General features: G+C 32.4%; 3 protein-coding genes across 6 annotated transcripts; 2 read left to right on the top strand and 1 right to left on the bottom strand.

Annotated features, from left to right (window-relative positions):
- The first annotated feature begins 12,191 nt into the window (after positions 1-12,191).
- On the top strand, positions 12,192-32,931 carry LOC123206731. 3 transcript variants are annotated; one of them, XM_044623948.1, is made up of 3 exons: positions 12,192-12,547; positions 26,709-26,780; positions 30,542-32,931. In XM_044623948.1, exons 1-3 carry the CDS (start codon positions 12,538-12,540, stop codon positions 32,656-32,658), a joined length of 2,199 nt encoding a protein of 732 aa, XP_044479883.1. In that variant the 5' UTR covers positions 12,192-12,537; the 3' UTR covers positions 32,659-32,931. The 3 variants fall into 3 exon arrangements, with proteins under 3 accessions (XP_044479883.1, XP_044479882.1, XP_044479884.1); XM_044623947.1 differs by having other exon boundaries at positions 30,509-32,931; XM_044623949.1 differs by lacking the exon at positions 26,709-26,780 and having other exon boundaries at positions 30,509-32,931.
- Positions 32,932-35,202: 2,271 nt separating this feature from the next.
- Positions 35,203-46,174, top strand: LOC123206733 (E3 ubiquitin-protein ligase CHFR-like). Of its 2 annotated transcripts, none has more exons than XM_044623955.1 (15): positions 35,203-35,363; positions 35,601-35,751; positions 36,532-36,629; positions 40,104-40,165; positions 40,261-40,352; positions 40,450-40,573; positions 41,465-41,551; positions 42,979-43,069; positions 43,388-43,495; positions 43,841-43,941; positions 44,701-44,766; positions 44,857-44,944; positions 45,231-45,291; positions 45,698-45,761; positions 45,881-46,174. In XM_044623955.1, exons 1-15 carry the CDS (start codon positions 35,303-35,305, stop codon positions 46,013-46,015), a joined length of 1,389 nt encoding a protein of 462 aa, XP_044479890.1. In that variant the 5' UTR covers positions 35,203-35,302; the 3' UTR covers positions 46,016-46,174. The 2 variants fall into 2 exon arrangements, with proteins under 2 accessions (XP_044479890.1, XP_044479889.1); XM_044623954.1 differs by having other exon boundaries at positions 42,979-43,072.
- Positions 46,175-53,734: 7,560 nt separating this feature from the next.
- On the bottom strand, positions 53,735-54,973 carry LOC123206735 (myb-related protein 308-like). Its single transcript, XM_044623957.1, has 3 exons — positions 54,714-54,973; positions 54,467-54,596; positions 53,735-54,364 (listed from the first exon to the last, which is right to left on the bottom strand). Exons 1-3 carry the CDS (start codon positions 54,844-54,846, stop codon positions 53,866-53,868), a joined length of 762 nt encoding a protein of 253 aa, XP_044479892.1. The 5' UTR covers positions 54,847-54,973; the 3' UTR covers positions 53,735-53,865.
- Positions 54,974-72,089: the final 17,116 nt, after the last annotated feature.

The following is a 72,089-nucleotide window of genomic DNA, read 5'->3' as shown; positions in this document are numbered from 1 at the left end:
GGTTTTTAGGGTGCTGGTAATCGACAACACAACGAATTAAAAATTTAAAAATCAAAGAATTCCAAAAACCCTAACTAGGTTCTCGTTTTTGAATATATATTCATGAGCATACAAAACACTCATATGGTGTTTTAGACTTATACTTATGTTGCTAGCTCCTTTAAATCTTCACGTGGCTTGAGATTGATCACTATCCAACCCTTGAGAAGCAACGTCTTGGTATCCACGTGAAACATGAACATGTAAGAGGCAATGCAGGGAGAAGGTTGTTAGAGATTCTTTTCAAGATCAATTATACTTACAGGAAGAAAGAGAGAAAACATAAACCTGCGACTATAAGGTTCTTTTTTGTATGTGTTATTTTTTAAAATTTTGATGCATGCTTTTAAATATGTGTAGGTGTTCGAGTGTAGCAATAATTTCATCCAAACCTGACACCCTCAACACACATGCACAACTGACATGTAAACATGTACAACCGACATGTTTTATAACTAGCACAACTAGACAAATTTTTGTCCAGTTGTGCCACCTTTTAAGCCTTGCATTGTTGGACAATATTGTATCCAGTCGTGTCATGCTTTAATAATTTTGCATGGTGCTTCCAAAACCATGCACACCAAGTTTAACTTGGTCAAAACATAGTCAGTCGGATTTGTTCATTCCCTAAACATTGAGATTATCACCAAATAATCTTCTCTTCTAGTTACGAATCAACTCTTATATATGTGTGACCCATAAGCTCTCTATTGAATTGATAATTTTTAAATTTGAGTTAAATTTAGACACATATCAAGATTGACCTCTAACAAAACATCAATCCTTACATGAGACAATTATTACCTTTATAGTTACCTCAATTACGGTGACATGTTGGATAGTTTCAAATCACATCGATCCTTACATGAGATGGCTTAACGACCTCAAGTCAAAGGATCACATGCACCCATGGTGTTCAAAGGATTTATTCTAAAAATATTGTAGCAACTATCTATATGAATATCCTCTAGTTAGGTTAGTCTAATAAACATGTCTACAATGTAAACATATGTGTTATATTAAATTGTCTACAACACTATGATAATCTCATCATCATTACATGTGCCATTGTTCATTGAATATCGAGATTACAGACGTTTCTAAAATGATCACTAAAAGTATCCATAGAGTTACCATGATTAGTCATCTAATCCCCTCGTCACAATTTTACCATCTAAAGGTTTGTTGTTTGCATAATCATATAAATAGACAATATATGAATTGAATAAAAATAACTCTTTTATTAATTATTAATATAAAATTAAATCTATAAATGCCAAATTCGATTAGCTTTAGGGCTTTTACCCTAACAATCTCCCACTTTTGTTATAGCCAATTGGTTGTTATCTAATATCAAGCTTTGCTATATGCCTATCATACTTCTGCTATGACAAAGGCTTTATTAGTGAGTTAGTCAAATTGTCATTTGTATCAATCCTTGTTATCTATATGTTACCTCGTTGTACAATCTCTTGGATTAGGTGATATCTTTTGAGTATGTGTTTAGACCTTTGATAAGACTGTAACTCCTTTGCCTGAACAATTGCTCCACTGTTGTCACAATGAAGCTCAATTGACTCAACTATACTCAAAACCACTCTAAGTACAGTTATGAACTTCATGATCCATATAACCTTTTTTGTCACTTTTGAAAGGACAATGTACTCAAACTCTATTGTAGAATCAACCACTATACTTTTTCAATTAAATATACCATCATTCAAATAAAACACAAACCCTGATTAAGATTTGTAATCATTTCAATCGGTTTGAAAAGTGATGTCATTGTAGCCTCTTAAATTAAGTTCAGATTCTCTTCTATAAACCAAGAATGCATCCTTAGGCTTTCTTAAGTGTTTTAAGATGTTCTTGATAGTCATCCAATGTTTTTTATTTAGATCAAATTGATATCTACTATAAAAACTCAAGGCTTATGATAACATGACATACATGATTGATCATATAATTGAAGCATATGAGATTCTACTCATCTTATCTTTCTCAAATTGTGTATATAAAAACATCTCTTTCAAAAGATATATACCATATGGCATGGGTAGAAATCCTTTCTTGCATTCTTCCATATTGAATCTAGTTAATACCTTGTTTATGTACGTGTTTTGACTTAGACCTAACAATCTACACTCTTTATCTCAGTAAATTTTAATCTCAAGAATGTAAGTTGTTCTCCTAAGTCTTTCATGAAGAAAAACTTAGATAAATAAGCTTTTACCAATTGTAAGTTTAGTATGTCATTTCCAATAATTAAGATGACATCGACATACAATACTAGAAATGTAATCATATTTTCACTAACTTTTTTGTATACACATTGTTTATCTTCATTTTTTATGAATCTGAACTCACGAACAACTTCATCAAAATGAATATTCCAACTTCTCAAGACTTCTTTAAGTTTATAAATGGCTTTTCCAACTTGCATATTTTGTCTGTCTGTCCAGCAAGAATGAAACCATCAAGTTGTGTCATATAGGCATCCTTTATAAGGTTTCCATTTAAGAAGGTAGTCTTGACATCTATTTGAAAATTTTTATAGTCATAGTATGCAGTTATACCAAGCATAATCCTAATAGACTTAAGCATAATGACTAGCAAAAAAGTTTCATCATAATCAATATTATATTTCTGAGTGAAACCTTTAGCAACTAATTATTCTTTATAAGTATACACATTACCTTTCATATCAATTTTTCTTTTGAAAACCCATTTGCACCCTACAAGTTTTATACTTTTAATTATGTCCACTAGAGTCCATTTTTTGTTCTAGTATATAGAGTCTATTTTAGATTTTATGACATCTAACTATTTATCAAAATCTAGACTTGAAACAACCTTGTCGTAGGTTTTAGGTTCATCATCATTGATGACCAATGCGTTATCATGTTGAGTCAAGAGAAAACCAAATCTCTCTGGCTCGTGACGTACTCGTGTAGACTTATGTAACTCTTTTGTGCATTGAGGTTATTCAACTTGAAGTGGAGGAACTTCCTCATCATGATTAACTATCTGTGATGGCACATCGTCTTACCTAACATCTATAGTATCTTGTGGCACAGGAACTTCATCAAGCTCTACCCTTCTCCCTTTGGTTCTTTTAAGAATAAATTCTTTCTTAAAGAACACACCATTATAAGCAACAAAGACCTTTTGCTCCTCCAGGTGGAAGAAACAGTATCCCTTAGTGACCTTTGGGTACCCCACAAAGACATACTTTTTAGACTTAATGTTTAGCTGATTTGGAGTTAATTTCTTGACATAAACTTCATAGCCCCAAATATTCAAGTAATCTAAATTGGGCTTTCACCTAATCCATAATTCATATGGTGTTTATCCCACAGATTTAGATAGGACATAATTCAGTGTAAAGATAATAGTTTTTAAGGCATGACCCTATAAAGACATAGGTAGATTGGTAAAACTCATTATGGTTCTAACTATTTCCATTAAGGTCTTATTCCTCCATTCAGATATACCATTATGTTGTGGAGTACCATAAAGAATGAGTTGAGATATTATCTTATTTTTCTTCAGGTATTGTTTAAATTTAACACTTAGGTATTCACCTCATCAATTACTTTAGAGGATTTTAATTTGTTTGCCAAGTTGCTTTTTTACTTCATTTTTAAATTCTTTGAATTTATCAAAACATTCAAACTTGTGTTTCATGAAAAACGTATAGCCATCTTTAATATAGTCATTAGTAAATATGACGAAGTAGGCTTCCTTATATCTATTATCCACTGTCATTAGCCTATACACATTGTTGTGAATGATCCTTAACAATTCAGTCACTCTTTCATTATGTCCAGTGAAGGGTGTTTTGGCCATCTTACTTAATAGGCACAATTCGCATTCATCATATGACTAGAAGTGAAATAATTACAAGACTTTTTGTTTAAGAAGTCTTGATATACGTTTTGGTCCTATGAAGCCTAGCCTATAATACCATAGATATGTGGTATTAAGATCATTTGATTTTAATTGTTTATTATTTTGCACATTGAGAATTTTATTATGTAGTTCTAGAATATATAAGCAATTATGCAATTCAGCTGTTCTATAGAGAATATTATTTAAGCTAATAGTTATAACACCATTAGCAATTAAAAATGAATATCTCTCTTTGTCCAAAACAAACATAGAAACTAATTTTCTAGAAACAAAATAGATATAATAACAATGTTTTAATTCTAAAATTAGCTCAAAGGGCAACCTAAGATATTAAACACTTACGGCTAATGTAGCAACACGTGCTTTATTTTTAACATATAAGTCAACCTCTTATTTGACGAGTAATCTACTATGTCGTAGTCCTTGCATATCAGAACAAATATAAGAACTGCATCTTGTGTCTACAACCAAAGATGAATAAGAAAAATAGTTTGTTTCAATAACAAATATACCTGAAGTAGAGACTTCAGTTGTCTTTTTCTTCTTGTTTTTTAGAAAGGTCTTGTAATGTCTTTTCAATAATCTGTCTTGTGATAATAGAAGCAGACAACCATTCCCTTCTCTACACCACCTATAGGTTGAGTAGCAGTATTAGGTTGCTTCTTAGTTTTAGGCTTGGGTTTAGCCTTAGCCTTGTCTTCGCCCTTAGCCTTGACTTTTGATACTTGGGCTTTAACTACAAGTAGATTAGTTAAAACTATCTTTTATACTTCTTGTTCAGCCTACCTGAGCATATATAATAACTTCTCAAGGGTTTTTTTTTTTTCATTTAACTTAAAATTCATCATGAAATTAACCTATGATTTAGGGAAGGATTTCAGTAATAGGTCAATGGTAAGCTTATTATTTATGATGAAGCCCAAACTTGTCAGTCACTCAATGTAGCTAATCATCTTGATCACATGAGGGTCAACTTGTCTTCCCTTATAAAGTTTGCAATCAAACAACGCACTTGACACCTCATATTATTTAGCTCTCATACGAGTACTATATAACTCTTGAAGGTGTGCAAGTATGGATTGTGCATCCATTTCTTCATGTTGCTTTTAAAGCTTAGGTGACATGGAAGTCAGCATAAGACACTAAACTTCTACAGAGTCATCAAGATATTTATTAAAAATATCCCTTTGCTTCTATGTAGCATCGGGACAAAGCTTAAGGGGCAACGACCTTGAAGGATATATAGTCTCTTCTCCTGACATAGAATAATCTGAAAATTTCTATAACAATAAGTGAAGTTGCTTCCAATGAGCCTATTTTCTTTTTCAAAAATTGATCGATATATTGGATTTGACTTGGTGATTATATGATCTACAATTTATAGATAAAATAATCAATAATTTTATTTAATTATTAATATTCATTTTAATTATAGATTTAATAATTAAAATACTTCAACTATTTTTCTCAAGTTAGTAGCCCTCACTATTGTACTCAAAAAGTTTTGATGAACATCTTAGTGAACCAAAATTTCATCATATTAATTCTCTCTTTCGCTTTGATAACCAAGTTCAAATTAATCAAATAGATAAATTTCAAATTAATCACCAAAAACCCACGATCTTAAGCTAAGTGTAACCCCAATAAATCATGTAACCTCAAATGTGACTTTCGATTTCAATAGGGTGGATATTATATATCTCCTTATATCGACAAATTCATTCCTACTCGTGCCTCTAATATATTTCACATTCACTTTGGCAAACAAGTAAAATACATTAGTTAAGTCAGACCCAACATAATCATCACCTAATTTTCCACCTGATAGAAGTGTATCATTTGCTTTGGCAAACAAGATTCCAACGAACAGGGATTTAATTAGGGTGTCATGTTGAAAGGCACTAATTAAATCATAGATTTAATAGTTAAGTTGAAGGTTTTATTATTTAGTCTCATCAGGTTTTAAACTGCATGTTAGGTGATATTCACAAAATAAAACCTACATATACATTATACAACGTAAAATAAAATTGTGCCAGCACATAACCATAACTAATGTTAAACCCTTTGAACCAAGAGAAGTTTGACTGGTCAACCTAGGTGAATCTTCATTTTCGAGTTTTTGCATTTGTCCTGTCGTCTCCAATATTCAATTATTACATGAATTTATTTCTTAATTACAAAATTCTAAGAAAATAAAAATAACATAATCTAAAAGAAGAAATGGGGTAAAGATAGGGTGCACAGACCCTATTTAGGAATTACAACCTAAAAATGAAATAGAAAATTTGAAACATTCACAAAAGTTCTTTAGTTGTGTATGAATATCATGCATACATACATCCATACATATACTTATCAATTAAAAACTAAATTTTAATTATTATTATCCCAAGTGTTAAATTTTTTTGGTCCTTAGAGTTTTACAAAATTATAATTCAACCTTCAAAGTTCAAGAAAAACTTAATTTAGTTCAAATTCAATAAAACAAGACTAAACTAAAATTTTCAACTTTACTGGATGTGTAGATGTGTAGTCCAACTATGTATATGAAATTTAACAAAATTCTAGAATACTACATGACTGAAGTCACTACTTAGGCACAATTGGAATATAACAAAGGTGAATATACACAAAGAGGCACAATTGGACAAAAATTGGTCCAACGATGCTTGCACCAAAAAGTGCATGACTGGACCATTAGTGCATAGCTTATCTACTTGGCACCTTTAGACACGGTTTGAATGAGTTGTGTAAAAGGGTTTCTAAACCCAATTTTGTAAGTTTTGCAACAATGAAAAATCTAGAAAACTCTTGTTTTCAACAAGCCCATCATCGTGTAAGGAAACACGACACGTAAATCGTACTCATATCAATGACAACCCTCGAATCATGTAGTCAGTAGGATTCGAAGATAATTTCATGCAATGACATGAAACCTACGACTTTCAGCTAATATTCAACTTGCAAATTTCAACAAAACTCAAACAAAAATTTAGATTCCATCACTCAATAAGTTAACACAATTTACATTGTATATGATACTTAACAAATTGTGCAATAACATGATTGCAAGTCATTTTTACCAATTTTAGTCTTGATTAATTCGATTACATACAATCAACATATAAAATTAATCAAAACAAACCAGCAAGTATATATTTTTATGAAAATATGTTAAACAGTAATTCTGATACCACTATAGAGTCTTCATGGCACTGGTAACTAGCAGCATGCAGAATTAAAAATTTAAAAATCAAAGAATCCCAAAAACTATAACCAGGATACCCATTTTAAAACATATATTTATGAACATATAAAATGCTCATAAAGTATTTTAGGTTTATACCTGTGTTGGTAGCTCATTCAAATCTTCATGTGACTTGAGACTGATCACTATCCAACTCTTGAGAAGTGACGCCTTGGTATCTACATAAAGCATGAACACGTAAGAGGCAATTAAGGGTGAAGGCTACTACGACTTTTTTTTCTAGATTAATTGTGTTCACAAGAAGAATAAGAGAAAATAGAAACCTATGGTTATAGTTTCTTTTTTGTATGTGTTATTATTATTATTATTTTTTAAATTCTGATGCACGTTTTTAAATTTATGTAGGTGTCTTAGTGCTCTAAGGATTTCATCTAGACCTGACACCTTTAACACACATGCATGACTAGTATGTAAATATGCACAACCGACATGTTTCATAACTTGCATAGGTGGCACATAAGTCTATCGCCTGGCAAGTTTTCAAACCTTGCATGGTTGGAAATTTGTTTAGTCATACCACCTTTTTAAGCCTTGCATGGGTGGATAATATTTTGTCTAATCGTGCCATGCTTTAATAATTTCACATGGTGTTTCCAACACCATGCACACCAAGTTTGACTTGGTCAAAGCATGGTCAATAAGATTCTTTCATTCTCTAAGCACCAAAATTATCACTAAATAATCTTTATCTCTAGGTTCGAATAAACTTTTATATGCGGGTGACTCATAAGCTTTCTATCAAATCGATAATGTCTGAATTCAGATAGATTAAGATTGGCTTCTAGCAAAGCATCATGACTACCCAAATGACAAAATGTCAGTGGACATCTCTTAAGTTTTTACAACATCACAATTACATATTATTCAATCTTTTCGTCGACCAATATCTTTCGAGACTGAAATATAGAAAAGTGTTTATCTCAATAGTTTCTCAGTATGATTGAAATGCATTAATGACTAAAATGGATTAGACAACAATCTTATCCCATTATGGCCACAGATTCAAGTAGTCATGAATGTCATTTAGTATTCTCATGTGAGATATCTACTTTTGTGATAAAGATGACAAATCCTTTATTGATCAATTATAACCTCTATGTATCTCATGATATAATTGATTGCTATATTTATAGTTACCACAATTACAATAGCATGTTAAGTAGCATCAAACCATATCGATCCTTACATAAGATGGTTTGACAACTTCAAGTCAAAAAATCACATACACTTGTGGTGTTAATATGATTTATTCTATAGATATTGAAGCTATCATCTATATGAATATCCTCTAATTGGGTAAACACGTCTACAACATGCACCCATGTGTTGTACCAAGTTATTTACAATAATTTTGACATGTGAGAACTTTCATCACTTGTGGTGTTAAGATGATTTATTCTATAGATATTGAAGCTACCATCTATATGAATATCCTTTAGTTGGGTCAGTCTGATAAATATGTCTGCAACATACACCCATATGTTGTACCAAGTTATTTACAATAACTTTGACACATGAGAACTTTCACCACTTTTGGTGGGGTTGTTGAATACTATAATAATTCTATCATCATTACACGTGCCCTTGTTTATTGTAATGTCGGGATTATAGATGTTTATAAAATATACACTTAAATGTACATAAGGTTCCTATGATCAATCATCTGATCTTTTCATCATATTTCTATTATTCTAAAGGCATGTTATTCGCACGATTATATAAATAAAAAACATATTAATTGAACAACAATAAATCTTTTATTAATTATTAATATAAAATTACATCCATAAATGTCAAATTCAATTGGCTTTATGACACCTACCATAACATCAATAGCACAATCTCAACCTAATTAGCCCTATAATTCATGCAGTAGGCTTGTAGCATATCTTTTATAATCTAATGTGTCCTCTCCATCTAACCATTTGTATATGGGTAATAAGCAGTACTAAAGGCTAAGTTCATGCCTAATGATTATTATAGCCTTCATCTCCTTTTTTAGTCAAAAAATAAAGACAAAAAATTAATCCTATCTATTTGATTCTTATTTATGGGTGCATCCTAACCATTGTGAGATGTAAATAATGCACGTCTAATTATATTTAACAAAGAAAGTAGAATGATAAGATGGATACACCGCTTGAAGTGTACAAACTTAAAATAATGTTAAGTTGCATAATCTAAAAGATATAATAGGATTTCCATATGGAATAAGATTCTTGAAGTTCTCAAAGTCCTCTTCATTCTCCAAAGTAGAGAAAAAGTGTTGTACAATAGTTTGCTAGACGTAGAGACTTTATACAAATTCTAGATATCTTGATAAGAGACTAAAGACCACACAACTCTTACTTGACACTCTGCAAAGTAAAGAAGTTCGTACAAGTTGAGGTCATAGTTTTACTCTTAACAAAAAAGGAACCCACCCATATTCTTCATCAAGTTATTCACATAACACTCATCTAGGATAAGATTAGCATCCCGCTAATTAGAATACCAATGAAAGATGCAAGATTCCCTCTTAGTTGAATTCAAAGTGTGCATACAATTTAGGTTGATCCCAATCCAATTTAATTTGAATGTATTATTTCCTCTAAGAGCTCCTATATATAAGAAAGAAAACAAAAAGAAAAAATGGGGAGAAGTAACTGCAAAAGATCATTAAACTTTCATTCTCTAGTAAATCACTCACATAGGTAACAAAACTCCGTGGATGTAAGAATTCTAATAATGAAGCTAAAACACATTAAAAATCTTGTGTCTAGTTTATTTTTTCACTTCTCTTTATTTATTCACAAACATAGATTGTAACTGAACAACCTAAGTCTTTTTATATTGTAATCGCTACTATCATAACCTATCTTAATTAAAGACTAAAAAATAAGTACGTTAGTTGGTGATGAGAAGTCGCATTTTTTATTGAACAAATACATTAATTAATATAATCTATTTTACAAAGTAAATCCCATTAATTTAGCATTTGCAAGTGTAAATCATACAAAGACTGTAATCAAGCCAAGTTGAGTATTGCTAGGCTTGAGCTCAATTCGATTGATATAATGTAAGGCTTGAGCTAAAAAGTTAGTGACTCAAGCTTGAGATTGACATAAGAGTTGATGACTAAAGTTTGGCTCTAGAAATTATAACTAAATCACGTAGTTTATATATTTATCAATTTTTTCCATATATTCAAAGTTTAGAGTTGGCAAAATTTAGAAGTTAGGGCAAATTAAAGTTTAAAGGGGTAAATTAATATTTGAGAGGGAGTAAGTGTGAGACTTTAAATTTTTAGGGGTTTATTGATATTATACTATAATTGAATCATGAGCTCAAACTTGACTCTAGTATAATATTTGAGTTGCTCGAGTTTAAACTCAATTCAATAATAATCTAATTGAGATCGACTTGACACAAACAAAGTTGCAAGTAACTAGCAAATGACTCAAATCATTTTGCAGTCTTAATGGTTTATTTATGATAACCAAATGGTTACTTGAAGAAGTGAACGTTATAATTTTGGTAAATGTATAAACAAAAATCTTATTAATTTATCTATATAAATTAACGTGATAATATATGATTAGATAATTTTTAAGTGGGTAAAAAGAAAACTATTATCACTCAATCATATATTGTCATATTATTTTGTATGAATAAGTTAGTAAAATTTTTTTATGTAGTTTTATTCTTTCGTAAATGTGGGAGAAGTATTTTAGCTTTTCAAACATATTATAATTATAACTAATAGATTTTTTTGTCATTAAATTTTAAATGTTAAAGTACATGATAAAAATATTTATGATATTTATAAATTTATTATTGTATAAAATTAAAAATTTATAAAAAATGAAAGTACTTATACTTTTTTAAAAACCTTGGGGGAATTTTTAGTATGTCAATATGTCAGGGACTTATATGGATAGTAAATGAAGAGGATGGCCAAAGGACTTATTCCTTGCCAATGTTTAGTTTATTACCAAACTTTTACCTATTATCTAACTTCTGTTAAAATTTTTTATTAGTTATAAAAGTAAAACTATCATTTTGCTGGTAATATTAAAAAATATATTTTTATCCCATTCCCCTTAGGTTTTGAAAATTGATAATTTCACCACAATCTCAACTTTTTCAGTTTTAAAAAGTAACTTATCTCCTATTTTTAAGGTTTTTTTCTTTCATTCTCCAGCAATAATCATTGTCTTCAACTAAATTCATTGACTCTCTCTCTCTTCATCAACATCAACAAAGTCATCTTCTTCATAAAAAATTGGTTGATGAAGAAGAGTCATATTTTTTGTCGGCTAATTAATCAAGGTTGAAGATGGCTCTTCAATTACAGATTGACTGACGACCAAGAAATCATCTCTTCATCATAAATTGGCCAATGATGAAGAAGGCCAAATGATTTCGTCTCTTTGTTGACCATGTCTTTTGACCTTCTTCATCTCTTCGTGTTGATTCGAAGAGAAAGCGTCATACTGCCAACTAGACAACACTGGGATAGAGAGAGAGTATAGGACCAGGCTAAAGATGACGGTCAGAGGTGGAGAAGGTTGCCGAAAAATATAAAAATGAAAAAAAATCTTGAAGGTAAAAATACAATTTTTTAAAATTTAAGGTGTACAAAAATTATTAGTTTTTAAAACTAAAATGAGAAAATAAGATAAAATTTAATTTTATTAATATTAAAGGTTAAATAATAATTATTATTTTAGAATTAATAAATTTTATTAAATTTAATAATTAATAAATAAGTATTTGAAATTTTAAAATTTGACCGGTGGAAATAAGAATCATGCTAACTTTGGTGGGATGAAGTCTTTTGGCCTATAAAGAAACAGAAAACAGCAATGTGGGTGGGACCCAACTACAAAAACATGGCCCTGTCTTGTAGCTTTGATTCAGCTTTTAACTCTCGATTTTGCTTTGTCTTTCTTTAATTTACTTGTTTCAAACTTTCTCTTCTCCTATCTTCCCTTCACTCTCACTCTTCCATTTTCATTTCCTTTTTTCTTCTTAAAAAATCCTCACAATCATTCATATTAATAATAATAGCTTGCTATTATTGTTGTTTTTTTTTCCTTTCTTCCACCATGATAATGTATCTCACTTGCCTCCCATTATCTTTCTCAGATATAATATTTCTTCAACTTCAAGATCCCTCATTCTTCTGCCGCTTTTGTAGTTTCTCTATAATGCTCAATACCACATTCCAACATCTGGGTTGAGTAATGTATATGATTTCATCCCTTCTATTCGTCGCTCCCAACTTTCCCACTTTCCGCATTCCTCAACATTAAGGTTGCTCCGTTTTCGCCATGAAATTAGGTCAGTTTTTATTTAAAGTTCTAAACTTTTTCATTTGTAAACCCCATAAATAAATAATATTTTCTCTTGTTATATTTTCCTCCTTCAATCGGTTATTATTTTTTTTTCACTTTTTAGAATTTAGAACATGTGTTCAAGTATTTTTTTTTTTTTGTTGATATATGCTAAATCTTTTATTATTAATCCCTATATTTGAAAATTTCACTTCTGTAAATGTTGCTTATTTTCAGATTATAATGTATGGATGTATGTAGCATTTATGCATCTACATGTTGCTCATTTTCAGATTATAATGTATGGATGTATATATGTATCATTTATGCATGCACTCCTTTGCTTCTTTAATTTAATGGTAGCTGGAGTTTTGGTTGTTAGTTTTAGTTTTTGTATGATAAGTGGTTGAGCTAGTTCAATGTGCATTGTCCATTATCATATCTGGCATTAACAGGACAAGCCATAGCAGTGTGATTTTCAGTTGCAAATTGTGTAGGTAGAATGTCCAGCGTCACATGTATACTTGGTATTAGGCAATGGTATAATTATCATTAATGACATTGTTTGTTTTTAATTGGTTCTGTGGTTTTAAAGAACTAAACTGGGTTGGAATCTATATTCAATCTAAGGTTCCCTGTTGTTAATTTCTCTGTTTGAACCAATGGTCTCAGTGATCCTTATTAATACTCTCAAAATACGTGGTGTGTTAAGTACCTCTTGTTCAATCCTTTTCGATGTTGGTTAAGAAAGAGGATGATCTTTTATTCCTTGATGCCGTAAAACCAACAAATAATTGTTGAATAATTCACTTAGGATCCACCTTGTAAATGCAAATTTCAATTGAATTGAAATAAATTTGAATTCTATCTTACAAACATTGATTGGACTATATTTGCTTGTAATTCTCCAATTCTCCATCGCAAAGGAATTTGGTCCTTATTCCCATTCAAAACAAGCCTCAAGCATCTCTTTGCAACAATGAAAAGTTCTTGCTCGTTAGATTACCATATCTTTATGGCCAGTACTGATCTTAATCTTTGTTTTATTGAGAATCATTGAAATAATATGTATCCTCATGCTCCTTATGACACAAAATTTGGTGTTAACTTTTTACATGGACGAAAAAATGAACTAAAATCGATTAAGGTCATGCATCTTTCTATGTTTTGGTGTATGCTCACATCAATTAGGGAGAGAATTCTATTTTGTTTCTATTTGGGTCTTGCTTTAAATATTAATTTATTTTAGTGATAGATTACTTACCTTACCTGCCTATGTTTGTTAAAACATGTAAACATTCCTTTTTTTTTTACTCGTGAATTTGACCTAGTTGCATTATTTAATTCCTGAATCATTTCTATGTCTACCCTACAGTTTGATCAATCTTGTTCTAGTGGTTTTGCACCTAGTAGGACTATAGATTGGGATATCCAATATTCCAATGATAAAAATCTTCTTAAACCTGAACATTGATAGTGTAATGTGTTGAACAAACTTTAAATTTGCCCTCTTTTGTTTAATGCTTTGTTTCCAAAGATTATAATAATTGCACTCTATTTCTTTTCTCATCTAGAAGAAGCCTTCTAGTGTAATCTGTTGGGTTTTCGAGGCATTGGTAATCGGTTGCGTAGTGGAATTTAAACTTTATAAAATCAATCAATCCTAAAAACCCTAGCCAGAATGTTGGTTTTACACATATATTTCATGAACATGCGAATACACACATAAGGTGTTTACAAAATTATACCTACATTTGACGACTTCGTCGTTTTTTTGTGGCTAGAGAATAACGTTGTCCAACTCTTGGGAGGCAGCACCTTCGTATCCAAGCAGAGTACGAACAAGGAAAGAGGCTATTTCAATCACAAGAGGCTGCTAAGACTCTGTGATTGAAGGTCTGTGGATTTAGGTTGAAAGGTGGCTAGGGTTTTTTCAAAACAAAATTGATTTTTTTTCCACGAATGCACGTATCCTTATATGGAGTTCGGACGCCTAGAACAATTGGCTCTTTAAAATGGAATGGTTGGCTCCACCTTTCACCACGACACATGGTTGGCAAAGACCATGCATGATTGTGCATGGTCAAAGAAAGGTCAAACTGGTTTTTCTTTCTTGTTGGACAAGGCTAGTTCACTTGCGGTTTGACCTTTGTCCCTAAACACCAAGATTATCTTTAAAAAATCCTTACCTCTGAATTCAAATATGCGTGTGACCTATAAGCTCTTCATATTCATGTGACCTATAAGCTCTTTATTGAGTCGGTAGTGTTCGGATTCAGATTAAATATGGACATAAAACAAGATTGGCTTCTAGTAAAGCATCATAGTCATCGGGTCAACAAAGTGTCAGTAGACATCTCTTACGCCTTTATAACATCATAGTTATGTGTAATTCAATCATTTTATCAATCAATATCTCTCGAGACTGAGACGTAGAAGTTTTTCTATCTCAATAGCTTCTTGGTATGAACTAACACACATCAATGACCAACATAGATTAAACTATGACCTAATCCCACTGTGGGCACAAATTCAAGCGGTCATAGAGGTTATTCAGTATTCTCATGTGAAATAAATTGTCTTACGTTTGAGGAATAACGAATCCTTTATTGATCAACTATAGCCTTCATATATCTCAAGATATGACCAATCACTACTTTTATGGTTACCCCAGTTACAGTGGCATATTGGATAACATCAAACCATACCAATCCTTACATGAGACGATGTGACAATCTCAAGCCAAAGGATCACATGCACTCATAGTGTTAAGAGGATTTATTCCATAGACATTGAAGTAATCATTTATATAGATATCCTCTAGTCGGGTTAGTCATGTGAACATGTCTATAATGTGCACCTATATGTTGCATTGAGCTGTCTACAAACAATTTCAACACATAAGAATTGTCACCAACTTTCGGTGAAGTCGTTCAATACTATGATAATTTCATCATCATTACAAGTGCCCTTGTTTATAGTAATGTAAGGATTATAGATGTTTCTAAAATGACTTCTTAATGTGTATATAGGGTTCCTATAATCAGTTGTCTGATCCTCTTATCACAATTCTATAATTCTAAGGACATATTATTCTTGCGGTCATATAATTAGCAGACATATGAATTGTGTAATAATAAATGTTTTATTAATAATTAATATAAAATTACAAGTACAAATGTCAAATACAATTGACTCTAGTGAACCTACCCTAACATAATCAACTAAAACAAATAATAATCTTAATGATGTATTGGAAGAAATTTCCATTCAATGAAAGGTGTGGGAAATAGAGATTAGGATTCAACTATATCCTAATTAATCAAGTGTATTGTTCCATTTTATTGTGTGTGTTTCTCTTCATAAAAGCAAAGATTAGTTTCCTTTCATTTGGATATAGCGTTGTAAATAGCTATATAACCCATGTATCTTGTACAATTTTAATCATAGTAAAAATTTTTAGAGTAATATAAAAACTTAATGGTATAAGAGTAGAATTTCTAGGAAAATTATTCCATTTCCTTGTCAAAATAGTAGTTGGAACTGAAAATAAAATAGAGTAAAGGAATTCAAATGTTGTTTTTTTGTATTGATAGAGAACAAAATATTACAATATATACAGATACGATGAAATTGTAAAAAGGAAACAAATTAAATCAAATCCCTAAAATACATATTCTATCCTAATACAGCTTGATATCCTTCCCAATATAACAAAAATATAGCTCAACACTCTCCCTCAAGCTGGAGTATATAAATCATATACACCAAGCTTGTTACAAATGGAACTAATGCGAGGACCTCGAAGAGATTTAGTAAGTATGTTAGCTAGCTGATCATTTGAACTAACATGACTTGTGGAGATACAACCTGACAGAATCTTTTCTCGAATAAAATGACAATCGATTTCTATATTTTTTGTTCTTTCATGAAACACTGGGTTCGAGAAATGTGCAGAGTAGCTTTATTATCACAAAGTAATGACATCTGTGATATTTCTGCAAACTTTAATTCTCAAATCAATTGCTTTAACCAGATAAACTCACAAGTGACTAAGGCCATAACACGATACTCTGCTTCTGCACTAGACCTAACAACATCTCACTGTTTACTTTTTCACGATACTAGATTTCCTCCAACCAATATAGAATACCTAGAAGTGGAATGTCTGTCTGATGGAGAACCTGCCTAATCAACATCTGAATATCTAACGATCTGAGTATATCCTTTATTCTCGTATAGCAACCCTTTTCCAGGTGCCTTCTTAATGTACCTTAAAATCTGAACAACTGCATCCCAATGACTGTCACATGGAGACTGAAGAAATTGACTCACAATACTAACAGAAAAAGAAATATCTGGGCGTGTGATGGTTAGATAATTGGGTTTACCAACCAGTCTTCGATATCTTCCAGGATCTACAAGTGGCTCCCCTTGTCCAAGTAAGAGCTTAGTATTATGGTCCATGGGAGAGTCTATAGGTTTACAATCTGACATTCTTGTTTCCTTTAAAATATCCAATGCATATTTCCTTTGAGAGATGACAATTCCAGATTTAGACTAAGCAACTTTTATACCAAGAAATTATCTGAGCAAACCCAAATCTTTGGTTTGAAAGTAACTAAACAGATGCTTCTTTAATTGTTCAATACTCTCCTGATCACTTCCTATAATAACAATGTCATCAATGTAGACCATTAGATAAATACATTATCTCTGTGAAGTATGTCTATAAACACTGAATGGTCAGATTCACTTCGTATCTTGTTGAATTATTGAATAACAGTACTAAAGCGACCAAACCAATCGCAACGGAATTGTTTCAGGCCATATAGAGAACGATGGAGCCAGGAGGGTGCTCCATATAAATCTCTTCTTGCAGTTCTCTATGAAGAAAGGTAGTCTTGATATCCAACTAATGCAAAGGCCATTGTCGAATGGTAGCCATAGATAAAAATAGTCGAACAGATGACATTTTGGGGATAAGAGAGAAAGTTTCATAATAATCAATGCCATATGTCTGAATGTATCCTTTAGCGACCAACCGCTCTTTCAGTCTATCAACCTGACCATTAGGACCAACTTTAATAGCATAGATCCACCTGCAACCAACCGTTGAGTGACTAGGAGGCAATGGAACTAGGTCCCAAGTATGATTAGCATGTAGAACAGTCATCTCATCCACCATTGCTTGTCGCCATTTGGGATCAGATAGTGCCTCACGAACAGTAGCAAGGATAGATACAGAGAACAAAGTGGATACAAAAACATAGTATGGTAAAGATAAACGATGATAACTAAGAAAATTATAGATGGGATGAGGATTATGAGTTAAGCGCATACCTTTGCGAATGGCAATGCGAAATTGATCATAAGGAGATAAGACCGTAGTAATAGAGGATTCTGGAGCAAAAAATGGGGACACTGGGTCCGGAGGGACTAAATCATCTGAAGGAGAAACAAGACCATCACTTGCAGAAGAACTAATTAGAGTAAGGTTTGCATTAGTAGAAAAAGGTGTCTGTTCTGAGGAGACAGGACAACGATTAGGTTCAAAGTGTGAATCTAATAAGGGAACAAGAACTTCTATGATAGGAAAGTTATCTAGTTGAGAAGAAGATGAAAAGTAAGGAGAAGACTAAAAAAACGTAACATCTGCAGAAGGGTAATAGCGACATGTGTTAGAAGAATAACACTGATAATTTTTCTAAAGACACAAGTATCCAAGGAAGACACATTTAATGGAACGAACAAACAATTTGTCTTGTCTAGGAGATAAATAATGAACAAAACACGTACAGCCAAAGACAGGAGGTTGACAAGGAAACAATGACTAACCAGGATATAAAACAAAATGAGGTACCTGATTCTGCAAAACTAAAGAAGACATTCGATTAATTAAGAAGCAAATAATAAGAACAACATCTGCCCAAAAACGGAATGACGCATGACTATGTATCAGTAGGGTATGGGTAGTTTCAATAAGATACCGATTTTTAAGTTTGACAATCTCATTTTTTTGCGGAGTATGAACATAAGAGGACTGTTGTAAAATCCCCTTGGATGCCATAAATTTAGTAAATGGAGTAGAAAAGTATTCATTTGCATTATCACTACGCAATTTACGAATAGTAGTGAAGAATTGTGTTTCAACTTTAGCACAAAAAGATTCAAAAATAGAAAATAATTTAGATATATTTTTCATTAAAAATAACCAAATACAATACGAGTAATCATCAATAAATGTAACAAAATATCGAAAACCTAAAACAGACACGACTTGACTCGGACCCCTTACATCTGAATAGGCTAACTCAAAAGGCGATGTAGCCCAGTTATTGACACACTTTGGAAATAATATACGAATATATTTTCCAAGCTGACAGGACTCACAAGTAAAAGACGATAAATGTGACAAACCAGGTACCATCTTTTGTAGTTTTGATGAACTAGGGTAGCCCAAATGATCGTGAAGAAGGGTGGGAGACTCCGTGAATGCACATGCTACAGAATCAGGTGGACTCGGTCGGTAAAGGCCTTGTGACTCATGTCCTGTGCCAATGATCTGACCTATGCTGCAGTCCTGTATGAGAACAGAGTCATTAGTAAAGGTAATTGTGCAATTTAGAGAACGAATAAGTTTGCTAACGAAAATAAGATTAAATGGACAGTTAGAGAGATAAAAAACAGACCCCAAAGGCAAGAGTGGGAGAAGCATAACCTACTGCCTTTGCATTAATGATAGATCCATTGGCTAATGTTATATAGGCATTGAAGTAGAATTAGTAAATTGAGAAAATAGACAAGGGTTATTAGAGATGTGATCAGAGGCACCGGAATTAAAGACCCATGGCTCGGAAGCGGAAGAGTGAGTAAGACACACAGTTGAATTACCCAAATGAGCAACCGAAGCAACAGAAGATGAAGACTGTTTTGCTGTTTGATACTGGAGATAGTTTTCAAGATCAGCATCTGTGAGTGTCAAAGACGGTGGAGGTTGTACTCCAGAGGTATCACTAGGAAAATCAAATGTACTAGTCTAAACAATATTGATAGTGTGAGATGGACGACTATGGAGCTTATAACATTTGTCCCTGGTGTGACCCCACCTGTTACAATAACTGCACTTTGGTTGATTTCTTCGTTTACCATGATCGCCAGACTTTGATTCTGGGAGACAAGGGTAGATAAGTCAAAATTAGAGGTACTGGAAGATCCAATCATAACACCTGGGGAAGCCACATGGAGTAAACGTGCAAAGACTTCATCAAGAGTTGGGACCACAACATTAGCAAGAATTTGATCTAGAACATAAGGTTAAGACTAATGGCAGTCAATGTGAGAATCATAAAAAATTTGTCTTGCTGGGCTAAGTCTTTTGTTGGAGTTTTACCAACAAGTAATAATAAATTAAATTCAGTCTTCAAGGATGTCATCCGACCTAGAAAGTCAGACATGCTTATGTTGTTGTTTTAAAGTAACCAAGGTTGATACAATAGAGTATAACTGTTGAATATCATTAGTGTATAAAAGTTTAGCTTGAGTCCACATGTCATTACATGTCCTATAAGCTTTAAAAATAGAATGGAGTTGAGGATCATTAGTATTCAATAACATGCTACATAACAATGCATCAGTCCTAGTCCAAGTAGTTTTATTAGATGTAATATTCTCAGCCTTCTTAGTGAGATGATCTTCAACGGATATAGCCCATGCACTATAATTCAACAGATATAGCCCATGAGGTATAATTATTGCTCCCTATTAATTTTACCATAGTAATTACTGGAAGAGAATTAAAGGGAAAGATAGAACTTGATTTGGAGCACTTAATGGACATGTCGAACCACAGATCAGAGAACGGAAGAAGTTTCTAGAGAAAAGTGACGACTCAGAGCAACTAGAAGCTAACAAAACAAGTCAGAGGTCTTCTGGACAGTGAGAAACAACTGTTGGACTTGTCTGGCAATGTGAACAGTGAAAGAGGTTTTTGGTGACGTCACCAGCGGTGCATTTAGCAACCAGTAGAGGTGAGCCTTCAACAAGAATGATCTCCGACTTCTTCTGAGTCGATTGATGATGACGGTGTAGTCCCACGTGAGCCGGAATAGTAGATCGGAGATCACGACCCAAAGAGAGAAAGGGTCGATGCGTGCAGCAGATTCCGTCGTTTGAGTCCAACGAGAGAGGCGGTGTCATCGCATAGTCATTGGAACAGGAGATCGACGACAGAAGATACTAAGAGAACGAGTGGCGTGTGGAGGCACATGGGGCCGTAAACAACGAAGCACCTTTGATGGATTTGACAGCGAGATACTCCTAGTCACACTGGTATAAGCACAATCATTGGAAAATGACAGAGGCCCATTGATTGGAGAAACAGTCGAAAAAAAGATTCGGATCCGAAGGAAAATCAGTTGAGACTGCTTAAAAAAAATTTAAATGCCTAATCTAGACTCTGATACCATGTAAATAAAACAGAGTAAAGGAATTAAAATTTTTTTTCTTGTATTGATAAAGAACAAAATATTACTATATATACAATTACGATGAAATTGTAAAAAGGAAACAAATTAAATTAAATCCCTAAAATACATATTCTATTCTAATACGATTTAATATCCTTTCTAATATAACAAAAATATAGCTCAATAAGAACAATGGCCGAAACAGTCCTAATGGTCATCAGAATCTCAAGATTATCGCTAGAAGTTGCTGATTCACTTCAGATCTACCAGATCATTATTAGAATCTCAAAAAACCTATTGAAAGTCATCAAAATTTTGTCAGGAGGTTGTCAAATCTCGTTGAAACTTTATAGGGCTCTCAAACTCTATTGATAGACTCAAAATTTGTCCTAATTCTACCAGAAAGTATAGATCTCACCTCATCGATGCCAAAAAACCTTAGATGATGTTGAAATCCACTTAGAAGATACTAAAATCCTTCAAACCCTATTGAAATCTACTTAGAATTCGTTGAAATCTACTCAGAAGTTATTGGAATTCTTTTGGAGCTATCAAAAATTGTAGATCTTCCTTCGTCATTGCCAAAATCCTTCAAAAGTTGTCAATAACTCAAGGGGTATTGGTTGAAATTATAAATTGACCTTTAAAAATCCCTTGTAGTTTGAAATCTTTAGAAGTATTCGTAGACCCCCGAAATTACAAGAAATTGTTAGGCCATTGTAGGTTTACGCAAGAAGGCAAAAGAGAGGAGCAGCCATGACAACAACAAACAAGCTAGAGAAGGACACGTCAGCCGAGTATAAGGAAAACAAATCAATAGAAGATTCAGTTGAGCAATTAGAGAGTAGTTGAGCCAACTGGAAGAGTAGTTAGTCAGTTAAATGAGTAATTTGTAATGGCAGGAAATATATTAGGAAAGGGAATAAGGAGAGGGGGGATATACTGTATTTTGTAGAGTGAAACTGAGATCATTGTATTGAGAGAACTAGTATCTTAGTTGTTGGTAATTCCTGTATTCATGGGAGCTGTAGTCATAATAGAAGTATATTCATTCATTGATTGAATTACTGTTGTTTACAATCACTTGCATTGTTTCATTACATTGAGAATGATTGTATAACTGAGTGGTTGCTTGGATCCTTTGCATCTTCTGAATTGGCTAATTAAAATTTTGTCTGGAACCTATCAAAGTGGTATCAGAGCAAGGTTATGGTTGGGACGAGAATGGATTCCACAATGGAAAAAATAGAGAAAAATATAGCCAAAGTGAAGGACACAATGGATTTGCTAAAAACGTTTATGGAGCAACTGATGAAAGATAAAATGACAGAACAAGAAGTTTCAACGACAGGGGTAAATAGGAGAGTAGCAACTCCACTAGAGGGCCAAGAGGCCGAGACCAAGAGGGATGACCCCTATTGTAATATGGGGAATTGAAACGATACTAGGAAACTGGACATGTCAATCTTATACGAAGATGATCCCGTAGGCTGGTTATATAAGGTAGAAAGGTATTTTCGAGTTAATCGTGTGTCGGAGTGGGAAAGACGCTACTTTGGGTTGGTTTTAGTGGATGGAGATGCGTGAGCCAGTCGTTGATATCAAAGAACTACAGGGATTTCTTGGTCTTACGAGTTATTATCGATGATTTGTCAAAAACTACAACAAAGTCGCTGCACCTCTCGCACAATTACTTAAAAAAGATTTATTCTTATGGAGTGATGAAACTTTTGTAGCCTTTGATAAACTCAAGCAAACAATGGTTTTAGCTCCGGTGCTAGCTCTACTTCATTTTTCCAAGACCTTCATTGTAGAGACGGATGCTTCGGGAGCTGGTCTTGGAGTTGTATTGATGCAAGGCAATAGGCCAATAGCTTATTACAGTAAGAAGTTATCGGATAAAGCCCAGTTGAAGTTGACATATAAGCATGAATTGATGGCTATTGTATTGGCTATCCAGCAGTGGTGACACTATTTAATTGGTAGGCATTTTTAGATTAGAACTGATCAGTGTAGCCTGCACTTTTTGATGGATCAACGTCTATTAACTGCGAAGCAGCAGAAATGGGTTCTAAAACTTATGGGATTTGATTTCGAGATCATCTACCGACTTGGCTATGAAAACAAAGCAACAGATGCTCTGTCTTGACAACCTTCTTCTTCTTCTACCTCAGCTCAGTTTTCTTCTATTTCAGTAGCTCACCCTTCTTACTTGGAGCAACTCCCAGAAGACTTTCACCGTGACTCCAAATTACAGTAGATTATTATTGAATTACTCCTTGACTCTCAAGCACATGATGGCTTTCAACTACGACATGAAATTTTATTGTATTAAACAACGCTCCACCCTTATTCTGCTTTTCCTATCCAAATTTCATTCTTCACCATTTGGAGGGCATTATGGGTTTTTCTGTACCTTCAAGCGAATTGAGGCTGTATTTTATTAGGAAGGTTTACAAAAATCTGTCAAAGATTATGTTGCATAGTACTTTATCTGTCAAGCTAATAAATATTAGGCTCAATCCCTCGCAGGCTTGCTTCAGCCCTTGCCGATTCCCACTCAAGTATGGTCAGATATTTCTATTGATTTTGTGGAAGGATTACCCCCATCTAATGGTTATAGTACAGTTCTGGTAGTAGTAGATAGATTTACTAAATCTGTTCACTTCTTAGCTCTGAAACATCCATATTCAGCAAGGGATGTTGCTGCTCTTTTTGCTCGCGAAGTAGTGCGGTTACATGGGTATCCATCTACAATAGTTTTTGATAGGGACAAAATTTTTATGAGTTCTTTTTGGATTGAAATGTTTAAGGTGACTGGAACGAATTTGCACTTTAGCACTGCATATCATCCACAATCGGACGGTCAAACAAAGGTCGTGAATCATTGTCTTGAAACTTACCTTTGTTGTTTTGTAGGTTCTCAACCTCGACAATGGATACGATGGCTTCCTTAGGCTGAATTTTGGCTTAATACAACTTGTCATAGTTCGGCGGGGATAACTCACTTTGAAGCCCTTTATGGACATGATCCTCCACCTCTTTTACGTTTTCTAGATGATCCAATTGTTAATGAGTCTGTGGCACAAATATTATAGCATCGCAATCAAATATTAGATGAGCTAAAGCTTAACTTGCAGTGCGCTTAACATACTATGAAAATGAGAGCAGATCTGAAGTGGAGAGACCTACATTTTCAAGTTGGGGATTTGGTTTATTTGCGTCTACAACCGTATCGATTTTGGTCTCTTGCAAAACACCCAAACGAGAAGTTGGCACCCAGGTTTTATGGACCTTACAAAGTTCTGCAGCAAATTGGTCTAATGGCATATGAATTAGAGCTTTCTCTTGGTACACAAATCCATCCTGTGTTTCATATTTCCTTGCTTAAAAAAGCCATTAGCAATTCCCATGTTGTCCAGCCTTTACCTTCTTGCCTTAATGTTGACATGGAGTTGCAATTAAAACTAGAAACAGTTCAACAGTTTCGAGAATTGGCTGATGGAAGCTGTCAGGTTCTGATCAGTTGGACAAGGCTCCTTGAATTTGAGTCCACTTGGGAAGATTATGATTTGATTGCTTCTTTGTTTTCGTCTTTCCACCTTGAGGACAAAATGCATCTTTTGGGGGGGAGAAATGTTAGACCATTGCAGGTTTACGCAAGAAGGCAGGAGAGGAACAACCACGGTAGTAGCAAACAAGCTAGAGAAGGACACATCAGCCAAGTATAAGGAAAACAAATTAGCAGAAGATTCAGTTAAGCAGTTAAACAGTAGTTGAGCCAACTGGAGGAGTAGTTAGTCAGTTAGATGAGTAATTTGTAATGGCGGGAAATATATTAGGAAGGGGAATAAGGAGAGGGGGGATATACTGTATTTTGTAAAGTGAGATTGAGATCATTGTATTGAGAGAACCAATATCTTAGTTGCTGGTAATTCCTGTATTCATGGGAGCTGTAGTCATAATAGAAGTATATTCATTCATTGATTGAATTACTCTTGTTTACAATCACTTGCATTGTTTCATTACATTGAGAATGATTATATAACTAAGTGGTTGCTTCAATCCCTTGCATCTTCTGAATTGGCTAACTAAAATTCTGTCTGGAACCTATTAGAAATAAAAAAATATCCCTATAGTTTTAAGAACTATCAAATTCATCTCAGTAATTCCAAAATAATATTAGATACACCCTTATATCTTTGAAAGTTTTCAAACATCTTAGGGAATGGCCTTTAACATAGAATCCTCAACTTCAAAAGTGACCTTTTCCCAAGGAACACCTAACTTGCGAGAAATTCATCCTTGACTCTTTTTCCTAGTGGTTCTTTAACACAAAAAGGTAATTTTCTAAGTGCCCTCAATGTGACTCAAGGAAAGAATCCTTGGATTGTGGACTCTGGTGCCTTCGATCACATGACGGGTGACTTTATTTTTTTCCATAACTAGTAGTCTCATACATATTCAATTGTTGTCAATAGCAAGTTAGGTGGCTAAAGTATTGAGTAGTGGATAAATCTACTTGGTGAAAATCATGGAAACTTCCTTCTATTTCAAATGCCTTTGTGGAGTCTTCCTTATCAAAGTAAGTTTCCCTTGTAGTCTCCTAAATCTTCTGCATTGATTTGTAGATTATGAAATCTGCTTGATTATTGTTGTTCATTGAATTGAGTAGCAAAGACATAACCATGTTATTCTCGGCCTTCTACCCTTTGAATTTTGGGTCTTCCTTTGTTGGTTGGGAAGCTGCCCCACTGAGTTAGTCATCCTTGCCTTTACCACACATGTACATGATGACTAAGTGGGACCACTGAAAGTAATTTTGACCATTCAGCTTGTGGCTGGTGATAAGAGTTGTTGAGTTCTCCAATCCTCTATTGTTGTTTGGAATCAGAGAGCTATGGGGGATGTGACATTAGATGATGATGATGATGAAGGTGCCATTCGGTTTGAGTTGGAATGGAACGATCAAAATTGTATTGATACGATCTATAAGAAAAAAGTAGGCATTCTCATTGATTTGTGAAGAAAAAATAGACTTGGTCTCATTGATTCAGAAATGTATAAGCTCCACACATATATATACAAAACATTTTGAAATCTACAAACATAAAGGAGGAGATAATTCCCAAATTTTATGAAGAGAAAATCTCCATAGAATCAGGAAACAATACTGAATTAAAACCAAATTAAGGTGATTCAATAAAACAGAACTGAATCCCTCTGACTAGAAAACTAGAAACTAATTATAGTTGACGAATGACAGCTGCAAATGATAGTAAACCAGTCTGGATATTCATCTGGATCTCCACAGTATGTATGCATGGAGCTAGACGAGTCACCTATTATGCTTTCTTCAATATGGCCTCTTTCAAAGTCACCATTTGTTTATAATTGCTTAATAACTTGTTTATCTGCCAAATTATCGCTTAGGGACCTCAGCACAACATCCTCTTCATCTTTTATTTTAGCGTACAAAAAGTTTGTACAAACCATGATAATGTTAGAATGGTGGTGCTTGTTATTAGTGTTTCCCCAGGGTTGGTAGGTCTTACGTTCAAATGTTTCATGAAAATAACACGCAATTTCTTAGTCAAAAGTAGTGTTCCAGATTAACTGTTATTTCTCAGTTCCCTTCCATCTTGTTGCATAGAAATGCATTTTTTTTTTCTGACTGAGTTTTCTCTTGGCCTGGCTCAGGTTTTCTGCAAAGTGATTTTGACTCATCAACAGGCCATAGTTTGGACGGAAGTTTCAGAAAGTCTAATTCTGGTCGGTAATGAGGCTTATCTTCTTTAATATTTTATTTTAATCCTTGTGGTGTTGGGGTTAACCGATCTCGCATTACCTCTTTTATATGTATGCTATACGTCATTTTGATCTCATGTGATTGTTCCTATGTTAATAACTCATACCTTGTTTGAAATGAAGGTCAGTAATCATGCCTTTAATTTAGGAAATATAACTTAGATTTTGATCTATGCTATACATCAGGAAAGAAATAATGAAGATCAGAAATTAAAGCTGAGAAAAAAGGGGAGAAACTAGGAGGAATGATAGATTAAACAGATTTTGGAGTAAAAGAGATAACTAAGGAGAAAAGTTCATAAATGAAATCATAGTGTACTGAAACTAATTCCTCTGAATTGAATTATTCCATTTACAATAGGTACAGTATATTGCTTGAGAATAAAATAGGAAAACAATCCCCTAAGAGCTAAACCAATAAACAAACTAACTAATTTATATCAAACTAGTAAACAACAAAATAGTGACAAAACTAAAAAGTGGAAGTTTGTTTCTCAAATACCCTAAAGAGTGGGATTTTCGTATACTTGCCAACAATAAATTTTGAGGGAGGAGGAAATAAAAAGAAAGAGATGACCGAGAATCAGTTTTATTCATTAAAAGTCACTTCCAAAATCTAAAGGACATCACAACCAATTTTTTAGTGGCTACAAATAAATTGAAGTCTTGTTGGTTTTCAATAGCTTGTAAACTGAAAAAAAATTTTGAATATCATATCAAATAAACTCTCAAATATTATTTATATTATGGTACAACTGAAATGTTTGAATTGGATTTTAGTTTTTCAGAATTGTTTTTGGATACAAATCAAGTGGGACTTCTAAAAATATTTTTTTATATATTAAAGGCTAAGCTTCTTGATTCTGCATCAGAATTGGGTGTAGAAAAATTAAGACGTAATTAGTACACATTTTCTTTGGAGTAAGATGATGCATACCTGAGCCACTGGATATAATTTTCTTTTCCCACTTGCCTTCTCTTCCCAGCTTGCTCAGCTGCCCTGCAATCAAATATTCATTTGACAATGACAGCCTGCTGGTTTATTAGCACAGAACACACACACTTACATTATGGAATGAAATGCCTTTATTGATTGGAAAGATCTTAACATAACAGTCCTAACTCACTGCCTTATTCTGGAAACTAATTACAACTTACACTTATTCTGATGAAAGTTATAGAATCCACAAGGCTGAAGTCCCCTAATTTCCCTCCCAATTCCCAGTGTCTTTCATTGCCCTAATCTCCTCTCCTACTGCCTTTTTATAGGCTGGAATTTTCATTCAAATCTTCTTTCTATTGAGTTATCTGTACTGGATTCAAATTTCAATCTAAATTGAGTTTATCTTAAGTTGTAGTGACTTCCTATCTTTTGTTATAGACTTTGGTAATAGATGGTCTAACAATACCCTCCCCCAAAAAACCCCCCAAAAAAAAAAAAAACTTCACCTTGTCCTCAAAATGAAAAGTAGGAAATTTGATAACAATAAAATCGAAATTCTCTTAGGAGCTCTTTGATAAGGGTAGACCTTCTTATTTTATTAGGGCTTCTAAAGAGTCTAAAAAGGTCCTTTGCATGTCTAAAACTTCCTTTCGCTGGACTTGCAATTTGACATCATCGGTAAGACAAGGAGAAAGAGGTTGACTATCCACACGGGGACCAATGGCCACCTTATGTAACAAAACATGAAATATAGGGTGAATGGGAGCATAGGTAGGAAGGGCTAGCTTCTAGGTGACAACTTCAATTTTTTCCATGACCGCATATGTCCCGTAATACCATGGGCTAAGTTTCTCATTAGGTCGAGTGGCCAACCTAATGAGTGAGAGAAGTTGATAGGGTTGTAATTTGAAAAAACCCCAGTTGCCTAATTGAAACTGGACTTCCCTGTGAGACATGTCAACATACTTTTTCATGCAATTTTGATCCTTTACAAAGTTTTCATTTAGCTCATCTAATACTATGTTTCGATATTGGAATTGGATATTGATGTCCCACCACCAATTCCATATCTCTTAAACACAATATGGTTGGAGGATCCTGGGCATACAAAGATTTGAAAAGTGTCATCCCTATGGCCCCATGGTAGGTGACGTTGTATCAAAATTCAACCCACGAAGCCATTTCACCCATTGTTTTGGTTTCAAGCCAGAGAAACATTGCAAATACTTCTCAAGATTCCTATTCACTATTTCAATTTGCTTGTCAGATTAAGGGTGATACGCAAAACTAAATTTAAGGGATGTACTTGCTAGGTAAAATAACTCAAACTAGAAGGTGCTCGGGAATACTCTGTCATTATCGGAAACAATGGTACGGGGGTACCCTTGTAAATGGACTATTTCTCAAACAAAACTTTAGTTACCTATTGTATTGTATACGGACTCCAAAAGGAAAGAAATGACTATATTTTGTAAATCAATCCACAACGCCCATGATGGTGTCATAACCGTTGGATTTAGGTAATCCACCAATAAAATCTATAGCAACATCCTCCCAAACTTGAGTGGGAATAGAATGGGGTTGTAATAAACCATCTGGTCGAAGCACTTACGTACTTCTCGTGTTGGAATGATCTACATTCTCTTCAAGGGAAACTGCCACTGGAAAGAGTGGTATTGAAAACCCAAACTAAGGCATTGTAACATAAAATTAAATATGCATAGTTACTTGATTTCTTTCATGCTTCCTTCAAATGTAGTGTCTGCTTTCAAACCTTAGATTTAAAAATTTAATTCCTTCATTTAATAGCCAACAGTTTGTTCAGTAACATTGGGATAACCCTTGAAAGCCCATACATAGTGAATAGCAGGGCCAAGAATGCATCCGAGGACTGAAACTCCTAAACTTTGTGCTGTCCTAAAAGTTGCTGCTTGACTACAATGCCAGCCCTGGTATATAGTTTTCACCGTCCTTTCCAGCACCCTTTCATTATTGGTTCCAAAATTATGCCTGCTGTAAAATATAGCCCATGAGGCAGTACAATTTTAGTTTTTATTTTTTCTTTTCAACTTTAGTTTCATTACTTTGAACAATATTTAGCCACTGCCCACAAACAGTTTTTAGCCTAATAATTTCCACTGCTTTAGCTCACACTGAACCTAAATCTTAGGAAGAGGATTCATCTCAAGACCTGGGTACAAAATTTTACATTCCACCTTAGAAAAGTGACTTGCTATTACAGATAAAATGTAAAGAATTACATTAATATATCTTAGCAGATTGGATTTAGCCCATATTTCTTGATTTCAGTGCTTATTTACTAATAAGTCTCATGTTGTTCAAGTTGGAAACGGCACAAAGAAATAATTAGACAATTATAGTTTGTGATTTAATGGGAAGTCGTTTAATTTGATAGAGTACAATGCTTTCTAAATAGACCTTATAAAATTCACAATGAAAATTATTTTGAGGTAAATATATCCGATCTAGTCCACACTAGTTCATGTTTTGTAAGAAGTGAGTTCCTATGTAGTTTTATCCTGTAACTTAATTTTAGCTTTCTTTACGACGTTACAATCTAACTTATAATACCTAATAAATCTTTTCTGATAATTCCTTGAACTATTTTATCATCTGAGATGTTTCTTGTCTGTAATCATCTTTTTTTCTGTATTATGCTTTTCTTTATTTTGAATAAATATGTATAATAACTGTTAGTGCTGAATGTATTGGGTGCTACTGTATGCAGTTATATCTGCTCACAGTATATCTGGTGTTTCAGCTTCAAGCAATTTCAATCCTGTTTCTAGAAGAGTGTACAAGGGATTGAAGGATTTTAGGAAGAAACTTGTTGACCGAGAACTATTCACACAAAATCTTGAAGATTGGATTATTGAAAAATCTCTTTCAGATGAAGCTACTGGGGAACAGGCTTTCCAGTCTCCATTTCTCATGGATGAATTGCGCAATCTTGATTTAGCATTAGAAGGTGTTCTATTTCAGCAGCTGTGTCGTATGCCATGCTCAGCATATGCTTCTGATTATTCGGAAGAAGATGAGTTTCTTGCACTAGAGGACTTCCTCCATGCTATTCTAAACGCCCTGTGGCGTACATTTTGGCGTAAAAGTGGCCCATTGCCATTCTTTTTATCTTGTCCCCGCCATCCTGGATCCAGGTTTTATTCTGTAGAGAAGGCAATATCTCGGGGAAAGCTTGATGAGCTTTGTGGATTAGCTTTGATAGCTAAAGCTGGGAATGATTTGAAAGTCCATTGGGATCAAGTGGTACAGTTTACCTTGTTTAGATCAGATATATTATCAGAAAATGAGTTGAAGTTGTCTCCTAGCAGCATTTGTGAAGCTCTATTTTATGGTATTCATGTACTTCTTGCTAGAAGTTTGAGCAAGCTCTGTAACATTGACAATGATTCTGTTTTTGTCTTGGTTCTTGATTCTAAATTTGGTGGAGTGATAAAACTTCGTGGCGATATTGGAAAACTTGAATTCAACTCAACTAACCCCTATCTATCTGTGGTTGAGTGGATCAAATGCAATGCTGAAATCAGTATTTCTGCAGTTGACCAGATATGGAACAAGTTGGGAAATGCAAGTTGGGGGGATCTTGGAACCCTGCAGATAATTCTGGCAATCTTCTATTCCATCGTCCAGTGGGTTGGACCACCAAGAAAGTCTATAGCCTCGTTGGCTTCAGATCATAGCCTTCGCCTTCAGAAACGTAGGCTAGAGTGCCGTCTATCGGAGAATGAAAATGCATTGGTACCTTTCCAGTATACAAGCCATCAACGAGCAGAGATTGTTGAGGTTGATCAGTGTGATACTCCAACATTCAGAAAGCAAGCATCATGCTTAAGGCTCAAGCAGGGTGAAATATTGGTACTGGAGGATCAACAACAGGGGCAAAGAGGTTTTCAAATACAGGATTCTTTGAAAAGAGGGAACCATTTCCTCTACAGTGCTGTTGCTCTAGAAAATCCCCCACAGCTGATGACCTTGTATGTGGGTGCTCATCCATCCAGGCTGGAGCCATCTTGGGAGGATATGAGTCTGTGGTACCAAGTACAGAGGCAAACCAAGGTATTAAACATCTTGAAGCAACAGGGAATCTCAAGTAAATATTTGCCGGAACTCATTTCTTCTGGTCGAATTTTGCATTCTGGTCCCTGTGAAAAACAGAACCCAGGGGGACGCTGTGATCATCCATGGTGTGGAACCCCAATACTTGTGACGTCTCCAGTTGGGGAGCCACTTTCGCTAGTTGTTGCTCATAATGGCCTATTGTCCTCAGAAGATGCAATACGCTGCTGCCGAGACTGCCTAGTTGCTCTAAGAAGTGCAGCATCAGCCAATGTTCAGCATGGTGATATTTGTCCTGAAAACATAATACGTGTTGTTGACTCACAGGGCATGAGAAACTTATTTCTATACATCCCAGTGTCATGGGGACGTGCAGTAATTGAAGACAGGGACAGCCCAGCAATAAATTTACAGTTCTCATCATCTCATGCACTTCAGCATGGGAAGCTTTGTCCATCATCCGACGCTGAGAGCCTCATTTACTTCTTATTTTTTGTTTGTGGAGGAACTATGGAGCAACAAGACTCAATTGAATCTGCATTGCAATGGAGGGAGAGAAGTTGGGCAAGCAGGTCAATTCAGCAACATCTAGGCAAGGTTTCAGCCCTCTTAAAGGCATTTGCCGATTATGTGGATAGCCTGTGTGGAACTCCATATCCAGTCGACTATGATATTTGGTTAAAAAGACTAAATAGAGCTGTGGATGGTGCAGCAGATAGAGGTAAAATGATTGAAGAAGTAGCTATAACTTTAAGACTAGAGGATGTTGCTGAGTCTTCAGGAGCCTCAGTAGGTGGTACTTAAAATTAGTTTCATGATTAAGAAGAGCTGAGTTTTGATGGGGTTTGGTTTTGTAAGAGTTTTTGAGTGAAATTGGCATGGTTTTGGTTCAATGGGCTTTGGGGACACTATGATCTTAACACAACTTATCAACCTCAACTATGTGAATCTTTTATCAAGTTGGGGCTTCATAACAAGATGAAGAAATTATGTAGGCATTTTTTGGATTGGATTTAATGTAAATGTAACTTAAGTGTAATTGTTATTCATTATTTATGATTAATTGGATTTTCGCCCTTGTTTTTCATTGTGCAAAAAAAAACATATTAGATGATTTTCTTTCAAGATAAAAAGGGAAAGTATTACTAAAGCAAATTATTTTAACAATAATGAAAAATTATTAAAGCTTTTTTAATAGGGATGGATTAGAACTGAACCAAGCCCAAACATATGGACTGGTTTGAGCTTGATTTGAATGGTTTTAGAGGTGTTTTGAGTTTATGTTGAATTAGTCAAATTAATCTGAAGAAATATTCGAGTTTAGTGTAGGAAAAACATTTGAGGTTCTTATATAAATTTATAGTTCAAGTTTATAACTCAAGTTTGTAATTGAAGTTCATAACCTCGAGTTTATAGTTTAAGTTAATGATTTAAATTTTTAGCCTAATTTTATAGTTCAAATTCATAACTTAAGTTTGTGGTTTAAATATGTAGTAATATCAATGTAATGTAAGTCAAATGTTATTTAGCAATATGTGAAAGTTCATTTGGAAATTCCCTAATGAAACTTATTTACTTCATCTTGAAGTAAGTATCTACATGCCCCCAATTCACAGTATGCTTGCTATGAATTACCGACACATTTGATTGACATATACGTAAGCAATAAGAGTTGCAAAAATATCTCAACAGAACTGCATATGATATTCCTCTTTGAGCCATTACTTTCAACATCTAAATTTTCCTCTTTCTCCTTTGTTGCGAGTGTGACAAAGACAATTTCACAACAAACTAGATAACATAATTTTGAATAATATGTTGATGTAATTTCATGGATGTAATAACTTGCACAAGACAAACGATGTTTTAAAGTTCACCATACTATTTAATGATAATAGTGCTATGCGAGATACATTTTGAATGTATGTTTGAAAGAACAAGTTCCAATATAAAATTATGAGATCAACCAAGTTTCATTAAGAGACTAAATATTTGTATAAACAATATTAATGATGGATATGAACAATAAGGATTGAAGGTCGTAATTATTTTTCATTATGACACTTAGATGATGATCACACGACTATAGGATACAATAATGTTTCATTGTAGATAAATAGATACCTATACTTTGAGACATTTTAAAGATAATATTTATCGTAATTGATTTGATTGTGTAAATAAACTAAAAGAAATTATCATGGCTACGAGATAACAAATTATAATACACACAAACATAACGTGAAAAAAATAAAGACAGGGCTTTAAACCAAGTTGCCCATGAGATTGGTAACTTAACAAAACGGTTAACTTTGGGGTTACCAGCAATTAAATTTTTCTCTCTTGGGTGTGTCAAAAATGGCAAACATATGAAGGGTTTGTGAAAATAACCCTTAGGCTCTGAATCACAATTAACTTAATGTCAATATAATATATGGCTAAGTGTATTTAAATATTGATCGAATCTATTCGATTGGTTTGGTACAATCTTGGTTTGAGAACACGGATAATAGGTAATATGCCAAATGACTTATTCCTATCCAAAGTTTGGTGAAATTTTAAATTTATATCAGTCAATTTTTTAAAATTTAAATATTCACCATTCTATTAAAATTTATTGTTATAATAAGGGTAAAAATATTATTTTGTTAAAACTATTTAAAAAACTAAAAATTTATCATATTTCTTCTCTTAGGTTTATAAATCTAACAATTTTTTTCATCCAAAGTTTGAAAAGTGATAATTTTTTTCTATGTTTTTTTCCTTCTTTTCGGTGCCCATCTTTCTCGCTGCCAAAAATTAGAAGATGATGAAACATGCCAAAAGATGATGAAGCGTCATCTTTGTCTGATCAAAGATTGACTTCAGACTTATTCTAGAGATGTCAATCTTCGATCGAACAAATTGCCTTTGTTTGACAAAAAATGAATCATCTTTATCTAGTTAAAGAGATAAAGATAACGCTTTGTCGTCTTCTAATAAAAACCTAAGGGAATAGACCGAACAGTAGTCAATTGCCCCACCTAAGGGAACACTTTGTTGTCTTTCGATTTTCGACGATAAAAATGGTGGTTATTGGAGAGAAGGATAAAAAATCCTAGGAAAAAAAGAGCACTTTTCAAACTTTTGTTAAATTTGTAAATCTAGAGTGGAAAATATGATAAATGTTAGTGTTTTTAATATCTTTAGTTTAATAACATTTTTACCCTTAATTGTAATAATAAATTTTAACATAATGGTATATATTTGAATTTTTAAAAGTTAATGGTGTGACTTTAAAATTTCACCAAACCTTGGGTGGAAATTCTTTTGTTGGCCCAATTTCTAAGAAGAGCGGTGCCAACTGCAAAACAAGAAGGGGTCTTCACTCTTCCAAAGCACGCTTTCACATTCTGTTCAGTATAAATAGACGATTCCACTCTGCCTTTAAACTAGCACAAGGGGTCTTATGGCTGAAGTTGGTGAATCTTCTTCCCCAAAACTCTCCCAAAATATATGGGCAAAGCTTGGTATTTATTTCTTTCCCTTCCATTGTTTAGTCTTTTATGTTATTCTGAAATTAAACTCAAAGAAGCAACAAAGTTTCAGACTTTTCTTCTTTTGCTTTTCTTTATCCTTTTTGGCAAATGGGTTTCATTTCTATATTGCATTTTTATGAAGTGTTTTGGACTTTTTATAAAAATAATTTTGTTCAGAAAATGTTGACAATGAATGTGATAGTTAAATTTTGTTTCTTGGGATTGCAGTACCATCTGATTCCAGATACTGTGATGTTGAAATAAGTTCAGAAGAGGCGGTCATACGCTCAGAGATTTTATCTTCTTCTCCAGACAAGCATGAATGGTGTAAAATAACAAGAAATTCTGATCACCCTTCTGCCACATTGCAAAATAAGAGGTATTTTGCATTTTTTTTTTTATTCATCTCTCTTCAGTAGTCAATTCAAAACTAAGAGGATAACTGATGAGCTGAGAATTACCCTATATATATAAATATGTTCCCTAACTAGTGTGTGTTTATATATATATATATATATATATATATATATATATATATATATATAAATTATTGAATTTAATGCTTTCTAGAGGAGTGGCGTTGCAAGAGACATATTGATGGGGGTTAGGTTTAAAGATAGGTATTCTCAACTGGTCAAATCACTTTGAATTTCGATATATTCATGGTCATGTCCCTGTGTTTTATATGTTGAATTTAGCGGTTCTATGGTTGTATTTAGGACTAAAAACGAGAAAGAAATAAGCAAATAGATTAAAGTAATGGACTTTTTTTAACATGGATGGTATGATTAGTTTCCAATTCAAATATGAAGCCTGAACCTAAACCAGTTGACTCTGTAACATGGTTATTGTCAATATAGTGTTTTTTTTTTAATTAATTTTTAAAAAATTTTATGAGGACATCTAGATTTGTATTTGTTGAGGAAGCAAGGTTTAGTAATTTAGCAAGGAAAATAAGTTGGGGGGAGGTGGAAGTCATGTTATTAGTGAAAACCAACAAGCAAAGAATGTGCAAAAAAAAATTGTTTATTAACTAATTAAAATTAAATAAATAGATGAATGATGAGAAAAGTATAGGAAAAAATATCTTATGTTTTTGTGATATATTGGCTATGCATAAGTGATAAACTTTGTATTTGGATGGGGGATTTTGATATAGTTCAAATGCAATACTTGTTGACGAGGCTGTTGTGCAAAATGGAGAGGTTGTTGACATCAGCAGTGGATCTGAAATCATTCCTGCCCCTGATAGAGTAGGTAAGTATTAATTCTCTATAATATCTTAAATTTTATTTAATACTTAAAATAAATATATATATTTTTTATATTTATATTTGCAGTCTTGTTTAAATTCTTGTGTGTTAAATCTTAGAATATTTCAAAGCTTCATTGTGTTTGTACTTTTTTCTGTTTCTCTTTGAAATATTAAAAAATTGTTTAGTACAAGCATTTACAGTATTATGAGATTGGTTGGTACAAAACATTTATTGTATGATTATTAGTCTTTTGATGAGAAAAAAATATTGCATGTTGAGGAAAAGTACAATGTAATGTAAGGAGAATTTATATAATCTTGAACTAACGAATTTAACCAAAGAGAGCATTATAGATATCAAGTAAATAAGAAAGCATGCATACATACACAGCATCCTTTTTAATCATAGAAGAAGAGGTTTGGAAATTCTTTTTAGATAATTGAAACGGAATCGTTTTCTCACTTCATAAAAAGCGGAAAGACATTTTCACTGCATATCTATGTAAAGGTTTACCTCATTTTGATTTCATAAATACTCTAAAATTAAATGCTAGGCACTTTGGAATTGTGAACAAATTGTGGGGGTGAAAGTGAATATTTCAATGGAAGCCCCAAGCTGTGACTTGATGCCTAATGCAAGTTTAGAAGCTATTTTTTTTCTGGTAAAATGCTACTTATAATAGATCTCTATTTAGTTTGAATTTTGAGCTTAGTAGTCATATTATTTTTTGGTTGTATCAAAGTGGCATGATTTCTCATACCCTAGCATATTTATTGTAGTTGAAGTTTCAGGCTAATGTTGTGAATTTCTCTTCTTTTCATTCATTCTATCCCCTCCTTATGTTGATTGGTAGTTAAGCGCCGTTGGAATTATTTGTATATGTAGAAATCTTAGGTATTCAATAGGAAATATTGACAGAATATTCATTATTATAGTAACATAATATATAGGTATAAATTAGGGAATCTTAATCCTGATGTTGAGCCTCCCATTGAACATGAACATTTCAAAAAAGATGGTGATGTATTGTCCCAAGGTCAACTGGACCTCCCTATTGTTTTTAGAAAAGGAATAAGTCATTTATCCAACATCCTATATCAAGGGTTTTTTTCCTATGAAAGATTGTCGCTTGAATCTCAAGCATCTATTATTTCATTGTCAGAAACAAAGATACAAAAGAGCATACAAACACTTGTCAATCCCACATGGAGATTAATAGTCCAAGAAGAAATGGGTGCTCTAGGAAGAAACGATACTTGGGAAATTTTAAAGCTACTCAAGGGAAAGAGAACTGTAGGGTTCAAGTGGATTTTTGCTGTGAAGTATAATGTAGATAGGATTATCAACAGGTACAAGGCAAGATTTGTTGCCATAGTTTGTACTCAAACCTATGGTACAGACTACTAGGAGACATTTGTAGCAGTGGCTAAACTAAATATTGTAATGGTTCTCCCATCATTAACATCCAACCTTAATTGACCTTTACAACAAGTAGGTGTAGAAAAGCTTGCCTAAATGGTGATTTACATGAAAAGTTTTACATGGAGCAAACCCCTGGTTTTGAAGATTGAATTTATTTATCTGTGGTGTAAAACAATCACCAAGAGAATGTGTTAGAAACCCAACCCTTATTCAACAAAAACAGAAAATAAAATACAATAAAATAAAATAATTTTATTAATTAAAGGGCTACAAAAATAATCCGGACAATTCGAGGAGTCCAGGGTGTCCCATTTTCTGGCCGTTCAAGGTGCTGGAAACCTTTTACAATCAACCAAAGTTGGTTGGCTAAATAACAAAACCCTATTTTTTTTCCTCCCCCCTTTTGAAACCCAAACAACCTTTTTTGTAATAAAACTACTTTGCGAATTGAGGAGAAGTGTCCCAATCCTAGCAGAATGCTTTGAGAACTTTACTTTGGCTGTCAAAAAAAGAGGATTTACATGAGCCTAACCCGATCACACTTTTCTACAAGCACTTTGAAGATGGCAAAGTGTCTATTTTAATAATATATGCGGACAACATCGATTTCACAAAAGACAATCATGAAGAACTAGATACTTTGAAAATTATATTGTAGAAGAACAAGAATTTGAGCTTGAAGATCTTGGAACTCTAAGGTACTTTCTTGGAATGGAGGTAGCTCAAAGCAAAAATGGGATCACTATATTATACAAAGGAAGTATGTACTTGTTTTACTTCAAGAAATAGGTATATTGGGATGCAAACATGTTTAGACCCTTATGGAGCAAAATGTCAAATTAGTTATTGAGAAAGGTAAGGAAGTTGACTGAGAGTGGTACCAATGATTAGTGGGAAAATTGATCTACTAATCTCACACAAGACTAGACATTGCTTTTGTGGTAAGTTTTGTAAGCTAGTTTATGCATGCATCCAAGTAGAAACATTTTGAAGTTGTATACATAATTATGAGGTATTTAAAAGGCATCCCTGGGAAGGGACTTTTTTTATTTTCAAAAAATGTGATTACAAAATGGTAGAAGTCTACACAAACTCTAATTGGGCAGTTTCACTGTAGGTAGAAGACCCATGTCAAGATATTGTACTTTTCTTTGGGGGTAATCTAGTGACATGGAGAAGCAAGAAACATTCAGTGGTTGCTTGAGGCAATGCAGAAGTTGAGTTTCGTGTGTTGGTTCATGGTGTATGTGAAGGAATATGGCTAAGGAGGTTACTAAGTGAACTAAAAAATTGTAGTAACTCCCCCATGAAATATATTGTGATGACAAGGTTGTTGTGAGCATAACACATAATCTAGTTCCTCATGATCGTACAAAGCATGTGGGAGTTGATCGCCACGTCATTGAGGAAAAGATCGATAATGAAAGTGTATGTTTGACTTATTTTCCTACCAGAGAGCAGACAATAAATATCTTAACTAAGAACTTTCATTGACTGAGTTTCAAAGATTTGGTAGATAAGCTGGGAATGATCAACATATACATCCCAACTTGAGGGGGAGTGTAGAAATTTTAGGTATTCATTAGGAAATATTGACAAAATATTTTGAGTATTTGTGTAAATAAGATAGTTGTCTATATTAGAATAAAATTACTAATTTGATTTCCAATCCAATTAGAATATTAGGCTTTAATTTTTTTTCTTTTTGATGGGATTGTGTGCTGTGTCTACTTCCTATATATATATATATATATTTCTTTTGTTAAGATTCTTGGAATTCTGTATTTGTAGCTTAGGATCAATTTTTTACCTAAAATTTGGAAAAACTTATTAATTTTTTTGTTAGTTTATGAATTTTTAGACTTTTTCCTGATAGTTATTGAAATTAAAACGTTTACTATCTTCTTGAAAGGGTATGTTAGCTTCGATTTCTCTTTTTCTTATAATTGTTATTCTTCTTTTATAATATAGTTTTTAACAGTTTGTGTTGTTCTTTATAATTTTTTGCATTGTACAATTTGGTCTATAATGTGTATTCTTTTGATGCCTCCAGGATACTTGAGTTATAGATTTAAAGTAATGCCACGACAAGAGTCCTGCAAGCAGCAGTTAAAGGTAGGTAATTATGAATGGAGTGTTCATTTTGAAGATGCCGTTGCATGTATAGTTATGCTACTCATATAGTTTGTCTCTTTGTTTGGTTTTTCCAGATTTCCATAGATGTTCAGCATGCAAAATGTTGCATCTGTTTAAATGTTTGGCATGATGTTGTTACAGTTGCCCCTTGCCTCCATAATTTTTGGTCAGTTATTTATATATTTATCTTCTGCCCATTATAACTTCTAATTTCAATTTGCTGATTTTATATCTAGCTGTCCTTTTTATATATTTGTTTTTAGCAATGGATGCTTCTCTGAGTGGTTAAGGAGATCACAGGATAAACGTGCAACTGTGCTCTGCCCCCATTGTAGAGCGATTGTACAATTTGTTGGGAGAAACCATTATTTGCGTAATGTTGAGGAGGTAGTAAATTAAATTCTCCATTACCACGCAGCTTATGAATTTGTTGGAAAGATTTTGTATGAGCATCTGTGGTTTTTTCATGTCCTTTCAGATAAGAAAGTGATTTTTTTTTTTTAAATAAAGAAAACTTATGAAACAAAAGACAGACTTCTAGAAAAAACAGAAATTCTTGCAAGCTGGCTGAAGAAATTCTATAACAAAAGTGGGAATTCTAAAAGAGCCCGGCAATTGAAAAAAGATAAAAACCAAAACGATCTCCACTGTCTGCCCTATCTCAATTAAACAAAAGAGAGGAATTTCCCTAGCGGACACCAAAGAGAAGCCCACAATTGAAATTACAGGGATAATGTTTTCTTCCATTTGGTCTATAAATCTTTTGTTGCTTTCTAAGAAAACTACCCAAAAGTAGTCATTCTTGCATGGTTCTAAGAACGGAAGCTCTATTCTCCTCCCTAAAGTACTATGTTTCTCAACTAACAAATACACAAGGGAACTTGGAACTCCCTGCCCAATATAGTTTAGAATAAGGAAAATTCCATAATAGCAAGCCAACACAGCGGTGGAGATAGAGCACATGGCATTATAATTTCTATATGCAGTACTGCTTCTGTGACAATATCCATACAAATTGAAATTAAATTTGTATAAGCCTTGATGTACTGACCTTTTTCTTCATGGTTGTCAATGGATATTGTCATATAATGAGATTAAATGTAATATATTCATGAATGTTGTTTTTTAAAATGGAGGCAATTTTGATTCACTTTTTCAGGCACTCTTCTTTTGATGTTTATGTATTGATGGTTTTAGAGACTCATTGTTTCCTGTGGTATGATTCTGTATATTAATTTTGTCTCAAATCTTATTCTGATTCCTGTACAATTTTTCTAGTGTATACTCGATGCTGATTCCTCACTAAAGCGTTCTGATGAAGAAGTTGCTCTTCTGGATTCCTATGCATCAGTAAAATCATATCTTGTAAGTAATTTCTCTTTTTGGATTCATTTGCAAGCACACTGGAACCTATTTTAGGTCTTGCTGTTGGACATGACATGACCATCCTTCAAGTTTCGGTCTTGTAGTCACATGCCTGTAATTTATATACATATATAGAATATGGTTGTTGAAGTAATAAAATTTGTAGTTCACCGCATTATCCTTTTTCATTCTGGCCTGAATGATAGTGTAAGAGTGCACTGCTGATGCCGATTGGATATAGCAGATGCTTCTCTTTTTTTAATTGCTTTATAGCTGTATTGAATCATAAGACATTGCTATTCTGCTGTGTATATTTGCGTATATCTGTCTTAGTTTACTCCAGTGTAGCCTGGATGGGAAAGGTTGCGATTATTTGATTTGGTATGATGTAAACACCTGGTGTGAGTTTTGTAACAATTCTTGGTAATTTTTTGAGAATCAATGAGTTCTTTTCTTCCAATTCCAATTTCCTAGCTTTTCCCAAAATCAACTATTCATTGAATTCTACCCTTTTACTGCATCATTGATTCAAGCTTGAGCCAAGCAACACTTTTGTGTTTGTTTTAATACGTTGATCAATGTAAAAATAGTATGCAAACGATCTGAAGATATCAATTTTAGGTGACTGAGTTTTCAATCAAAACTGAAATTTTAAATTGCAAGGTCAAGCTTACAAAAGCTTAAGCTTGTTAGATCGTAGCTAGCAAGTCAATCCAATCATGATGTGGGTCACCAGCTAAGCTTCACTTGACCTCTTTAATCCAATTATAATTATTTAGAACTTGAGAAAGCTCCTGCTTCACTTAGATTGGCATTTAAAGCTCTATCAAAGCTTTAATGTGAGATGTTAGAGGCAATTATTTCCTGGAAAAGCTCTTCATATGCTAGCATGCCTTCCAAATAGTTAATTATTTAGGCAATCACATAGGTTGTATCTTCGTAAAATGTTGGATTTTGATTTGATAGTTGTCATGGAAGTTTGGAAGTACCTTTTAGATTTTTATACAGAGGTTTGATGGTTTTAGGATTATTTTATATATATATATATATATATATATATATATTTGAGAGGGGGAGGGGGAACAGGCCACTCTTTTGGCATTTTGATTTTTATCTCAGTTTATTAATTGAATACCATCCCATACCGATTATCTCAGTAAGGCAGCATCCTGTATAGGGTAATGTGGATATTTCCTTGACAGTAACATAATGCTAAACTTTCAATTAGCATGGCTATTTAACACATGAATGGTTTGCTACTTATGCTTCTCATCTTAAATAGATTTCACATGATTTTAGTTTTGTTGATCTTTTTATGTATCTTTAAATAGGAAGTTTACTTGACTTGCATCTTTTTTTTTTTTTTTTTCTGAATCTTTTCTTCACGTTTCAATGAGATTAATGGTAGCACTTGCAATGTATGCTAGGTTATTGAGAGTGGAAAGAAACTGCAACGGAAGAGGGCACATTCACCACACGAAGATGAAAATGATAGCAGGGAGCTTCCATGCCCTCAATGTGGTAATAGATGTTGCATCTGCTCTGTATTGACATCATATCCTTCTAATTAATGCATTTTGTCATGCACACAGTTTCATTCTTCTGGCCAGCTGCCCAAGTTGCTCTTTCATTTTCACTTTTATTGTTACAGTAATATTTCAGACCATCATGTTTGCAAGTCTTTATTATCATATGCAACCTTTCACGTTATTAATATGCCATATATATATAGAGCAGTGCTCTTGTATGCTGAAACGTATATCTTTTCCTTCTGAATTTATAATGTTATTTATTTGGCCAAATTTTATATATAACTAGTTCAATGACAACTTTCAGGTATTGAAGTTAGCGGGTTCCGCTGCAACCCAAACACAGTTCATTTGCAATGTCATGCCTGTGGAGGAATGATGCCTTTCAGAACCGATATTCATGTGCCGCAACACTGTAAGTCACAATTTCTGTGCGTTGTTTGTGTACCTGTCTTTCTAATTTTTATATTTTTGAGATGTAAAATCCTTGAAAGCAGGTTGAGGTTGGTAATTGCAGTAGTTCCCTTTCAAGTCATTATTTTATTTCCTGGTGGTGCATGATTGGGTAAAAGTTCAAACTCATTTGTACCACTTTTAATATATGAGTGGAATGAATTTTTCAAAGTTTAGGCTTAGTCCTAAAGTGGAGCATTGATTGAACAAGCACAATTGATATGGAAAATTGAGCCTATTATCTTTTATTTCTTTATTAATGTATAGTAGACACGAAACACTTTTTCATTTTCAACCTCTCTTGTAGGTGTTGGATGTGATAGAGCATTTTGTGGTGCTTATTGGCAGGCTCAAATGGTTAATCGAAGTGACATCCACCATATGTGCAGTCACAGTACTTTCAAACCTGTATGGGCTTCCTACTGTGTGAATTTATTTCATTAATTTTTAGTGAGATTATTATTTTTAGGATAAAATCTTGTATAACTACTGTCTGACAGAATAAACAGAGGTATCATGGATGCCCATGTTTTTACTCTTGCTACATTCATTTGTTCATTCCTAAAATTTTCAAACATGATGCAAGCTTCCTCCCAGGAGATTGCTACGCTCTGTTTTAAATAGAGTAGGGAAATGATTAATATATTCATTTCTCTGCCCACCGGCACTATACACTTATTTTCTTCTGCCAAATCTCTCGATCTGTTTTATTTTTGTTTTCTTTTTCAAAAAAAAAAATCAATAATAATAAATAAATAATGGCAGTTATTGTGTAAAAGGGTTGGGGAGTATTTGATCACCAATTTCTGGTGTTAGATTGCAAGTGCGCTCCTATAGATGCTCTTCTATAGGAGTGTTGTGGCTTGGAGAATGCTGCCTTTTTTGTTGTTATGGAGCATTTGGTGTTAAAGGAACCATAGATTTTTACATGGTTGGGGTCTTTTAGAAATTTGAAGCAAGACTGCTGTTGCTGATTTGTTTCTGTTCTTAAGACTCTTCTCATAGATTATACATGTTTCTGATTTTAGGTTGTAGGCTACTGATAGATGGTAAGTATGGTTATCCTTGCCTTAAGAAGACCTTGTATGAGATCATCATGCTAGTGCTGGCTGGAATGTCTATCAAGTTTGGGTGATGTTGAAATTTAGTTATATTTCTTATTTGCAGATCTCAGAACGTACTCTCCCTAGGATTCCGTTCACTGCACATGAAATGAATCGGCATGAGCAAGATGTATGGAATTTTTCTGGACAAAATATTGGATATATTGGAACTTTGTTTTATTACAGTTGAGATTAACTGTCATCCTAGTGGCTTTTTTAGATCACAGAGAGGTGTATTAGAGAAACTGGGACAACATTGCAGAATGTTATATCTGATTGGATTGTAAAGTTGAACAATAGAGAAATTGGTAAGTCGATGATAAATCTTCTGTTGTTGATAGATTGTTAACCCAACTAAGGGTTTAGATTATTCAAACAGAATTGTAACACAAATTTGTGACAAAATTTGTGTGATTTATCCAATAAATCTAATATACTTGAATTAGATGTTGGAGGTAGTTGTTTTTTTTTTAAACTAACTTCTTAACCGTGTGATCACATTTAATCAAAAGCCATGATTTGTTTGTGTCAAATTCTAACAATAGTTTGACTTTGCAAATAAGTTGTCAAATTTACTTGCTTAATTCTTTGCAGATCGAAGTAGGCTGCTTCTGAATCATGCAGAAACAATAACTGCTGGGACTCATATTTGCAAGTAAGTGTTGTTGTTTATGAACTTTCTGTAGGTAAATCAAAGTTGGTTCTTCAATACTTGTATCAAAGAGATTGAAATTTTTATGGAACTATAGGAAAAGATTTAATTGATAATGATGGGAAATAGTGGGTTTGGTAACTCATTCAAAAGTGCTACTGACTGGTCATCTTAATTTACATAGATGTCTCACTTTTTAATAGATACTTTGTTTAATATCCAATTTAATTTGGTTTTGCACTGGGGTGTATGGTAAATACCATATCGAGGAAGAAGAGGAAGAAGTAGGTGCTTGTCATAATTTGGTTGTATGTTTCATCAGATAGCATTCTGTTGCATTCATATGCTGGAAGATGTAGGTTTTGTTGCTGCTGATGGTGATTTATGATTCTTTGTATATTTTGTGCAGTGAGTGCTACGATAAATTGGTTTCATTTCTGCTGTACTGGTTCAGGATTACAATGCCCAAAGACGTAAGTATCTCTATCTCTATCTTTATCTCAACATGAAGCATCAGGACATTCTTGTATTAGTATTGATTCAGTAAATGGAATGGCATGGATATTAATGCTGTTGTTACATACACATACAGCATCTACCCGCGGATGCAAGGCAAAGAGAAGATTGCTGGTATGGATATGCATGTCGGACACAGCACCACAATGAAGTTCATGCGCGCAAAAGAAATCATGTTTGTCGTCCAACTAGGGGCTCTAATATGACATAGTATGTATCAACTTCAACTTACTCTTGAGAATATATTCTATTTTTAGTAGCAAAAGCAAAAACTGAATTATTGCAAGTACAGTGAATTCGCTTTCACTCATTATAAGCTTGCCATTTGGACAAATTCTCAATGATATGAAAGCAACAACTTTTTAGAAAATTTAGGCCCAATGACATGTATTGTCTTTATGAATTAGAATAGAAATTTTAGCTTCCACTTTCAATTTTTCAAATAAGGGAGAATGACCTATTTTATATTAAAATGACAAGATATCATCCTTAAAGTCGATTTTCGAAAGGGTCTTTTTTTTTTTTGTTGGTAAATTTATTATATGTTAAAAAATAAGAAAAAGATAAAAATATTTTTATTATAATATTAAAATGATACATGACAAAATCATTTCCACACCGATATTTTGTATCTACATAACTCATCGACAATACTCGCGGAAAACCCTCAAATTATTCAACCTACCAGGGCTTATGAGACTCAATTCTTCAGTACAAGGAAACTTAACTTTTGGAGATCTAGTGTCTCCATATTGAACCCTTTTAGCTTTCAAAACCTTGATTTAATCCACATAAAAACAAAAACACTAGCAATTTGTTGTATAAATCGTTATAGTTGTTGGTTTGTAGAAGGCGTCGATATAATTCTTTCACTTGGTTCTGGATTGCGTAACTTATTGCCCCATCAATACGATTGTCAACCTCCATACTACCACTCGTAGCCTCAACTTCTTTGCACACATACTCATGCACAGCATCGGAGAGCGAGAGAGAGACAAAAGGAGATGTGAACAGCAACTGGTAAGACAGTATAGGGCTGTGACATAACAACAACGACAATGGTGGGAAATAATCTAGTATGTCAGTTCGATTATGAACTGCATTATTTAGTGAGATGATTTTCTTGGCGTTAAGTTTTACGAAAACATTCACTATGCCTAGTATTGGCACAACCAGAAATTCATAAAGATAGACATTTTCTCCTCTTTCTTCCATTGAGGCATAATAACGAAACAAATTTTTATTTTCCTGTGTTTAATGGTTGTAGAATGTAATGCTAACCATATTAACTTTAGTGATCATGATAACAAAAATCATTCCATCATCTTCTTTATCCATATGGGCTTTGGAAGCACGGGAGAAACCAGCCCATTTAAGGGTTGCCCAGGCCTACACTCGACTACTTTTATGTCGCAACAACTTGCTTCCTTTTTAAGTTTACTTCCACAATCAATATTTCATTAAGGCACATCCTTTAAAAGATGAAAACTGTGATTTGCGATTTGCCCGGTTGCCTTGCCAGTGCGATTTCCGAGCTACCATCTCTATCAACTATTTACGATTTCTGAAAGCTAGCATTACCATTTCTAATTTTTTTGGTTAAAGTTTTTACATGATTGACTATGCTTAAGATTGTTTTTTCCTTTTGCGTATTTTATGAAATTGTTTCTAATGCTCTTTTTTTTATTTTTTCCCGAATCAAGTTTGGAAGTAGGTACATCATTTGTTTCGATTTTATTTCCCTAATACCTTTATTATTTGGACTGCTATAATATCCAATTATTTCAAGAGATTAAAAAAAAAACTTCACGATGAAATTGATGTTGAAGATTCTATTATTGTTATTGAGATTAATCAAATCTAATTAGAAGAAGAAGCACCACAATAAGAAAAGAGTTTGAAGAAAAGACTCCATTATTGGTATTGGGGTTGATCTGGGATTTGGTATTTAACATGATAAATTGGATTGATATTGTTATGAATGAGTGCGGTAAATTGTATATGATTTTAACAAAGCAAATATATGCTTGTGTAATGATCTATAAACATTCGTTGAAAGCATCTAAGATGAGCATGAGAATTGGATGCATGATTTGATCGGAAATAGTCTAATACTAGTATTTTTGAAGTGATAAATATGTTGTTCGGGTAGGCATTTACATTTTTGTTAGTAAGGAATGGAGTTTGATTGTCGAAAAATGCTAGAATAGTAAGATCAAATGTCAGTACAGTCATACATGCCCTAGGTAGAAGACAACCTGCCTGTGCATAGGTGTATGCTCCTAAGTGTTATGTAATAAGGTAGTGTATGGTCGTACATTATGGGGCCAATGTGTATGGCCTTTCTTATATTTCTTGTGCAATTCTTTTCTTACTTAACTCCTTTCCAATGAAACTCGAAGTTTTCTCTTATCATTAATGTAATTATTATATTAGATGATAATTGATATGTTTAGATTAGGTAATATTTTATATAATGTAATAGAAGAGACAAAGAAAAGTAAAACATTCTTAAAGACCCGAAGATGACGTGTAGTAGAGTAGGACCCCTTGGTTGATCTTACTAATCTTTTTTTGCTCAAAGGAATCGGTTGAGTTAGGCCATGTACCAACACATTTAAATATATACGTATAATGCGATGAACTTAATTAAGGTGAGATCTAAAATAAAACTAAAACCCGTCAATTAAAAATATTAAGTTGAACAAATCAAGTCTTCTATCACCATGGGCTTGATTAAGCTTACGTTTGTTCTAGCCTTATTTGCCAAAATAAAGGGTTCATTTTGATTGAGAAAAAATTGAATGGCCGACAATGATGGGTCTAACCTAACTAACCATAAAACTTGTTCACCAAAGCAAATGTAGATTGAGTTAGAGGCACAAGTAGAGTTATATGCATTTGTCTATGCATTGATGATATGTAGTATACACTATACTAATACTAAGAATAGTACTCGAGGTCATTGAATTGTTGGTTTAACAATCTTGACTTCAGTTTAATGGCTTGTAAAATTGGTTTATAGACTTACGTAATAATCAACCCATTCTGGCTTGTTCACAAAAGTGAAGGCAAAAATAAATAGTTGTTGTGTGGTCAAATTTCTCATTCGAAAAATTGCATGAGGGTAGCACTAAAGAAGTCTCCAGCTAGCCTGAATGGCCAATCATGCGAGCAACATATAGCAACTAAACAAGTCATCAACACACATGTTAACTCATAATGCAGGTACATTTTGACCTACAAACAATAAGAAAAGTGAATCTTATTAATTATATGATTTGCTTAATCACGTTTCATTTCTATCTCGCACATTCACTAGATAGAAATTATCTTCTATCTTTATGATATAACATGACTGCAACTTTCCACTGACATCTAGATTCATTGTATTGTTACTAGGATATGGGTGTATTTTTTTATGTAATTACACAATCATCTCTTTTTCTAGTCATATAAATATATGATTCTTTAGAAGCAAAGAGATGATATCTTTTTATCTTATACTAGTATGATTTTTTTTTTTTTGAAAAAATCAATAATATAACAATGGACATAAGCATATAAGTAGGAAGCCAAACCATTGTAAAAATCTTACTATTTCAAGTATTAATTGTTGGAGTAGGTGTTTTAGAGCTAATCTTCTTCTTCAATATAAATCCATAAAGAGTCATGTTTGAATATTCAAATGTTAGTCTTTATCTATAAGTGCATGTGTTTACACATATACTTGGATAAATGTTTTTAGATTGATAGAACTGTGATGAGGGATCAACAAGATGTTTGATCACAAGGATCTTATGAGCACATGTAGTGGTTAGTCTAAAAACTTGTGTAGCCTCAGTATTACCTAACCAATGACATAGATAATACGGTAAGATTATTATAGTGTTGAGTAACTCTACTAAAAGATAGCGATAAATTTCAAGTGTTGAGGTTGTATGTGTCAATCTAGTATAACACATAGGTGCATATTAGGAGCAAGTCCACTAGACTAACTCACCTAGAGGATTCCATATAAATGATAATCCTAATATCTATGAAATATATCCTCTTAATGGATAGTGGTATATGTGATCCAAGACTTTAGAACAGCAGAACGTCTTGTGCATAAATTGGCCTAGTTTGACACTAACCCAACATAGCTTTTTTTAAAAGTCTGTTAGAACGATAGTGGCTAGCTTGACAAAAAGTGTAGCAAAGTTATGGTGGATCAACAGAAGATTCATTATTTTCAAATATGAAGGCAAATATCTCAATCTATTATTTGGTATGACAACGAATTAAAATTTATGACCATGTTGATGATGAATTGAGGTAGACATTACTTATATATCTCAACTTCAGCGAGATATTGGTTAATAAGAGGATTTGAATGTACGATAACAATACCATTGAAAATGTTAAACATTAGTCTTTTGCTAATTCTTTATCGATTGGGTAGTCATGATCTTTTGTTGGAGGCTATTAATGGTTTTTGAATAACTGGAATAATAATTGTGAATTAATCACAAATTTTATTCAATGCCAATATGATAGGTACCTATGGGTCACACATAACAATGGGCAAATAGTCATGATTGAAATGTTAAAGATTTATTACACATAAGGTAAATCACATCTAAACACTGTGATTTCCAATCATATCAAGATAGATACCTTATTCATTGTTTTACCTAAGTGTATAAGATTATTATATTAGGGATCAAACAATAATAATCCAATTGTTTAGGGGTTGGAATGCAATTTATGGAAGTTAGATTTGAGTATAATTGCACATAAAGTGAATCACCTGAAGATATACGGAATATACCTAATATGGTGAATTTAGATTTCTAACAATATGTCTTAATATTTAGAAATAAATATTAAAGAGATTTAAAGGTCCTATTAATATTTATTAAAGGAATTCGACTAAAAGTGCAATTAGGATAGCCCATGGGCTTAACTATATGAAGAGTAGAATTATGGTTAGGATTTGTCTCATAAATAAATAAAGACATTTATCATCATTCATTACGGTTTTTGAAACCCAAGCTGCCCATCCTGGAGAGAAAACATTGTCTCAAAATTTCCACTCATTCATCAATTCTTAGTAATCTAGCAATCATATGTGCCTTGAACAATCATTCATATTGTCTTATGTTTGCGATTGTCTTCGTATGGACTAGTAGAAGTCCAACTACATTGTAGAGAGTAGTGGAAGTGTTCGAGACAAATTCGGGATAGATTAAAGTTTGAAAGAGTTGACAAACATATATTACAATCCAATCTCTTTTCATATGTACAATCACCCCTAGACCTTATGGATAAGGGTTTTGTAGTCCAAAATTTTTATTGTTCACCTTATTCCACTGTCAATGTTAATTATTATTTGGACTGTGAAAACCCAACATTGATTGCATAGAATTACACTTCTAATTTTGTTAGTTCTAGTTTGTGAAAATTTCACCATCAGCAGATACAAATTAAATCCCATCAAAGATTTGTAATACGTTAGTTTAAATGCTTAATCTTAAAAATGTTGTCAACATAAACCAATTTTTATGTCAAACCTAAATTACTAACATGAGTACCCCGTACCACCTTTGTTGCCTTAATAACATCTAGTTATACCAAAAGTAGAAAATTGAATTCTAGTCAAAATATTCTTCATATATACATATGTGTGTGTGCAACTCTTTTACATTATTAACTTATTAACAACCTTTTTTGATAGGGCTGCGTTATATAGACGTGGATTTGAGACGAAGAAAACTCAAGTTTGGATTTGTCCAAATTCAACTTGACTCAATCCTAGGTTCAAATTGGATGAGTTTTTTTGGAGTTGAGCTCAATATAAAGAGATTAGTTGTAGCTTGACTCACATTGTAGCAAAATAATATTTATTTATTAATTATTATTATTTTTTTAAATTTATGTGTTTAAATAAAAGAGAAAACATAAAATTGAGTTGAATTGTTATACAATGCAAAGTAGTAAGTTTATTTATAATAAGTAAAGAAAGTTATTAAAATTATTCTCACTAGATGGAGGATTAAAATAACTGAGTTGAAAAATTATTTACAGAGGATGAAGAGGGTTGGTGACGTGTATCTTTTACATGTGGGATTTTTGTAATTCCAAAACTCCACCTACTACTATAAATAAACCTTTGGTGATTGTAATTTCAATAACTTACCCGACCTACTATAAATAAGCCTAACTTTCCTATTTTTTTTTTGTTTTCACTGTTTTCTTCTATTAGAACAAATAAAATTTAAAAATAATATTTTAAAATTAAAAATTATTTGTTTTTGTTAAGCTTAAACCAAGTTTAAGCCAAATTTAAGTCTCATTATATGAGCTTAAACTTGATAAATTCTTAAAACTATGATGTGACCTTGAACTCAAGTTATAATTAGTCATTTCAAATTTGATCAAATTGAGTAAACAATCGAACTCAAACCAGTTAGGTTCAAATCCAATATTAGGTGTGTATAATATATACTTTTTTGATGGAAACCAATATATAAATTTATCATATAATGAAGAAAATGAGATAAGGGTTGATGAGTATTCAAAAAAGACAGAAAGAAGGTGGGTCATGGATGTAGGTTGGTAGTTCAATATGATCCCACCTATATAGTGAAGTAGCATAAATAAAAGGCTGGAAAAGGATACAATCACATCTTAGATTATAAAAGGTGACAAATGGAGATTACAACTAAAGAATTAGGTGGGAGTTTTTTTGGCGATGGCCTTCTAGAAAGGCAGGCATTTTATTTTATATCTTCTCCCATATCATGTCTATTATTTTAGTTGTTTCCACGACCAATTCTTTTTTAAATACAATTTTAATAAAAATATAAAACTCTTTTCCATCATCCTCTTCTTCTTCTTTTAAATTTCTGAAGCATGTTTTGATTATTTCTTTCTGTTCTTTTCATGACGATTAATGGAAATTAAATAATCAAAGATTAGTTGATTGATGTTAGACAATTATTTGATATTTCTAAGGTATTATTTAAAGAAAATAATCCTTTATTAATTTTATGTTTTGAAGAATTGTATTGGGAAAAAGTGTAGATCGAGCTGAAAGAGAAATTTTTATGTCTTTTCTATAACAATTACAAGAATAAGATGTTGTCATTGAGACAAAAGAAATAAAATAAATGTAATGGTTGAAGAAATGTTTTGATTCTTTAAAATCTCAGGGATTATTAATTCCTACCTTAATCCTGACTTACTCCTTAGGAAAGAATTCCAAAATATATATTATAGTTTATAGAAGAAAGAGTTGAATAAATGCGAGGAGGAGCAGGAGGAGGAATTGATGAGAAGAGACAGGAGTTGTTGTGTTTCTGATATCACCGTGAACCCACCGCCACTGCAACCCCGTCTTATCTTCACCAACATCCCTCATTTATTATTTTTGGTCAGATCCAGGTTTTATTACATCTTCTCCAACTCCAACCAATCAATCTTTAATACCCTTGGTTTTGGATCATTAATTTTTTCCATATGGAATTTATAAATATATATTTGTTTCAACAAGTCAATTATTCAGTTCACTTAAATAATATTAAATTATGAAATGATTCAGCTCCTACCCTTTTGCATATTAGGTAAGATATATTTATATATATTTGATTGGAGGACCAACAAAATTGATGGAGATTGGCACAAACAGGTCTGAATTTCTCACTACTCGTACATGAAAAAGGCAATTCAATTTGCCTAACAACCTAACTCTATATATGCTTTCATTTCTCCTCATCTATTTAAGATTCTAAGTTTTATCAATATTTTGACCACTTAATAGAACCTAACAAAGCTTCTATTTTTATTTTTTAAATAACTTTGTCTTATGCCTGGATTAATCACTCAAACTAAATACCACCCAATATTAGATGAAAATTAAACAAACTCATCACATCAAGTACAAGAATTTCTGTCAAAATTTCTCTATATAAGTTGTGGAATCTTACAACTGTATAAATCATATTCTCTTTTCTTTCGTTTTCCACCACAGATTATCATGTGAGCACCAAAAGTTTGGCCTAAATTTCAAGATTATTTTCAGGTGTAATTATTTGTAGTTGCCATTGCCATGGACTTACAGCTACACGCCTGGCTATTTTGAAACCCTAGATTGCAACACAAACACACCCTTCTTTTTGAAAACTTGTCATTTACTTGGATACAAGAACTTGATATAATCCGTTTCTGTTGTGCAGGAAGGCCTATGGAGAGTTCCAGATTGAGTTCTGGGTAAACTTCGTCCGTCGTTACGCCACTGCTACTATTTGAGTCTTCTTTTTCATTATTTATGTTACTCAACTCCGGCGGTTGTTGCTTCTTTGTTTTTTGCATGTTTATCTGAAAACCGACGTTGTCGTTTGCAGTTGTAGTAAGTGTATCAATGGCGGTTGGTTTGTTAGGTGTACAAGTGATGAGTGGGCGATGAGTTTGAGGATCGATTCCTCGGCCATGAAGCTTTCTCTTTATGTGAGTGTTCCAATAATTCTTGATCTCATTGTCAGTTCTTCCAGGCAATCTTGCAGCGATTAGAGACCACCTGAGAATGCATATATTCCAATATTCGATAAAATGATTCTTCATTAATTTACCCTAAAATTGAAATAGAACAAAAAAAAAAAAAAAGTAAAATTTGACATACTTGTTTCCAAGTAAGCTATGGAGGTTAATGATGAGTTCGTCTTCTTCTTCAGTGAAATTCCCCCTTTTGAGATCAGGTCTTAAGTAATTTATCCATCGAAGTCTGCAACTCTTACCGCACCTAAGTAAACCTACAGACAAAGAAAAGAAAAGAAAATCAATAAAGAATTAATTATGAATCCTCAACTCAAGTGAGTATATATATATATATGGATTTTGAAAAAGACATATGTAGATGATATATATACCGGCAGCTTTAGGAAGAGATCTCCAGCAACCTTCGCCATGAAGTTTGATGTAACTGATGAGACGCTCGTCTTCTTCTTTAGTCCATGCGCCTTTGTTCGTATGTTCTTTCTCACAGCAAGGAGATCTACCCATGTTTTAGTCGAGAGAGGAAGAGGGAGAATAGGAAATTCTTGGTGATGAAATTGAAGAGAGGAGAATATAAATGGAGAGCTTTAAAAGAAAGGGGCAATTGACTCGGGGCCCCTTTGGGATTAAATTCATTTCATTTTAGCAAAAGGGAATTTGACCGAGTTGGTGAGATAGACGAGTGGTTCCAATTAAGTTAGTGCTGGATTTGGTAGGTAGCTCTACTTTTCCTGTAGATGAGGAAGTTTCATATATTTCCTTTTTTCCCTCTTCTTCTTCTATTTGCATTTTTAACCTCGCCTAATTTTTTATTTAATTACCACCTTTTCATCTTTCTCATTTAATCCTCCATTCTCGCAACACAACTATATTTACCTTGAGTTATTGTCGGACTACCCTTTTTTAGAAATTATATTTACGACAAAATGTAAATTTAATTATAACAAAAATATTTTAATTATTTTTTATAAATGGTAGTTCCCTTTAGAGATCCAATTAAACAATGGCCTCAACTAGATTTCATTTACCACTTTTTGGAATTTTAACTTTAATCAATTACTTAATCAAATACAGTCGACTTTTCCTCTATACTCTTAAAGTCTAGCACATTTCTCAAAAACTAGTCCTCCTTACCTTTTCATAAATTCTTCACTTTAGAAGACCCTGGCCTTGACATTATGTCATTGACATCATATTTACCTTTTCATAAATATTTACCTTGAGTTATTGTCGGACTACCCTTTTTTAGAAATTATATTTACGACAAAATGTAAATTTAATTATAACAAAAATATTTTAATTATTTTTTATAAATGGTAGTTCCCTTTAGAGATCCAATTAAACAATGGCCTCAACTAGATTTCATTTACCACTTTTTGGAATTTTAACTTTAATCAATTACTTAATCAAATACGGTCGACTTTTCCTTTATACTCTTAAAGTCTAGCACATTTCTCAAAAACTGGTCCTCCTCACCTTTTCATAAATTCTTCACTTTATAAGACCTTGGCCTTGACAGTTGGGGTGTTCAAAATTATCTGATAATCGAATTGAATCGATTTTTAAATCAAAAATCGAACTAAAAAATAGATTATTTAAAAAATCGGTTCGGATACCGGTTCAAAAATATATATAAACTGAATTTTCGGTTTGATTACTGATTTGCCTAATTTTGAAAACCGGTTAACCGGACTGAACCGGTTTTTAAAAAATTGAATAAAATATTAATAAAATATTGAATATATTTTCAAAAAATTAGAAAAAAATAATAAAATATGATAATTTTTTGAAATTCGGTTCAAAAATCGGTTAACCGAAATTTCGGTTTGGTTAATTGATATTTTCGGTTCGGTTTAAAATCGGTTAATCTTTAAATCGATTTGATTTCGGTTCATGATTTTTTCCAAACCGAAAATTCGGTTCGGTTCAAAATATTGGCAAAGCGGTTTGGTTAACCGGTTTTGAACACCCCTACTTGACAGTATGTCATTGACTTCATACAATAAAACCCTATAATTAAAAGGTCATGTTCAATCCGAATTGATAATCGAGTTATCAATCTGACTTGTTAAAACTTGAAACAAGTGGCCATGGGTTGTGCTTGATTCCAAGCTAAGGGTATAAAAAGCTATTAAACTCAATCTTGAATCATGGGAGGCTCGACTTAATTAAAACACAAACATAAACGATATTATTTTAACTAATTATGGGTAATAGCCAAAATAATATCATATATATTTTGAATTTATAAATAATTTTCTTTTAATTTTATATTCTTTAATAGAATGTATCGTAAATGGATAAGAGTAAACTTATTTTCAATAAATGAAATGAGCTTTTAAAATGTCGGAGTGTTGCATACATAAACTCAATTACAACAATCCCAAATTTAAAAAAAGCACTTTAATAACTTGCTTCATTCATTATAAATAACTCACTCATATCATTTCTTAACACAATTCAATTTCTTTCCAATGCTTTCCTTATTAGAGAGTATAAATTAAAAACAAATCATTTTTAAGCTTAAAAACATACACAAGTTTTGGAGTCAAAACTACGTTGTTTCTATAGTATCGAGTCAAGTGTGTATCGAGTCAACCTCGAACTGAGTTTGAGCATCAATTATCATATTAAGCTTGAGTTCATGGTTTTCAAAAAATGTTGAGCTCAAATTAGAGTCTTTTATATCAATTTGAGCTCAAGTAGACCTAAACTTAAGTTTAACTCTGTTTGAAACCACTTATAATACTTAATAAATCGAAAATTCTCTTATTACATTCGAGAAACTACCATATACTTCATCTTCTCACAAACCATTCATTCAACTAAAGTTAATACTTATTTATAAATATCATGTATCTGAGAAGCATTTAATATAAGAATTCATTTAAATATTAAACTGTTTATGATGTATTATAATAAATTTATTAATTTAATTAAATTTACGTTATAGTCTTAAACAAACTTCAAAGCAATGATGCGGAAAAGTTTGATAAAGTTATATTGGACCGTTGGTTTTGATAAATAAAAGTGCTTAAGTATTTATACTAAGAAGAATGATGGAATTCATGTCATTTAAAGTTTATATGGTGATGATATTTTGAATTTCGGGTTGAATTTAGAGATAATAAGAAATGTTAAATCATTTATGTCAAAGTTTCTTCTTTTTTTTTTTTTTCATATATATAAAAGATCAAAGTGAAGTTGGTGCTATACTAGGAATTATATATATATATATATATATATATATATATATATATATATATATATATATATATATATATATATCTTTAAAAGGGAATCTAAAGATGTATTTTTTAGATTTAGAACTCAACTTCTTTGAAGTCAATTTCTTTACATAAGTCTCATTACTCAAAACCTTTAGATATTCTAAATTGGGTTTTTGCCTAGTCCATAACTCATAAAGAGTTTTGTTCACAAATTTGGATGAGACTCGATTCAGTGTATATGAAGTTGTTTCTAAAGTGTAAACCTAGAATGACAAGGGTAGATCAGTAAAGCTTATCATGCATTTGACCATGTTTATCAAAGTCTTATTCCTCTATTTAGATATACCATTATCTTGTAGTGTATTAAGAGGAATGAGCTGAGATACTATTCCATGTTCCTTTAGGCAGTTTTTGAACTCAACTGACAAATATTCACCTTCTCAATCATTTTGGAGGGTCTTTCTACTGTTTCCAGTTTGCTTCTCTAATTCTCTCTTGAATTCATTGAATTTTTCAAATCATTTAGACTTGTATTTCATTATAAATGAATAATCATATCTACTAAAATCCTTAGTAAGTGTGATGAAGTAAGAATGTTCATTCCTGGCTTGGGCTATTAGGGGCTATGAATGATGTCTAATAGCTCAGTTGCTCTTTCATTATGTCCAGTGAAAGGTGGCTTGGTCATCTTACCCAGAAGGTATGATTCGTATTTATCATAAGACTATAGGTGAAATGATCATAAAATTCGATCTTTATGGAGTTTCAAAATGCATATCAGTCTTATATGATATGTGGTGTTCATATCAAAATGTTTAATTCTTTTATTTTCAATACTAAGTATTTTATCATGCAAATTAAAAACATAAATATCATATAATTTAATTAACCAGTTTAGACTTAATAATTTTAGCTACATTAAATTAGTTGTCCTAGCTAACGTAGATTACAAAAAAGATTAGTAGTTAGTAACCTAATCTCTGTGAGATTGATATTTATTTTTATATTACTTGATTGACTTGTCTACTTGAGAACGAGACATAACAATAGTGATTTAGCAACTAGCGACAAGCTAGAAGTGACTTTAAGTCCAAAAGGTCAAAACTTCGAAGAAGACTATATATCTTCTAAAAGTAACCAAGGCCACATAATGCCACTACCTCTATAATAACGTTGCATTACTGATAAGTATCCTATTATCATAGAACCATTTCTTCTAAAATTCAACAATAAACAAACAAAGTATATTTATTCCTCCTTATGTTTTCAATACTTACTATTATTATATTTATTCAAAGTAATTCTTTTACTATAGATATAAATATTGAGAGGCTAAGAAAACCAACAAAGCAAGCTAAGCTCTTGTAATCCTTTTAGTAAATCATTTATATCAGTAATTACATTATAAACGTAAACTCTCATATAATATTCTAACTGAATCACGTTAATAACTACCTGTAATCACTCTCTATTTTAGCTCTCAATATTCTTGCACTTAAATCTTATTATTTTAGTATTTGTCTCATTTAGTATAATTTTTAACATAAACATACATAAAACAATATACATCCGTCCAACAAAAATCAATAAGGTCATAAAATATGAATTTTAATTGAAATTAAAAACTATTATGATGATAGATTTTCTATCCAATAACTGTAAAAAAGAAAAATGAAAGAGTAATAAGTGAAACTTGTTTGATAAAGATAATGAAAAATATTCATCAAATTAACTTTGAGATTCCTATATCTCGTAAATTCAGTTTAAAAAAAAAATAAAATTCTAATATTATCATAATCTTGAAACTGAAAACTAAACCTAAAATATAAGAAGAATGAAAATATGGATATATTAGATATAAATAAGAGATGTGTAGGGGTCATTCATGGAAAAAAGACAAAATAAAAGATGTCTTGAAGCAAAATCTCAGTTTTATCTTCCAAATTCTTTATGATTTCATTTCATTCTTTATTTCTACCTAACCACCTGAAAAGAAGGGATTCTAGAAGACTGAACTTCAACTTACTCCACTTACTCTTGTCAACTTCCCCAACCTTCCTTATCTAATTCATACATTTTCTTCCTTAAAAATAGACCTACACTACACCATCTTCTGCAAAATGCATCGTAGGATCCACATACATATCAATATTTTTCATAATGTCTAAAATTATTTCCCATTATGTAACTTCATTGTCTAATTTTTCTTATAGATTCATTAGAAGAATATGAGCATCTAAATTTAATATAAAAGACTCAAGCCTTCTTCCAATTTCTACACACACAAGAACAAAAGGGCCTACACCAACCCAATCAAACATGGTGAAAATATTCAATATACTTATTTGGTGCAAATTAAGTGCGTGTATATATCCTGGCCAATAAGGGCAAATATTAAATGGGAAAATAGTGATATCATTTTTAATCATTTAACTAGTAGTGGAAGACCTTAGTAGACAAATTTACCACCTATATTTATTATTTAAGAAATTGGTGTCATTTTCAAAATTCAACCAACCTCCATTATTATGCCAGAAACTTAAAATGTCACCAAAGCCGGCCTTTATATATATATATAACAAAGTGTATGTTTGGTCATGCACATCTTCCTACTTCAACCATTCATCCAATTATAATATATAGTTGAGCTTCTAGAAAGATTAGATCTAGACACTAATAATTAATTTAAGAAGAAATTGGAGAATCTTTATGGGTTGGTGACCCACCTCATTAATTTTAATTCATGCCAAGTGGGTCTTCTTTTCTTTTGTATGCTCTTCAATTTGTTTTTATGTTTATATATGAATTTATTCTTATCTATCAATGATTCTTTTGGCAACATACATAATTAGTTAATCTTATAAATAGAAGATTTTCAAATATGTGGGCATGGGTCCACATCAATCTTAATAACATCAAATTAGGCACACCAAAAATAAGAGAAGGTTATCACTATGTCTGTAGGACTATAACTACGATTAGCTATTCATTTTTATTTATTAAAATCTTCTAATAATCATGTTTGTTTGTATAAAACTCTTAGTATAATTATGATTACTAATAACATAGATATATCCAGTTAATATAATTATCAATAATGAATCAAAACATTATTAATGTTTTCTATCGATATAAGATTGTTCATGATTATAATTACTAATAACAAAATCATTATGAATAAGTGATTTGGGAGTGTTATTTCCTTGTTAATCTCTGCAATGATTTATTTTTTGTCTTTTATGTTTCAAAAGAAACAAACAAAATTAAATAGTTTCCAATGAAAATAATGAGTTTCAATGAAACTTGTATGTTTTAACTTTACTTGATATATCATAAAACATATATAGACAACTATCATAATCACTTAAAAAAAAAAACCATCATTCTCCAGAGAAAACTTAAGTCTTAAGACAAATATTGTACTTTAATCCTATATATATATATATATATAGAGAGAGAGAGAGAGAGAGACACACACACACACACACAAAAAACTACCAAATTATTATATAAAACTCTTACTAGCCCTAAATGTTATCAGACCCTAAAGACCCTTGTATTTTAAAACTCTTGTTGTTTTTAATGAAGATTACAACAACACTGATGTCATAGAAGACTGACAACAACTAGTTCAAAAATGTAATCCTTAAACCACATAACCCAAAAAGCTACCTAATAACAAGTTACAAATTCAATATATATGGTTGAGGATGCTACTAACAACTACTTAGCATTTTTTTTCAAGATATAGCCAAAAGAGGATTTCACTTCATATTGGCAAACATCATAATTTTCATCTTTTGCTAAAGTCTAAGTACCTCTTTAGTTATAACATAGTGATCAAGACATGGATTTGAGAGGTATTATAACACCCACCTCAAAAGTCTTGTCTCTCAGGGTAAAATAGCGTTTAATCTTATCCAAGCATAATTAATAACAATAATTGAATACAAGCTCAACCAAACATATGCTAAATAACCTCAATATGTATTAATAGGAATAATGGAAGTCAGAAACCAAAATCCTAAGCATTCAACTCAAAAATCCAAATAAATAATAATAATTTTGTGTACTCAATTAAAATCAACATCAATAATATTAATAATGGTAATCTACACCTAAAATGAGTCTATTTGCTACATGTTACTCCATCACTAACTAGTCGCATTGTCACTATTACTCTATCTCTCATCTACAAAATCAAAAGAAAAGGTAAGTGACAAACATTTAACGCATAGTAGTAATTTATGGTACATCAATTCAATCAATTATTTCCTCTTTCATATCTACTTTATGCATCTAAGGGTTTCACTCAAATTTAAGGCTAATTGAAACTAAATCAAAGGAGGGGATCTGTAACCTAATCAGGTGACCAACCTTTAAGGCTCTCTAGTCTAAATCGTCTTACATGGTTGCCAATGGACAAACTCACAATCTTGATAAATCAACCTGTGGACCCTAATCGACAAACTATCTAAATCTTGGTGAGTTTTAAGCCAATCGACAAACTCATAGTGTTGGCAATTCTATATATAAACACTAATCAATAGGCTATATCTTACCTTATCTATAGGTGTAAGCCTATATCATGGGTACCCTTCATGTAAGTTAAAGTCTTATGATTCTATGTCCAATGGGTATCGACTCATCTTAGGGTCCACAAAATTATCAAATCCTTATCAATACCTAATCTTCTGGAACCGTATCTCAAATATCTACCTCTTAATTAATTTCTACTTGGATTCATATACTCATTCTTTATGCTCAATCTATCTATTTCTCTTTCAGACACTTCTCAACACCTCATTAGGCTTTAATCTGTTTATAAATCATTTAGATCAATTTTTCACATGACGATGCATAATTTAATCATAGGTATGCATAATCCTATGCATGACCATGTGCTCGACCATGTACGGGTGTGCTCAACTCATATCATAAATGATCACCCTTACAAAGACATGGATGTACTTTCATTTTTCTTTAATGTATAGGCATGCTTTTTTTGAGTGCATGATCGTGCATTGACCTTTACACTATTCATCATCTATAGTTTCTTTATATGTAACCTTAAAGGCAATAATTTAATTTCATCTAAACATGAATGATCGTGCATCCCTTGTTGCATGAGCATACATAACATTGCTCGGTTCATGCTCAAGTCATAAACAACCATTAGTTTTATCACATGTTTACCCATTGATGAAATATATGTTTCTGGGAACTAATGTACGAGCATGCACAATCATGTGCACAAGTGTACACCTATTTGAAACCATGTAAGTTTGTGCTTATGCATGATCATGCTTAATCCTAGTATGGTCATACATGACATCCAATTTACTAATTTTAGGTGACTTAGCCTTGTTTCTCAAATCAACACAATTCCATTCAATCACAAATTCTCTTATTCGCATATTCCTATAATTTTAGGCTTTAACATTCCCCTAAATTGGCAATTCAATTAATGAAGAAACAAAACATGTAACATGTCAAATTTCTTGGCAAAGTTTCAGACCAATCAATCCATCAATGAATAATCACATTTAAGAACCATGCTTTCATATTATAATCTAGGGTTTTTCTACAAAAGGCACTCTTATAACTATAATATACAACATATCATAGGTTTAAGTCTGTAACACACCAAGATAAGATAAATTCCTTAAACCCACAACCTTACATGATACAACTAGATTAATCAAGTTATAGGCTCATTAAGAAAGTAAGAACGAATTAAATAAGGTTAACTCTTACATACATTAGACTATAGCAAGGAGATTTGGAGCTGAATCTCTTTTTGATTCCATGGTCGTCAAACCTTTTACTCTCGCCAGAAGCCATTGCTCTATTGATCAAAAGTCTTCCCATGCTTTAAAATTTTATCTCTCAAGGATATTTGCTAGGGTTTGGAAAAGAGAAAGAAAAATTTCCCAAGGCTTTGGAACATATCCTTAAATAAGACTCAATCAAAATGGTTGTCATAGCTGTGCAAACTAATCGTGCATGGTCATGCATCCACTAAAATATCTAACATGGTAAGTTTCTTGTTTTGTCCACATATATGGTCATGCACTAGGAATCCACAACAGTGCACTAACATAATTTCAAAATCCACGAGTCGTAGATACCTCTCATGACAACTTGTATGATCATGCACTTAGCAAATTTTTTCACATGTACAAGTTATGACTTAATTTTAGTAAATTTAAGGAATGATGAGATGCACGACTGAACATCATACATGTGCACATGTACAAAGGCTCAAAATGTGGTTTTGAACCTATCGACAAAAATGGATACCAAACACAAGTTTTGAAACTTTTAAGGCTTAAATGGAATTCTAAAAAATCTAGGGTGCAAAATGTAATTATACAACCTGTAATTTAATTATTTAAGTATGTCATTATTGTTTGATATGTATGGTGTATGGTACATAGTGTAGGATATATAGATTTTTTCTCTTTGGGAATGGATGTTTGTAAATAAAAATAGGGTGTGCGTGTCTTGCCTCCTCTTGAATTTATGGATGTACATTCTTTTCTCGTTTCCCTACCCTCAAATGTAACTCAAAATTTCTAATTTTTTGAAATGTAAAAATTCAAATTAGTTTTATTTTTATCTTAGAATAAAATGCATTATACGGGATTTTGTAATGCACTTGAAGATTAAGTTGCAAAGAAGAAGCATACTTGAAGTCCCAAAGATCTGAAGAGTAGGACACTAGCATTCGACATTAAATAAACTTGTGTATTGACATGTTTAAATTTAATATTTAAAATGCATCTTATGATTTTAATTTTTTTTTAAAATCACTTGACATTTAGATTAAAATTGGTGTAACAAATAACAAATCTCTTACATAATATTAAGTCAAAAATAATCAAAAGCCTTCCAACATGACACTTTGATTAAACCCCTATTCGTTGGAACCTTGTTCGCTAAAGTGAAGTATACACTTTTACCTAAGGTAACTAAGAAATGAAGCTATATACTCTTAAAATTAAAAAATGAAGCTATGTACTCTTAAAATTAAAAAAAAAATGAAGGATCATTAAAGACCTGAAGAGTAAGACCTAGGTTGACCAGTTAACTTCTCATGGCTTGAGGGGATTGAAATTAGTTAAAAGTTATATATCGACATGTTTAATTTATGTTGTAGTATCTATGCTAGGTTTTATTTTTCTAAATAAATCACCTTACATGCTAAATAACTAAATTGATGAGACCATAATAAATCCTTTAAATATATTAAGTCAAAAATAACCAAATGCCTTCCAATAAGATGCTTTGGGACAAGCCCCTGTTTATTGGAACCTTGTTTACCAAAGCGAAAGATATACTTCTATCAAATGGAAGACTAAGTGATTATTTGTATTGGGTATAACTTAACTAGTTTGCCAAAACAAAGGTGAAAGTGTATTAAAGGCAAAGTTAGAGAAATGTAGTTGTCTTGCATAGGTGATATGTAGTAGCCACTCTACTGAAATCGAGAATCACAATTGATATCACACAATCGGTTCATGCATAATTATTGATCTAGAGATTATGGATTTTTGTGATTGGTCTGACTGACCTATCTAATTGATTAATTTGAACTTGTTTGCCAAAGAGAATCAGAGCATTAATGTAATGGAATCTCAACTCATTAGGAAGTCTACCCGAGATTTTTCAAGTTTAACAGAGATGGTTGTTGACTTGAATAAAATAGTTAAAAGATTTATTTAGCAAAGACCATGCTAAATAAATAATTAATTAAAATTTGAATAACTAATATTTACTTTTTCTGCATATATAAATCAAAACTTACCATGTCAAACAATAATATGAACTTACAATCATTTTTGGAAAAAAAAATAAAGAATAAGCTTAAATACAGTAACTTCGATGACTGGTATCAAATCTTTGAATAATATTATGTTAAGAGAAGAAACTGTAGGTTCTTGAGGGAGTTACACCTCTTGAGCCTAGTCTCAAAGCCACTTAAAAGTATAAGGATACTTACAACAAGTACCTAAATGACTCTAATGACATTCAATGTTTAATGTTAACATTTATGACACTTAAGCTATAGAAGTAGCATGAAGATATGGATATCTAGTCTATTCTTCACCTCTGCAAGATTTTCACACCTCATGTGAGGTTTGAGATTTACCAAGTTTACAAAGCACTCTATAGTTGCAACATGTTAGAGGGAGAACCAGTAGGCCTTTATGTAGTCAAGATGATTGGCTATATAGAGTAATGGGTGTCACTGAGCATGGTTACAAATAATCACTTGGCATTAATCTTGTCTTGTAATCCTTTCCTAACTTTTATAGGACATTCATCACAAACTTGTTAGGGTAGTGTCTTAGAGCCAGTTACTTTTGACATTTGTAACCATGTAATTTGTACATTTATTAATAAAAGGTTTTATATTATTCATGCATTTTAATGGTAAGCATATTATGTTTGTAAGAATAACATGTCCTTAGAATGGTAAAATTATGACAAAGGAATCAAACGATTGATCATGCAAATCTTATAACACATATGATAGCTATTCTAGAAGCGTCTATAACCCCACTATTACTATAACCAATGACACAAATAATAATCATAGGATTATCATAGTGTTAATTGACCACACTAAAAAGTAGTGACAATTTACAAGTGTCAAAACTATTACTAACAACTTAGTATAACATATAGATGCATATTATAGACGTGTTTATCAGACAAACTCGATAAGAGGATTTCTAAATGGATGGTTGCTGATGTGTTTTTGGGAATAAATCCTCTAACTTCAAAAGTATATGTGGTCCTTAAATGTTAGGTCATCAAACCATCTTCTACAAAGATTAGTGTGATTCATTGTTATCCAACGTGTTTTTTAAAAGGGGTGTCATAAACATAGTGATCGGTCATATCATGATTTGTATGAAGGTTATAATGAATCAATTGAGGATTTGTTACTCACTAAGCATGGGAGGTGATGTCTTGTGGATATTGAAAGACATAATAACCACTCAAATCTATGACCATAGTGGGATTGGGTTATAGTCCAATCTAAGTAATTAGGTTATTAATGTGTATTAGTTCATATTGAAAGGTCATTAAGATAAACATGCATTTATGTCTCTGCCTCGAGAAATATCGATTAATGAAGAGATCATGTTATTGACAAAGTTGAGAGTAGTTTATTGACAATCTATCAACTAGGTGGTCATCATACAACCAATCTTAGTCTATATCTAGATTTGACCTGATTCTAGACATTATTAGTTCAATAGAGAGTTTATAAGTCACACACATATAAGAGTTTATCCATAATTTGAGGCATTGGGTTATTCAGTGATAATCCTAGTGTATATAGAATGGCATAGATTTTGGAATTAATCGAGCTTATCTAATAGGATTAAATCAGTCTAATTTGACTTTTACTAAACCAAGAATGACTAGATGTATGACACGAATGAATGTTCATGTTTAGTGAAGACGTACAACTATGCATGTGATTGATTCACGACTATGCATGGCATTTTTTATTTAAAGAAATGTGATTTCATAATTCAGAAGCATTTATTGCAAACCCTAGTTGTCATGCATGACTCCTAACACATAAAGACACTATCACAGAGTCTTAGCTACCTCTCGTGCATAAAAAAGCCTCTTCAAATGCATGCTTCGTATGGATACCATTGCATCACCTTGTTTGTGGGTTGGTTAGTGTTTTCAATAGTCATGTAAAGATTTAATGGAACCCGTAAGGTAGGTATTAAATTTTATGAACAACCTATGGATGTTTATTACATGTTCATGTAAATTACTCCCTATAGCGTGATTCTAGTTTAGGGTGTTTTTTTTGTCTTGATTTAAATTTTTGTTATCTATTCTATTGCCCTACCGATAACTAGTCTCGTCTTATTTCTCACAACAACATCGGTTTCATCCATCTTATTTTGATATACCCATTTTTTGTTGATGGTGAGATGATCTATTGACTTTGGAACTAGTTACCATATTTTGTTTCTCTCAAATTGATCCAATTTTTCTTGCACAAATAGCACCTCATTTTCATCTTTAAAGGCTTTTTTACCTTCTTAGGCTCTATTTGTAACAAGAATGCCACAAATTGATGTGTTTGTCAATAAAGCTTTTGTCTTAACTCTTTAGGTAGGATCTCTAATAAACTTTCCTTTTTTCATCTCATCTTTTACCCTTAGATATGCAGATTCTCTTTGTGGTTCCTTGAGGTTGCATTGGTTCATCTTTTTGTTCTTTAACCTTAATTTAATGATCTTCTTTTTCTTCTTTTAATTGAGATGAGTCTTTAATTTGTTGGTCTTTTATAAGCTCAATGACTCCATCTTTATTTCTATTATCTACACACTTGAAAGATTTATCAACACATGTATAGATTCTTCAACTAAGAGAGTTCTCTTGTTGAAAACTTTATATGTTATAGAAGAGGTAGAGTAACCAAAGAAAATTAACTTATCTGACTTGATAACAATTTTTTCTAAGTTAGCTTTACCATTGTTGAGCACAAAGTATTTACACCTAAATGGATGAAAATATGCAATATTAGGTTTTTTTCCCGTTGAATAACTCATATGGAGTTTTCTTAGGGATTAGCCTAATCATGGTCCTATTTATGATGTAACGTGATGTGTTAATGGCTTTTCTTGAAAAATAAATTGGCAAATTATGCTCATACAATTGTTAGGTTTTAGAGTGTCATTAACTAGTAGCACAGTAGAATTAAAAATTTAATAAAAAATATCAAAGATCCTAAAACCCATCTAGGATAGTCATTTTAATGTATACATTAATGAACATGTTAAATTATACTTGCGTTGTTGGCTCCTCCAAGACTTTATATGGCTATGTAAAGATCATTATCCAACCCTTTTGAGACAGTACCTTACTATCCACACGAAGCATGAGTAGGATCAAAAAGAAGGTGGCTAGGATTTCTATTGACTAAATCTTAGAAATTGGATCACAGTAAAAGGAAAAGAAATTCATTCAGGATGTATGTGTTTTCTTGTTATTGTAAAATTTTGACTCAAACTAAAAACATTTATTTTTAAGGTGTGCATGAATCCTAAGTTAGTTAGGATTCTAATTACGTAGGGGATAAGATGTCCAAAAGTTCTTATTAAATTAAGACTTTTGATTTATTGAAAGTTTTAATTCATAGGAATTCTAATGAAATTAGGATTCTAACTCATCCTAAACTTTCTATCAAACAAGAACTCTGAAGAATCATTATTTAGCTAAAACACTTTACCTATGAGTTAGCTTAGCCAATTAACTAGCATCCATCATTTGGCCTTACTGAGTTGGACTCCTAAATGGGTCTAATCGAAATAATATAGTGCATTTGCACAATGCCACATGACACCGTGCACACCAAATGATTCTAGTTAAATCACATCCATATGTTTCTTTTTTTTCATAATCCTAAGATTGTCGTCAAATAATCTTTGCCTCTTGGTTCATATTAGCCTCTTAATGTGTGTGACCCATAAGCTTTCTATCAAATTGATAGTTTTTATATTCACATTGAATTTAGACATAAACCAAGATTGACCTCTAGCAAAACATCATGGCCATCCACACAATAAAGTGTCAGCGAACATCTATATAAGTTTTTACAATAATAACAGTTACGTGTAATTCAATCCTTTCATCAACTGATATCTCTTGAGGCTAAGACATAGAAATGTGTCTATCTCAATAGTTCCTCGATATGAGCTAATACACATTAATAACTTATACAAATTAAGCTATAATGTCATCCTATTATGGCCACAGATTCAAGTAGTCATGAATGTCTTTCAATATTTTCATATGAGATATCTTCTCGTGTGCTCAAGAGTGACGAATTTTTTATTGATCAACCATAACGTCTATGCATCTCACAATATTGCTAATCATTACATTTATGATACCCCTATTACAATGCTACATTGAATAGGGTCAAACCATATCGATTCTTACATGAGACCGTCTAACAACTTTAAGTCAAAAGATCACATGCACTTGTGGTGTTTAGAGGATTTGTTCCATAAATACTAGAGCAATTATCCATATGGATATCTTTTGATGAGGTCAATTTGGTGAATACGTCTACAACGTGCACTCATGTGTTATACCCAGCCCTCGATAAACAACTTCGACATATGAGAAATGTCGTCATCTTTTGGTAGGGTCACTCAACAATAAGATAATTTCATCACTATTACATGTACCTTTGGTTATTGTAATATTGGAATTATGAATATTTCTAGAATTGCCATTTAATATATGGGTAAGGTTCCTATGATCAGTTTTCTAATCTCTTTGTCACAGTTCTACCATTGTAAGGGAATGTTATTCTCATAATCATATAACTATAAATCCTTTTATTAATTGATTAGATAAATTACAATTATAAATATCAAATCAATTGGCTCTAAGGCATCTACCATAACAACAACATGGTTCTAGCCATTTCTACAAGTATCTTATTTCTTCTCTCCACAACTCCATTTTGTTGAGGGGTTCTAGGTGTTGAAAATTTGTGCTCAATGTCATGCTCATTGCAAAATGATTCAATATCCAAAATTTCAAATTCTTTTCCGTGATCACTTCTAATCCCTGTAGTTACATAACTAACTTGGTTTTGTAATTTCCTAACAAATAGAACAAATGCATAGAATACACCATTTTTATGAGTAAGAAGCAAGACCCAAGTAAATCTTAAAAAATCATTAACTATCACAAAACAATAATGTCTTCCACTTAGACTTGTAGTTCTAAATAGTCCGTATAAATCCATATACAAAAGTTGAAGGGGTTTTAAGGTTGAAACATAAATTTTAGGTTTAAAACAAATTTTTGTTTGGTTTTCTTTCATACATGCATCACATACATAATCCTTTTTAAAATCAATTTGGACAAACCTTTTATTAAATTTCTTTTTAAAGCTTTTGTAGAATATCAATGCTTGCATGTCCTAATCTTCTAAGCGACATGTCTTCCTCCTTAGTTGACATGAGACATAGGTCTCTAGCTACAATGTCATGTAAGTCTATAATGTATGCATTTGAATGCCTATGACTAATGAATGTAGTTGCATTTGTGCTAGCATCAACAATCTCACAACATAAAGAATAAAAACTAATTTTGAAGCCCTTATCACATAAATGACTTATGTTAAGTAAAGTGTGTTTAAGACCTTCAAAAAGAAATAGATCATTAATAGAGAAAAAAGAGTTAACTATGGTGCCGATGTTGATTACCCTTCCTTTGGAGTCAAAATTGGCATTTCTTCCATCTTTGGCCTTTAATGGGGAGAATAGTTTTTTATCTCTGGTCATGTGCTTTGAGCATCCACTATCTAAGTACCACTTGCTAGAGGACTTTAAAGAAGATTAATAATATATGTCTATAACACAAATCAATTCATTTACTTTTTGGTACTTAAATGATTTTGGGCCCAACAATGTTAGCCTTGACCATCCCCTTAAGAACCCAAACTTTTTTAAATTTGAAGGTTTTAACATTTTTAAATGGACATTATCTAATAATATGCCTAAAAAATGAACAAAATTTGCATTTCATATGCAATGTATGTGGTTTCTTACACCCATAATATCTTAAACATTCTTTGCAAATACCACTTCTTTGAGATGCAAGCATCTCATTTAATCTTTTAGTGTCTATTTTGAATTTTTCAAATAACTCATTTGAATTAGACACTTTCTTTTTCAATTCTTCATTTTCAATCTTAATGTATTCCAACTCTTTCATGCATGATTCTTTTTCATTTAATACAATATCACATTTCTTTTCTAATTCACCATGATCATGTAAGAATGTATCATGCTCTTTTTTAGTGCATACTAATTGTTTCTTTAATGCTTTGTATTTAGTTTGCATGCATTCACACTCATCCTTTAAAGATCCAAATGCATCTTGCAATTTATTTAAGGAGTATGAGTTTGAATCATTTACTTTATCCTTCGAATCGCTTTTTACCATGACATATATGTTCACCTTTTCCTCCTCCAACTCACTTTTATCATTTAAGTCGTCACTTCTACTTCAAGTGGTGGCAAACACTTTCTTCTTTAATCTATTCTCTTTTTTGTCCTACTTTTTCTTTCTTAGAGGGCAATATTAGTAAATATGACCTTGTTTCTTACACTCATAACATATTATCTCTTTCTTGCTCTTTTCGCCATCTTCCTTCCCTCTTTGTCTAGCAAATCATTGTCCTTTATGCTTCTTGGATCTTGATAAGAATTTGTTAAACTTCCTTACTAGGAGATTTACATCACCCTCATCCATGGAAGAGTTTCTTTTCTCTTCCTTCTTATCACCAACTTTTAAGGTAATATCTTTCTTTACCTTAACTTTCTCCTCCTCTTTTGGTTTCCTTTTCGTCTCATAGGTGAGGAGAGTGCCTATGAGCTTATCCATACCTAGTTTAGTAAGATCCTTTAATTTTTCAATTATGGTTACCTTTATCATCCTTGATTTGGG

Source organism: Mangifera indica, unplaced genomic scaffold, assembly GCF_011075055.1.
Source record: "Mangifera indica cultivar Alphonso unplaced genomic scaffold, CATAS_Mindica_2.1 Un_0047, whole genome shotgun sequence".
NCBI classification, from domain to species: Eukaryota; Viridiplantae; Streptophyta; class Magnoliopsida; order Sapindales; family Anacardiaceae; genus Mangifera; species Mangifera indica.
The sequence above is the reverse complement of the archived record's forward strand: the minus strand, read 5'-3'. Positions and strand labels throughout refer to the sequence as shown.

Bases quoted from the DNA above. Each gene is read 5' to 3' on its own strand.
- LOC123206733 (XM_044623954.1), top strand. From the start codon at position 35,303: ATGGCTGAAGTTGGTGAATCTTCTTCCCCAAAACTCTCCCAAAATATA. The intron at 36,630-40,103 runs GTAAGTATTAAT...TGATGCCTCCAG, and splicing joins TCCTGCCCCTGATAGAGTAG to GATACTTGAGTTATAGATTT. The intron at 44,945-45,230 runs GTAAGTCGATGA...AATTCTTTGCAG, and splicing joins GTTGAACAATAGAGAAATTG to ATCGAAGTAGGCTGCTTCTG.
- LOC123206735 (XM_044623957.1), bottom strand. From the start codon at position 54,846: ATGGGTAGATCTCCTTGCTGTGAGAAAGAACATACGAACAAAGGCGCA. The intron at 54,597-54,713 runs GTATATATATCA...CTTTGTCTGTAG, and splicing joins ATCTCTTCCTAAAGCTGCCG to GTTTACTTAGGTGCGGTAAG. The intron at 54,365-54,466 runs GTATGTCAAATT...ATGCATTCTCAG, and splicing joins CATAGCTTACTTGGAAACAA to GTGGTCTCTAATCGCTGCAA.
- LOC123206731 (XM_044623947.1), top strand. The intron at 26,781-30,508 runs GTCGGTAATGAG...TACTGTATGCAG, and splicing joins TTTCAGAAAGTCTAATTCTG to TTATATCTGCTCACAGTATA.